A 72,089-nucleotide genomic window follows, 5' to 3' on the forward strand; every position below is an offset into this window, starting at 1 on the left:
TTTTTAGTAATTTTAAAATCGTAAATGTTTAGCTTTCTTTTAGTGCATTTTAAATTCTTCAGTAATCTTATTTCACTGATAATTTTAAGTATTTTGACATAAGTTTAGACACGTTTTCTCTTAACGTCTTTGTTATATCTTTCATGTTCTTCATGTATTTGTTGGGCATCTTTGTCCTATTTTTGAAGTTATATTTGTCAACAACTTTTTTTGCCCCCACAAAAAATCAACTGCAGATTTTCTTGGGGGAATAAAATTGACTCTGCTTTCACAATCACTATTTTTATCTGTTTTGCTTTATTCTTCTCTTTTTTCTTTTCATCTGAGGCTTGTTTGGGTCTTTATTATACGTTTGCTTCAATGCAAATGTTTTATCTTCATTCTCCTTTCGTTACTAATGAAAATATCTTCATAAGCATTTATAAACTTTGCATCGGATCTGATACCGGTAGCTCTCAACTGGGAGCAATTTCACCCTCCACCTCCCCGAGGGACATTTGGCCATGTCTAAAGATACTTTGGAATGTTGTAACTTGCACCCGAGGGGGAGAAGATACTTTTGGCATCTCGTTGGTAGAGACCAGAGATGTTGGTAACCGGGCTGCAATGCCCACAGATGTTCCCGACTGCAAAGAATTAGCCAGCCCAAACATGCCGATTGTGCTGAGTTTGAGAAACCCTCCTACAGACCTCTGAGATACATTCAGTTATTTTGATCAATATTACAAGCCCTTCTAAATAACATGGACTCCCTGTCACTTTTCCCTCTTTTGATTATTTGTTATAGACCAAAACCCAGCAGCGTTCACATGTGCCTTATTTGGCTAGCTCCATATTTTCAAACAGCAACAACAACAAAACAGTCGCATGCTCTTAAGTAGGATGTGCACTCTACAGATTTCCAGTCTCTGCCTCCTGATCATTATTTTACCCCTCTCCCTGGATATTACCCATCTAACCATTGTAGAAATGGGAGTTTGCACTCCTGAATTCTATACTTAATGGTCTTCTGTCTGTTTCTATTTTATTAATTTTCCTTTCCCTAAGGGGACAATGCATTTCCCTTGGCCATAGTAGCTCACTGAAGTATTGCGAGTGTTTCTAGAAGATGTATCAGTGCCGGCGAGGGCTGGTAACATCAAAACCTTTTGACACGGGATGGGCGATTTTTATAAACTCGTATCTCTTTTGGGTGACATGGTGCCTGTTCTATCATTTCCTGCAATAATAATAATACTCATCATCCTCATCACGGATGCACCAGAGTACATAGGTAATGCCTGCTCCTTATTTCATGTTCTAGTATATAGACCAAAGCCCAGTTTTTTTCACTTTGAAGATGCTTATAATAGACACACCTTTACTTGAAAACAGGATATGACATGCCTTCGTGTGGTGTCAGGTTAACTAATATGACTTTACTATGGTGACTCAGGGGCCTTTGAATTATGGATCCCCCCCCCCTAAATTTACTTAACACTCAGTGGATGCAAAGGTTTGATACTTATTCATTCAAATACAGTTATGTATCAAAAATGATCAGTTTTCCTTTTGTGGAATCAACATCAATACCAAGATTTACTACTCATGGGTTATGAGATACTGACTTCTCTCTTTTGTTCTTTCATTAACAAATTCTTCCCTGTAAGTAGGTTAATGAGCTTAATACACAGATCATTCTAACTAACTGTAATTCAGAGAATAGAACCATTGGGAAGAGATGACACAGAGCCAGGAATATTCTCAGACATTGAGAATCAGTGTTGGGAATTTTTGTTCTGGATTTCTTGAACTGGCAAACCACACTATCTAAAATTTCCAGTACACAACAGAATGCAATTCACATTGTTTCACGTGGAAAATAAGTATCATCGTGTTTTGTAAAAGGCCTGAGAACTTCCTGAGCTTAAATTAAGTAAGTAACTTACTTTTTTTTTTTCAGTGTCATTGAGTTATAATTGACATACGTCATGTGTAAGTTTAAGACATGCAGATGATTGAGGTGCCTGGTGGCTCAGTCGGAGGAGCATCTGACTATTGGTTTCAGTCCAGGTCATGACCTAACGATTCACAGGTTCGAGCCCCGCATACGGCTCTGTGCCGACAGTGTGGAACCTGCTTTGGATTCTCTCTCTCTCTCTCTCTCTCTCTCTCTCTCTCTTTCTCTGCCTCTCTTTTACTCGCACCCATGCTCTTTCTCTTTCAAAATAAATAAATAAACTTAAAAAAATACATACAGCTAATATCCATCTTCTCATATGGATACAATAAAACAAAAAGAAAGAAAAAAAAGGAAAAAAATTCTCCTGTGATAAGAACTCTTAGGATTTACTGGAGAGTAACAACTTCACTACCTATCATACAGCAGTGTTAACCATAGTCATCATGTGCATTATAGCCTTAGTACTTACTTACCTTACAACTGGAAGTTTGTAACTTTTGACTCCCTTCGTACATTTCCCTCCTCCCCCCACTTTCCACCTCGAGTAACAAGTCTAGTCTCTTCTTCTATAATGTTTTTTGTTTGTTTGTTTGTTTTAAATTTAATTTTTTTAAGATTTATTTGTTTTTGAGACAGAGCATGAGCTAAGGAGAGGAGAGAGAGAGGGAGGGAGACACAGAATCCGAAGCAGGCTCCAGGCTCTGAGCTGTCAGCACAGAGCCCGACACGGGGCTCGAACTCTGGAGCTGTGAGATGAGCTGAGGTCGGACACCCAACAAACTGAGCCACCTAAGCGCCCCTGTTTTAAATTTAAAGGTAAATGAGATCGTGCAGTATTTGTCTTTCTTTGTCTGACTTCTTTCACTTAGCATAACGCCCTCAAGGTCCATCCATGTTGTTACAAATGGTAAGATTTTCTCATTTTCATTTTATGGTCAAAACTTCTTTATCCACTTATCCCACGATGGACACTTAGGTTGTTTCCATGTCTTCATTATTGTAAATGATGCTGTTGTGAATGTAGGGCTACAGATATTTTTCCGAGCTAGTGTTTTTGTTTTCTTCGGGGGTATTCCCAGAAGTGGTTCATATGGTAGTTCTATTTTAATTTTATTTTTTTGTGCATCCTCCACACTGTTTTCCATGGTGGCTACACCAATTCACAATCTCTCTAACGGTGCACAAATGTTCCCTTTTCTCCACATCCACACCAGAATTTGCTACTTCTTGTAATTTTGATGGTGACCATCCTAACAGGCATGGAGTGTTATCTTACTGTGGTTTTAATTTGCATTTCCCTAACGGCTCATGATGATGAGCATCTTTTCATGTATCTGTGGGTCTTCAATATATTTCTTTAGAGAAATGTCTGTTTAGGGCGTTGCTCATTTTCTGATTAGGTTGCTTGATTGTTTACTGTTGAGGTGTAGAATTTATATATTTTGAAACTTTATCAGACATACGGTTTACAAATTTTTTTTCCCATTCCATAGGTTGTGTTTTCTTTTGCTGCAAGTTTTCTTTTGTTGTGCAGAAGGTTTTTTTTAGTTTAATGTAGTCTGACTTGCTTATTTTATTTTATTTTATTTTATTTTATTTTATTTTGCTGTTTGTGCTTTAAGTGTCATATCCAAAAAGGTATTACCAAGACCCATGCCCAATTGCTTTATTCCCATGTTAACATCTAAGAGTTTTGTGACTTCAGGTCTTGGATGTAAGTCTTTAATCCATTTTGAGTTAATGTTTATGAGACGGGAAAGACATGAATCCTACTTCATTCTTTTACACGTGAATATCCAATGATCTCAGCACATTTACTAAAAAGACTGTCCTTCCATTGAGTATTCTTGATACCCTTGTCAAATATTCTGTTTATATATGGGTTCTTGGTTCTGTTCCATTGGTCTTTTGTCTGTTTTTCTAACAATCCTAAACTGTTTTGATGGCTACAGCTTAATAATATAGCTTGAAATTAGGAAGTGTAATATCTCCTGCTTAGTTCTTCTTTCTTAGGGTTTCATTCACTATTCAGGGTTTGTTGGGTTCCATATAAATTTTAGCATTGTTTTTTTCTACTTCTGTAAAGAATGTCACGCGAATCTTGGTAGGGTTGCATTAAATTTATCGATGACTTTTGGTAGTATTGACATTTTAACAATATCAGTTCTTCCAACCCATAATCTCCTGGTATTAACTTTGTCCTGGGGGCAATCAGCTGTGCCTCACCACCTCTCTGCTAGAGCACCACTGGTCCAGAACAGCTTCCAGGAGTTTTCACGAGCCCTTCTGGTCCAATGGAGCTGGAAGACATATTCCACCATGGGTGGAGCTGTTAAGTCGGGTCCTTGCCTTGTGGGCAAACCAGGCTCGAGGACCAGCAAACTTCGTCTGAGGCTGTGATTTAGGCAGATCTGCACCCCTTCAAATTCCCTGGTCAGAGTGCACCCCCAACTTGTTGCTGTCAATGAGCAAAGTTGCCAGCTGGGATTACTACTTGGGCACTGCAGATATGAGGTCGGTGCCAAGATCTGGGTGTTGGCTGTTGCAAGCCCTGCCCCTCTTCCTGGTCACAGGCAGATCCGTAAAGGTTGAGCCCCGCAGATTCTCCTGCAGTCGCTGTGGTGCAGATTCAGAGCAGGGGTTCCCACAAATGTTGGGAGTGGCTGGCTTTTCCCCTTTGTCCCGTCCCCTGGGTTCACTGGAAGAACTGAAGGCTCAGGGGAGACCTCTCCATGTGGTGCTGCACTAGACTGGGGGAAGGACAAAAGTGGTCAACATGTAGCTGCCCTCACCCTCTTACCCTTCTAATGTAGCCTGTTTGGGTTTCTGTGGTTCCTGCAAGGTCTTCAGCCTCAACCCTGCATTCTAAGATTCTCTCAGGAGTATCTTGTTCTTGAATAATTGTCAGTTGTTTTTGTGAGGGCAGTGAACTTAGGAACGACCTGTGATGCCATCTTCCAAACCTACCTTACTGTCTTGACAAATTTCCTTTCGTGAAGATGGTTATAAGTATCTCCACCTACATACTCCAGAAAGACCATTTGAAAAATTATGAGGTAATGCAGGAGTTTTCATTTACCTCTTATTCTCCTTCTTTTATTTTTGCAGCGAGCATCCTTATACCTTTTGGCTCATTGAGAATAAGAGATACTTGCAAATAAATTGATTTCTCAAGAGTAATGGTGTTGTTCATTTAAGGGCCAAAATAGCGAATTCAAGATTTTTGAGGTGGAAAATGAATCAGCCTCAAGTTAATTATAAGCAACAACTTGAATATTAAACTCAAAAGCACATGGATATGTTCATTTTCTTTTTCTTTCTTTCTTTCTCTTTCTTTCTCTCTCTCTCCCTTTCTTTCTTTCTTTCTTTCTTTCTTTCTTCTTTTCTTTCTTTCTTTCTTTTTGTAAAATGTTTATTTATTTTTAGAGAGACAGAGGGCAAGCAGGGGAAGGGAAGAGAGGGAGGGAGAGAGAGAATCCCAAGCAGACTCCCCACTGTCAATGCAGAACTTGACATGGAGCTCAATCCCATGAACCATTGGATCATGACCTGAGCTGAGATCAATAGTTGGCTGCTTAACCAACTGAGCTACCCAGGTACCTCTTCTTTCTTTCTTTCTTTCTTTCTTTCTTTCTTTCTTTCTTTCTTTCTTTCTTTCTCCTTTTCTTTCTCTTCCTTTTTCTTTTTTCTCTTTCTTTCTTTCTTTTTTTATTTACTTCTTTTTTCTCTTACTCTCTCTCTCTTTTTTTGGCCATTTCTTCAGTGATTAGAACAGTATGCATGGAACAGAAGGCTAATTATGATAACGTGATAGATCAGAATATGAAATTAGGAATTTTATTTTGTTCTGAACAAAGAGGCTAGCAATGTGAACCTGCAAATCAGTAAGTAAGTTAATCGTGGTCTTCTCTGGAAGGAACCTCCGAAATCATTAACTCTCATTTTATAGATTGATTTGTAACTTTTTCAAGGTCATATAAATAGCAAAGTTGCAAGTGGGGGCACATTTCCTGTATCTCCGTTCAGTAGTCAACTAACTCTCTCCAACAGCAGAATCCTAATTATTAGCTAGCTGATAATCATTCTTAAGTTATGAATGATGGCATTCACTTGTGATTTTATTAGATTTCCTTACTATAGTGGAGAATATTAGTGGCAAAGGGTGACCAGAATAAAACCAATAAATATGTCTAGATTTTATGTGGGTGCTGAGGCGGTAGAAATAGGGGTATATTAATTATTATTTCACGTCTTAAAATTTGTTCAGGAAAACACTAAGTCCTCTTCTGAAATTCAATAAATTAACAACATGGCAAAAATCTCCTGTTTGTGTAAGAAAATATAGAACAAGAATGCAAACAAGCAAAAGGCTTATGGCTTTAGTGAATAAATGGAAACAAATATGGTGGAAAACAATACAGTGTAGTCATCAGAAAGATAAAGGGATCTAAATGGTACTCTCATTGAATAAGTGACACCTAAAGTCAACATCCCAAATATTTGTCTAGGCATGCATTGCATTAAACTGGTAATTTACCATATGCTGTTTTAAATCCCTACCCTGAAAGACAATCATCCTCACCTACAGATGAGAACAAGTGAGCATCTAACACAAGGCCACTCAGCTCATTTTAGTGGCCAAGTTGACATTTGTTCCCAGGTCTGTCTGGCCTCCAAACTCATATCCATTTCATCGTGCCTCTCTGGGTTGGACTGTGTGTGCTGAGCCTCAGAGAGAACATAAGGGAGTCTAAAGTAGGTTCGGAGGAAGGGTTCTAGTATGAGAAAGCATCAAGAAACCATGTCTCAGGAGGAACAGTTGAAGCAATGAGCAAGTTTTTCCAGGTGAATAGTAGCATTAACTGTGAAAGCAAAACTCTAGCGAGCACCTTGTCATGTGAGAAGAGTTTATATTTCTTGTGTAGTAGGTGAGCATGGCTACTGGATCACTCACCGGGAGCCAGAGGGAAGACTGACTTCATAGAACGAAGAATGCTCCTTTGTTTTTTGGAGAATGGGGGTGAGATAGAAAAGAGGGAAACATTTTCAAAACAATGTTTAAGCATTAGAGAGGATTAAAAGTGATTGGAAGTGCTCAAAATGCAGCTGGAGGAATGGATGTTTTGGACTCTATTTCTACCTTAAGCATAATACTTACAATTCACAATTGCCCCTTTGTACCACAGGTGTGTCAGACACAAGGGCTCAAAGAGAAGGACCATGTTTCGTGACGCTTGTTTCTTGCCTCCCTATCTCTACGTGCTTTAAAGTTAATGGATGCACATTAATCTAACCAGCAGGCGAATGGCAGACAAATCCAAGATGAAATTACCTCTGAGTTTAAAAAAGGGTGTTAAAACGTCTTTACAACCAAGCCCATGAAGACAATGAAATGGAACAAGTTATGTTTATAGAGCGTTGATTATCTTTATTATTTTTTTTTTTTTACATTTTAGTGATATTTTGACACATCAGTATAACTTGCGAGTCTGATTGTGACATTATGTCTTTGAGTTTCTGAAGAGAGATTTTAGAAGGAACATAAGCTGTTGGGTTTTCCCCCCTATGAGAGAATCAGGGTTGTGCTATGTGGTTATGAGAGAGCAAAGTGGGGACCACAGACTCACTGAGATAATCAAGTTAGAAGATATGCCAGAGACCATGCCATATTTCTTTAAATTCAACATCGCATCTTAATTTTGAAAGAACTGTGAATGCTGAAAGGACCTCAAAGGCACATGGAACCAAAAACCGACTGGAGGAAATGGATAAGCTCTCAAAGACATGGTTAGGAAGAAATCGAGATTGGGTGTATGAGGATAGGGATGGTGCTGGGCACCTGTGAAAAAGAACAACTGTGCTAGGAGGCTGGTAGCAAGGGGCAGAGATGGGTTAGAAGATTTGAGAGGATTATCCAAAAATGGAGAGAAAGCGAGTGAAAGAAACCGAGAAGTGGCGAATTTTTATTCTTGCCTCTTGATTTGGGTCACACGACATGTGGCAGATTTTACCTACGACTGTTTGAACATCATCTCTTGGGTTTCACAACTGTTGTTTGTTTCATGGCAAGCTGGTAGAGTTTTTTGGTGCAGCTTTTCAAAAAGCTGGAGAGAGACAGTGCTGCAAGAGGAGACCACTGGTCATGGATTGGTCTATTGTATAATAAGGCATGGTCTTTGTTCTTGGTTCCTGGGAAGAGGACTCTAAGCCCTTAAATTCCCCAAGTGATAGGAGTGTCTTTGTTATTTATTCTGGGCCTTTTAGACCATTAGTGAGTTTTGCTAATAAGTTGACAAGATATTTCAGGTTGGGGGTAGCAATGCCAGAAAGACTAACCATGATACAAGAGTGTTGACTTTGAGCCATGTGATGCTGGCCGGGCGTCCCAAAATCCAGAGAAGAGAGTCTCTGGAGATTGAGTTCAATGATATAGCCAGTGATTCAATTAGTTATGTCTCTGTAATAAAATCTCAGTAGATTCTGGACACCAAAGTTCAGATGTACTTCCCTGGTTGGTAATTATATCTCAATATGTTGGGAAAGTGACATGTCCTGAGGACATGGAAACTTAACATTTGGGACCCTTTCAGACCTCACACTATGCATCTTTTCATTGGCTGGTCCTGATTTGGATCCACTATAAGAAAAGTGCAATCTTAGTGTAGTGCTTTTCTGACCTCTGCAAATATCCCAGGAAATTATCAAACCTGAGGGGATAGCGGGGACCCCCAAATTCTTAACCAGTTGGTCACCTGAGAAGCCCTCATTTTGTAGCTGGTGTCAGAAGTGAACCTGCAAAATTCAGCCGAACTCTGGGTAGTTAGTGTCAGAATTATATTGCCCCAAGAAGTGAAATACCTGCTCTGATGTATAATTGCAGGAGTGAGTCCACATTGTCGGGGTGGGGTGGGGAGATGGACGAGGTGGGGAGATGGACGGGATTTAGGATCTGAGGCTCTGGCGAAACACCGCCATGTTCCATCTTGAACAATAGCTTGAACAATAGCTGCCCTTCTCTTAATAGTTTGAGCATCCATTAAATGGAAACAGTAAATGTAACATCCTTCAAAGGTTATAGTGAAAACTAAATCAATTATGTCTAAAGCCTTTAAAGCACTCCCTGGCATATACAAAATCCCCTTATGATATTTTAAGATAACATTTCATTGTTCTCACCAAAATAATAGAACATTTAGAAAGTACAGCCTAAAGAGTAACCTATTTAGTTTCTTACTCAATTATCTTTTCCCAATGATTAAGACAGTCACGCCAGAAACAGTATATGAAATCGCAGGTGCCGTATTTATATGACTATTATTTATATATTTGGAGCAGAAAAAAATCTAATAATTGTTTGAAAGGTTTTATTATGTTACTAAAGTTTCAGTGACCACCTCTACAACGCGTCAACTTTTGTCTGGTGTGTACCAATCTGTCTTAGGTCCAGGCAGCTCTCCAAAAAGGAAGAACACACTCCAGAGAAAGTAGGATAAACAGGGGATGGGCAATCACATCTAATCTGGGATAGCTATGCTGATTTATGTTCTGTGCTTATTTAATTTTATTTTTTAAATCAACATTGAGAAAGAAAAGTTGAGATATTAATTACCCGTTTACTGTCAATGTAGCGGAAAATGTAATTTATAGCCTACTGCAAAAAAAGAAAAAAAATCAGCGTGCTTAATTTAAGAACTCAAATTATTCAAATAACATTTTGAATTTGATTATTCGTTTAATTGAAATGTTGCTCTTTCAGTCAGAATTGCTTTTGAGATTCCAATTTCAGCAATGGTTAACTAAGAGCTCTCTGTGGAAAGAATAGAAGGGGAATCCACACATAAAAATGCATGGAGTAATCACTGCATTGGGTGAATTATATTTACCTGAAAGAAATGGTCAAATTCATCAGCAGTATTTGGTTTGTTATTGTTTACTCTTTCAGCCTGGTTCTTGTTTTGGGCCAGGGACTCAACTCAGACGACATTCCACACCAAGTAAAGGACAGCAGATATACCCTGACAGACACTAAGCACTTTAATAATCTTTCAAATAGTTGCCAGAATTTATTATTTTTTTATCATTATTAACATACAATGTGCATACCATAAAACATGCATTTTAAAAATAATATTTTTGGGAGGCGCCTGGGTGGCGCAGTCGGTTAAGCGTCCGACTTCAGCCAGGTCACGATCTCGCGGTACGGGAGTTCGAGCCCCGCGTCAGGCTCTGGGCTGATGGCTCGGAGCCTGGAGCCTGTTTCTGATTCTGTGTCTCCCTCTCTCTCTGCCCCTCCCCTGTTCATGCTCTGTCTCTCTCTGTCCCAAAAATAAATAAACGTTGAAAAAAAAATTAAAAAAAAAATATTTTTTAATGTTTAGTTTTGAGAGAGAGGGAGAGGGGGCAAGCGAGCCAGAGTGGAGGCTGGGGAAGAGAGAAAGAGGGACAGAGGATCCAAAGTGGGGTCCACACTGACAGCAGAGAGCCGGATGAGGGACTTGAACCAACAAAACACGAGATAATGACCTGAGCCAAAGTTGGACGCTTAACCAACTGAGCCACCCAGGAGCCCCCAAAGCATGCAGTTTTTAAGGATACATTTGATGAATCTTGATCATTGTATACTATCACGTGACCACCACCACGATCAAAAGACAGAACATTTCCATGGCCCTGGAGTTTCCTCATCACTTCTGTGGCTGACCGCCTCCCCTACCCTGCAGGTGTGAGCCACCATTGGTCTCCTTTCTGTCATTATAGTTCTGCCCCTCCTGCAATTTCATCTGATAGAATCCTGCAATATTTTGTCATTTTCGTTTGATTTCTTTGACTTCGTGTAATATTTTTGAGATTCCTCCATGCACAATGCTGCTCTGAACGTACACATGAAAGTCGTTCTGTGAAATTATGCTATCGCTTCCTTTGGGTAAAGCTTAGGAGTCAGACTGCTGGGTCATATGAAAAGTGTAAGTTTCCCTTTATAAGAGACTTCAATATTGTTTTCCAAACTGGCCGGTCCATTTGGCCATCCCACTGACAACATGCGAGGGGTCTCATTTTTTTATATTGACAGTCTTCTGAATTTAGGCATTCGTGTGGATGTACAACTGTATTTCATCATGGTTGTAGGTTTTTTTAGTTTACTGAGATATCATTGATATGCATGACTGTCTATGATGTCTGTGGTTTGACTTGCATATATTGCGAAGTGATCACCACCATAATTTATCTAGCATTATCTCACAAAGGCACAACAAGAAGGAAACACAAACAAAAAAGAAAATTTGTCCCCCTTCTGATGAGAACTCTTAGGTTTCCCCTCTTAAAAACTTCCCTGTATATCCTATAGCAGTGTTGACTATAGTCTCTTATACTTTACATCCTCGGTATTTATTTCTCTCATAACAGGATGGTTGTATGTTTTTTTTTTTAAAGTTCTTTTTTTTAATTTATTTTTGAGGGAGAGAGAGAGAGAGAGAGAGAGAGTATGAGCAGGGAAGGGGGGAGAGACGGGGGGAGAGAGAGGATCCCAAGCAGGCTCCATGCTGCCAGCATAGAGCCCGATGTGGGGCTTGATCCCATAAACCATGAGACCATGACCTGAGCCAAAACCAAGAGTCAGACACTTAACCGACTGGGCCTTCCAGGCGCCCTGGAAATTTGTACTTTTGACCACCTTTCTCCAGTTTTGTCTCCCCTACACCTCACTTCTATGAACCAGTAATCTGGCTTTTTTTTTTCACGTGTAAGTGAGATCAAGTGAGACCGTGTAGTATTTGTCTTCCTCTGTGAGATCTATTTCACTTAGCATGATGCCTTGTTTTGCAAATGACAGGACTTACTCATTTTTCATGGCTGAATAATATGCCATCGTATACACGTGTACACACACACACACACACACACACACACACAATTTAACTGGATCTCCCTGATGACTAGTGATGTTGACTGTATTATTGTTTATTACCATGTTTATGACCATGTTTATTACCATTCATGTATCTTCCGTTTTGAACTGTTTGAAACAACTATTTACTCACTTATTAAGTGAGCTGCTTGCTTTATTGCTTGGTTCTAAGGGATCTTAATAAATTCTTGATTTCATAAGCCTTTTGACAGATGCTTTGCAAACATTTTCACCATATTTGCGGTTTTCCTTTTGTTTCTTAAATACATTGTTCAAACTTTTTAAAGTTTATTTACTTATTTTAAGAGAGAGAGAGAGACAGAGAGAGAGAGAGACAGAGAGAGAGAGAGAGAGAGAGAACATGAGCAAAGAAGGGGCAGGGAGCGAGAGGGAGAAAGAGAATCCCAAGCAGGTTCCGTACTGTTAGCACAGAGCCCAACACAGGACTCGATATTATGAACAGTGAGATCATGACTTGAGCCAAAATCAAGTCAGATGCTCAACCAACTGAGCCATCCAGGCTCCGTTATTATACGTCTTTTTAAATGTCCTTTTCCAATGCTGTGCAGCTTTCAGTGTACAAGTCTTGCATATCTTTTGTTATTTCCAAGTACTTTTTCAATGGTATTGTAAGTGGAGAAAATTTCACTTCCTAATTTTCCATTAGCATCAGGCTTACAATTTATGTTATATATAGTTTTTACATAGACCTTGTATCCTTCAAGCTAAGTTTACTTTTATTCCTAGAAGGTTTTTTTCTTCATTCCTTAGGATTTTCCCTGGAAGTTTTTATGTTGTCTGCAAATTAAGACACTAATTATTTCTTTTTTTTTTCCCCAAACTGTATGCCTTTTTCTTTTCCTTACCTTGGTGCTTTGGCTAAGGTTGTAGGATAATGTTGCAAATAAGTGGTAAGAATACACATCCTTGTCCGTTCTCAGTCCTAGGTAGCAAGCATTGACCTCTCTCCCACATCTTTTTACCCGGATTGAAGAAATTTCTTTCCATGTTTCGTTTGCGAAAAACTGAAAACTTCCCTTTTATTTTTAGTTTGTTTCTTTTTTTTTTTTTTTTGCCTTCATGAATGGGTGTCAAATTATGTGAAATGATTTTTTTTTTTTCTTCATCTACTTCAATGATCATATGGCTTTCTCCTTTATTCTGTACATCTGGGTAGTTACACTGATTGGTTTCCCAAGCATGGAAACCACATTGAAATCCTGGGACAAATTCTGCCTGGTGGTGATGTCTATCCTTTTTACGGGTAGATTTCACTTGCTAATCCTTCGGTAAGTACTTTTGTGTCTACATTCAAAACTGATGCTTTTAGCTCATTTTATATCACAGGTCTTCTGCCCCCATAAGATGACAGAGTAAATATTTCCTTCTCCTCTATTTTTTGTTTTGTGTGTGTGTGTGTGTGTGTGTGTGTGGCTTTTTGTTTTTTGTTTTGTTTTGTTTTGTTTTGTTTTTGTTTTTCTTTTGTAGCCTTGATATTACTTCTTCTTAAGCGTTTGATAGAATTTTTTTAGGGAAGAAAGCAGGATCTGGCATTTTCCTCAAGGGCGGGTTGTAAAAAATTTGCCTATCCAAAGGTCTGGCCTTTGATCTTAGCTCCTGGGAAGTGATTTCTAAACCTTGGAATGTCCTGCCTGATAAGAGTGACCTTGTTTACCTGGAAGCCTTGGGCCACACCAGATAGTCTAACAATGTAATTTATGGTGGGGCTTTGGGTCACATTGCAACAGTTCCACCTCCTTAAGTGTTAGAGACGAAAGGTCAGCCACATGGCCACTTCTGTGGTCAATCATATCTACAGGAGAGACTGAGTTCAATAAAACTGGTTTAACCAGGCTCAAGGTGAGCCTTCCTGGTTGGCAGAGCTCCACACATATCAATACACATTGTCGCTGGGAGGAATTAACATTGCTTATGACTTTACTGGGAGAGGACAGTTTGAAGCTTTGTTTTGGGAAATTTCCTCTACCAGGTACAAGAGGCCTCTCCCCTTGGTTGATTTTTAATCTGTATCCTTTTATTGCTATAAGCCATACCCTTAAATATAATAGCTTCAGTGAGTTCTGTGAGTGTTTCTAGAAAATGATCAAATTTGAGAGTAGGGTTAGAGACCCCCACATTTGCAATCGGTTTCAGAGTCAGGATTGTCTTGGGACCCTCCCGCTCTAAACTCTGCAGTGAGAAAAGTTCTCCATTTAGAATTCTTTTTTTTTTTTTTTAATGATTAGAGCTATTTAAGTTTTATATCTTCCTGGCCCAGCTGATAGTTTTTGTTTTTAAAGACATTTGTCCATTTCATATAGATTGTCACATTTATCGGCATAAAGTTTTTCATGATATTTCTTTCATGGTATTTCTGATGTCCCTTACTTTGTTTCTAATTTTGATAATGCTATTTCTATTTCCCCCTTTGATCAGTTTTTTGAAATATATTCTAAAAATCTTTTCAAAGAACCAACTTTTGGTTTTATAACTTATTATTTTCTCATTTTCTGTTTCATTGATTACTGCTTTTATAATTTTTTTTACATTTCTGTGGGTTTAATTTGTTCTTCCTTTACTAATTTCTTAAGATGAAAACTCAGATGATTGGACTTAGAATTTTCTTTCTTACTGGGGAGTCGGGGTGGCTCAGTCAGGCGTCCAACTTCAGCTCAGGTCATGATCTCGCCGTCCATGAGTTTGAGCCCTGCATCGGGCTCTGTGCTGACAGCTCAAAGCCTGGAGCCTGCTTCGGATTCTGTGTCTCCCTCTCTCTCTGTTCCTCCCCTGCTCTCACTCTGTCTGTCTCTCTCTCTCTCAAAAATAAAGATTAAAAATAATTTAGAATTTTCTTTCTTACTAACACAAACATTTAAAGCTATAAAATTTCCTTAAGTGCTATGTTAACTGAAACCCTATAATTTTTTTTTAATTATAGTCTTTTTTATTGTTTTCTTTTCTTTTTTTTTCAGTATATGAAATTTATTGTCAAATTGGCTTCCATACAACACCCAGTGCTCATCCCAAAAGGTGCCCTCCTCAATACCCATCACCCACCCTCCCCTCCCTCCCACCCTCATCAACCCTCAGTTTGTTCTCAGTTTTTAAGAGTCTCTTATGGGGGCACCTGGGTGGCGCAGTCGGTTAAGCGTCCGACTTCAGCCAGGTCACGATCTCGCAGTCCGTGAGTTCGAGCCCCGCGTCAGGCTCTGGGCTGATGGCTCGGAGCCTGGAGCCTGTTTCCGATTCTGTGTCTCCCTCTCTGTCTGCCCCTCCCCCGTTCATGCTCTGTCTCTTTCTGTCCAAAAAATAAATAAAAAAACGTTGAAAAGAAAAAAAAAAAAAAGAGTCTCATATGCTTTGGCTCTCTCCCACTCTAACCTCTTTTTTTTTTTTTTCCTTCCCCTCCCCCATGGGTTCTTGTTAAGTTTCTCAGGATCCACATAAGAGTGAAAACATATGGTATCTGTCTTTCTCTGTATGGCTTATTTCACTTAGCATCACACTCTCCAGTTCCATCCATGTTGCTACAAAGGGCCATATTTCATTCTTTCTCATTGCCACATAGTACTCCATTGTGTATATAAACCACAGTTTCTTTATCCATTCATCAGTTGATGGACATTTAGGCTCTTTCCATAATTTGGCTATTGTTGAGAGTGCTGCTATAAACATTGGGGTACAAGTGCCCCTATGCATCATGAAGCCCTATAAATTTTGATACACTCATTCAAAATATTTTCTAGCTTCTTTTGTAATTTTTTCTCTAGATTATAGAGAATTATGCAGCTTTTTTATTCATACATTATTGGAATTATATTCTTTAATTATTATACATGTTGTATGTTTCTTGCTTATTATTATTCTAGTATAAATCTAGTTTGGTTAAAAATGTACTCTGAAAGCATGACACACTTGTCTGATAAATGTTTTTTGAATTAAAGAAGAATGAATCCCCATACTTCATGTATGTATATTAATGTGACCAGTTTAGGAGTACTCATTTCCAGGTTTTCTTAAATTTATGTACATTGGATATACGCTTTATACGACAGGGATAGCGATAACATTTCTGCTTCTGCCAAAAAGACAGTGAAAAATAAAAACGATATAAAACAGCTGGTTGAATATTTACCAGTACTTCCTCTAGGTAAAATTGTGACATTGTTGCCATTTCACTGGGGTACCCCTTTGCTTTGCTGTCCCCAACATCTAACCCCACCCCTCTTCTCTTGCCTCTGTCTGTTGCATTGGGGACTGGCATATTGTGGAAAAGATGTGAACTCTCAGAAGTCAACATGTAATCTAGTATAAATACCATGGAAGGGCTTATATCTAGGGGCGTGTTCCCTGCACGTATATATTTTTTGATTTTGGAAAATAAGCGTCTTCTGTGCATGAGAAAAAAAGAGGCATGATTATATTCACTTTCATGAATATATTTTCCCATATAGAAGATGAAACTTAATATGTAAAACGGAATTCTGTCTTAAATTTAGGATGCTATTCTAAACAGGTAATATTTCTGTTTCCTTCCTCCAATATTTTATATATATATAATATTATTAATATTCATTATTAATAGTAGATATTATATTATATAATTATATATTTGTATATATTATACATAGATATTATATATATTGTTATATATTTGTATATATTATATACATATATATATATATAAGCACACACACATATTGTTTCTTCTGGAATTGAATTAAGGATCTTGGTTGTAAATTAAACACATGCACACATGCATGCACAATGAATAACAAAAATATTCAAACCGTAAATTTTAGAATTTATCTAAATTCAACTTTTTAATTAAATTAAATCACTGTCATCTTATACTTTTATGTCTACAGCTATATACTTTATTTTTTTTCTTATTTTTAAAATATATTTTATAAAATTTTGCCAGTCATTTTAGGGTGTTAAATGGCATTCTAGAGACCTTTTCTTTTTAGTGTTCCATACAGTAAGCAATATTAGAGACTTAAAATAAGCAAAGAGACCCAAAACGTTGTGTCCTATTCAAAACAAATGAATTCCGTTAAGAGGCACTAAACGGGACTTGCTGTTTCTAGTGATCTAAGCTAACTCCGGGGAAAATCTTTAACCTTGGTTGCCGAAGATATCAAACGTTACTGTAGCATTTGGCATTATTATTCTGCGTTTTCTTCTTGTAAAGATCCTAATTGACATTTTCATCCAGGATTCACACTAGCACGCGTTCGAAGTTCCCTTCTGTGCCGCTATGTCCCATCCTGATGCCCCTTTCCATAGGAAAGGATTAAAAAACTCTGACTAAGCTGTAAATGGCCGACATTCAGGGATCGAGTATGAACCCGCAGTTACCACATTGGCACAAATGAGTCTCAGTGTCTGCTTTTTAAATGTGGGGTGCGCCTGGTGACTCTCCATTCCTCCCCTTCTTTGATCTCAGCCCTTTATTGTGTAAAGGGGACAAATTGCAGTTCTTTCTCCTGTCCCCTCGGTGCCAACTGCTCTGAGAACTGGGCTTTTGGGGAGAGGGTCTCATTTTGATGCTGAAAGCCCCTGATATTTCCACCTGACAAATGCAAGGTGGAATGAAAGAAGAAAGTGGCTTATCTGCAAATGTTTCTACCTCCTGTCTGTGGAGCCAGTGACAGAAAAGCCAGAGAGGCAGAGCCAGCCCAGCCTGGGGACCCCATTAACAATTCTAGCATCTGAATGGCAGCTGGAAACAAGGCGCTGACTGTTTGCCTGCTGCCCATTCCGGCATTATTAGGTAAAACAGAAGTCCTGTTCTCTGAGCAACTTTTTACAATAAGACAATTCTCAGTCATTCACAAGCCAAAGGCAAAGAAGAAAGAGCCTCAGTGTAAAATGCCATAAACTAGCACTTTGTCTTCAGCCATTTTCTCCCCATTCACAGCTGAAAGGGGAAGAAGGTGAGCAGAGAAGGGAAGGGGCATGTCAGGGCATCCTTCCCCAGGAACATCTGATCCCAGCCATCGAGGCCCCCAATCACGCCCTGCACTTGAGCGGGACAGTCTGCTCCGGAACTCTCTGGGGTTCTTCCAGGACCTTCTTCCAGGTCCAGTTCTCCCCTCTGCTGCCTCGATAACTTCTCCGTTCTTTCCGTCATCTCGTTTCATGGTCTCTGAGAAGACGGTGCAAATGTCTAGTCTGTTCTCCTGTTTGAGGCCTCCCAGCTAATTCAGTCTGGGTTCACAGACTCCATTACCGTAACGTATCTTGTCATTTGAGAGGCTATTTTAAAAAGTCTAGCTTAATGTGCTACCCTCATAATTCCATGTAGATGGTGACATTATCTCTGGAAAACTTAAGAAATTTGTCAAGGATCTAAAAACAAGGGTAAACACACCGTAGACATTTCCCTTCTGTTTACTGCTTTGTCTAAATTTCTGCTTTGGTCAATGCAAGACCTATTTGCCTACTGTAGCGTATCCCCGGTTCTGGAAGGGAGCCAGATCACAGAAGATGACCAGAGTGATGAGGAATCCTAGTCTGACCCCAGGTTGTTGAATCGATGGTAGTGTGTAAATATTTACAACTCAGAAATTTACATCACTACAAATCAGGATATTTATTACTGGCACATATCCCACGCTTAAAACGTACCATACTTGGGACAAGGCTACAAAGACACGCCTGGGACTGTTGGATCAGATGACACCTGAGATTGAATGAGAAAGTAGTTGTCTATCTCTGATACAGCAAACGTCCTAGAAATTCTTCCCAATGCTGTGCTCTGCTTAAGCTTTCAAGGTCTTTGATCAAATGGCCGGTCCCCGGTTGGCATCCAGCTATGGTATGTTGTGAGTAGCCCACGTGATCCTGAATGCAGCTCCCAGCTGGTTGCTCTCTGACAACATCCCACAAGTTTTCACGCCTACCAGGTTAGCGACTCCTCTAGTCAAGATGGGAAAGTCGCTAAGAGCCTCTGTTGAGAAAAGGACATCATCCAATTACGGTTTCCTCTCCTTGTGTTTAGGCTAAACACAACAGGCTTAAAGTGGACCTATTCTCCACTGAATTGGATGCCAAGAAGATGCAATTCAGCAAAGAGCTGCGTACCTATTGGTTACGGCATAGTAAATACATAAAAAATAATGTCTAAGTGCCCAGAAACAATACTGAAGATGAATAGAGATGTTTGATGAATATTGATTACGGATATGGATCGAGTTCAGATAATAATCTCACAGTAAACTACTTGCGTGCCTTCTTACTCCCTGCCTCTCTCAATTAATTGCCCCTTTCTTCCCTTTGGTCCTCTACTTCTCCATGCCGTTGTCTTCTTCTCTGCTTCATGCGTCCTCATTAAGCAACTTGACCTCTCTGGGTTTCTCCAGTTGAGCAAATGTGTCCATTGTGCTGCTTAGCTCAAAGCATATAGCCCACCAACTCAGATATAACAGACTTTCTTTTCAGGAGCAGGAATGCAGGTTATTGTAAACGCTCATGATTTTGTTTCCAGAAACACCATTTTTTTTGGTCTGTGATTTCCTTACACATTTTGCCTTTATTCTAATAATATGTGTTAACTCATTTGTGATGGGATTACTCATTTACCAGGAGCCAATGCAACTGATCTCTCATCTTCCTGGCCTAGTGGATGACCGTTTACATATGGTATGCTTGATACATGTTTGTTAAGTGGAAGGGATCAGAGGTATCCCCAAAGCCAGCCACCCGTGTTTGGTCTATTAAATAAATTTAATAATATCTATACCATCTTTAACTAAGAGCCATTTCCTAAAGACACAGGTAATTACACTATACAGAACAAAACAAAAAACGAGGTCAGCTTTTTTACAGGGAAAACAATGCGATTATCTCATTGTCAAAGTCAGGGTGATTATGAATAGATAGGTCTCATGTACTTAGCATAAGAAAGGGAGAAAATGTGAGTCTAAAACGGTTTCCTGCAGGAGAAGCCCACAACAAAATGCAGTGTTACCATGGGTCTGACGGGTTATGCCCAGGAGATCGTCCTAGGTAAGTGGCCATTGCTCAAGCCTACTGTTTATCGGTTGAGTTGCCGTGAGATTTTAATTCACTAGAGGGAGCTTATGGGTAGGACTGATGCAGTTCCCACACAAGGAAGATTGATTGCTTTCATTCAATCCCCCACAGCCTGAAAAACACTTCCTATTTATTTTATTCAGGAGCTTGTTGTAACATATCCCGGAGTTGCTTAGTCATTTTTTTCCACTAGTGAAAAGTCTAATTTCCTTTTCCATTTTTTATTCTTCTAGGCAATTCGCTCAATCCCCATAATGGGCTAACATTCCACTGTCGTTAACTCTCTTAGTTCTTATCTGGTTTCATCACCCTTGTTCTTTTTATCCCAGAGAATGGTCAATAAGAGGGTTAATCCAATTGAGGTGCCTGCCTGTTCCACATTTGAGTGATATACATTTTTCCTGATTGTTCAACCACTGTATGAGCAGTAAGAAGAAAAAAAAAATTGACTTACCTTTTGGTTTGTAACAAATCTGACATACCTGAGTTACGATTTTACTGGTATCTATCGTGCATAGGGGACATACTCTTGGCATTGTGTTTTTTACCCGCTTTGTCTTCAGGTCAGATTCTAAATGAGAGGAATTATCTGGCATCATACCAGTCAGGGCAAATCCAAGTAATAAGTAGTGATTCAGATATCAATCATTAAAGGCTTCATTTGGGTATATGTGTTTCACCAATTGGTGAAAAACATGTCTTGAAAAGAATATTTGCCTGTAAGTGTATATCTATGTTACAGTGACACGCATGCCCATTCAAAGTCAAATATCTTTATCTTTTAATTTGATGAATAAAATATTCACAGACCAACATCAAAGTTACCAAAGATGGCTTGCTCATCAATACCGTCTGATAGTTTTTTTTGTTTTATTTCTTCTCCTAAGTGCATCAGAGGGAACTCAATATTATGGGTATCATTAGTCTTTAAAAACATTGTTTTGGTCAATTCAGTTGGTTGCAAATGGCTCCAAGGATTTTTCCCCCAAATTCTTTTCAGTTCAATATTAATAGGTGGGTATGTCAGAGGTCCTGAAGACACCTCAGGCTTGACAAATTTCCGGAAGAATTCAGAGGACTAAGAAAAGTTGTTATACCTATGGTTGTAATCTACTGCAGCAAAAGGATATAGATTAAAATCAGCAAAGGGAAAAGGGAAAAGATACTGTCTTAGTCTATTTGGGTTGCTATAACAAAATACCACAGACTAGGTACTTTATAAACCACAGAAATGTATTGCTCATGGTTGTGGAGACTGGTTGTCCAGATCAGGATGCCAGCATGATTGGATAAGAGCCCTCTTCCAGATGCAAAGTTTTTGCTATATCTTCATGTGGAAGATAGGGTAGGGAATCTCTTTAGGAACCCTTTCATAAGGGCTCTTCCCTCATGATTTGAACACTTCCCCCATCAGATTGGGCGTTAGGATTCCAACATATCAATTTGGGAGGAATACAAAGATTCAGCCTACAGATGGTACGTAGGACAGAGTCCAGGAGAAACCAAATGCAAGGTTCCAGGAGCTATCTCCCAGTAGAGCCAAAAGTATGCTTAATTCTTCCAGCAAGGATGTGGGAAAACACATGTGATGTTTTGCCAACCAGGGTATTTAGAGTTTTTATTGGGATCCAGTCACATGGGCATTGCATGCCCTTGATATTCAATTTACAGCCCCACCAGGGCAAAATGGGCCTTCATCATAAATCACATTGTTAGGAGAAATGTATGTGATCAAACTGGTAAGGTATGGTCTGAGGCCTAGGGTATACACTTTTACCATGTAGAATATTCCAAGGGCTCTAGCTTGTCTCCTATGAGCCAACCAAGGGCCAGTCCTGAAGAAAGGTCTTTCTCAGGAATATTCAGAATTTGAGTAATCCAAGCCTGTTGAATTCACCTTTTCCTACCCAATAAGAGTTACTTAAAATTAGATTTTCTTGACCAAATATTTGGGATACACTGAGTTACAAGATACTGAACAGCTTTCTCCACTGCTCTTAACATGCTAATAGTCATTGCAACTCTAAGGGTGTGTGTGCATGTATTTACCATCACGTAATGGATTTCAAAATCTTTCCCTTCCTAAGAGAACTTATTTTAGGAAATGTCATTCTAAATGAGTTTACACTTGAGCAAAGTGTCTCTGTCCAATCAAAGAAAATGTTAGTTAAAAGGGCAGATAGAGGGGCGCCTGGGTGGCTCAGTCGGCGCCTTCGGCTCAGGTCATGATCTCGCGGTCCGTGGGTTCGAGCCCCGCGTCGGGCTCTGTGCTGACAGCTCAGAGCCTGGAGCCTGTTTCGGATTCTTTGTCTCCCTCTCTCTGATCCTCCCCGGTTCATGCTTCGTCTCTCTGTATCTCAAAAATAAATAAATAAAACGTTAAAAAAAATTTTAAAAAAAGGGCAGATAGAAAAACAACTTGAAGCACATGAGTTATTAGTAAAGAATCTATAGTCAAGCATTTGTTGCGAAGAACTGTGCTCATCTTTTATTAGGATCTGGTGTCTCGACCATGTTTTAACCGGTAACTTGCTTTCAAAGATTTCACAAATCTTCATCCTTATAAAGTGTTTCACAAACAAAATCAACGTACCATCTTACCCTTGTCACCTATGTCACGAAAATGGATATTAGGGTCCATATATTTATCGAAATAACTGCTATTAACCCATAAACGGTACTTAACTGTTGAAAATGTAGCAAAACGTCCTAGAAAAATCGGGAATGCATGTTGATTGAATAATGAATAAAAATAATCTAGTTTCTGAAAAAATGATCTCTCCCTTTTTCACTTGCTGATTATATTTAAAATTGCCCAAATACCTGCTAGAATTGGCAGAAGCTACTACTGGGCCATTAAAATTCTTCTTATTGTAGTTCTCACCAGTCTTCTTATCCTGTGAAATCTGCGGGAGAGCCCCAAATGAGAAAAATGGCCAATGTGAAAGGCAATGTGAAATTAGCAAGCAGTCATTTGAAAACTTGGTTTAAACAAAAAAAAAAATCTTATGGTCTCATTAATGCAACGTGGTGTGAAAAGACTCTCCCAAGCATTTTGTCTCACATAAAATCAGGCAGCGCGCACATGGAATTTGCAGAGACAAAAGGAGAAATGAAATGAAGCCACGTGTTCCCGGGGAAATGTCTCAGGGTTCAAGGATTATGAATCATTTATTCGGTTCTGAAACCTAATAAAACATCTTTATTAAAATGAAAGCATGTTTCATTACCGGGGATAGTTTTGATCTGACAGAAAACATGTTTTCTCTTATTTATTTAGCATATGTGTTACATATGCTTTTGACGTAAATATCAGTGTGTAACAAAATAAATATTATCCAACCAGGCATGTTTAACATTGTGCATTAGATGATTATGTTTTAAACACATAAGAAGTCTAGTATGGTATATTTAGTAGGAAATACATTTTGAGCTCTGTCTTATGTGTATTCTGTTCCATAACTGGTACCAATGAAGTCAAGTGCCAAGTGCATAAATATCTTTTTTTTTTTTTTTTTTAAAAGATGCATAGAATTTTCAAACCTTCACACTTTTATTCTGGAAAGTAGATTGGGCCAGTGTCCTCTCATAAAAGGTGGAATGGTATGCTTGATCAATAGATAAGTTCCGATATTCAGCAATTTCAGAGTTATAGATATATATATGATCAACAAGAACAAAAGCCCACAGTGCAGAACATTTCTTCGTGTAAAACAACATGAGATAGAAGTTTTAATATACTGATAAGCAAAGCATCATATGGAGAAAGGGTGGACAAGGTGTGTTTCTCATAATAGACAAAATGTGAAAGTTCATCAATGGTCCTCAGGGTAACGGAGGCTCTCTGGGACCTTCAGCAGCTCATACAGCCCCCCAAATATTTGAAGAAGCTCAAAGATTAGATCTCCTTTATCTTCAAACTCTAGCTTGCCGTAGGATTTAACCTCAAATTAAGTCTATTGCAGACAAGACAGACCTATGAGGTCTTCTGCAAATGGCGCCCAATAAAGATCTTGGGATTTCATTAAACAGTGGTACTTGGGGGGGGGGGGGCGGTGCTGACCCAAGGCTTGCAAAGAGGCAGCCGTTGGCTGAAGCCAGTCTCCAAACTGATTTATTTTGTCTTTGCCTGCATAATATAATTTAAAAAAACAGAATATTTCACATAAAAAATGATTTCAGATTTTTCTTGAAGGATTCAGTACGCGTGACATCAATTTGCATGAAGACTAACACATAGCGGGCCTACAGAGAAGCAAGTCCATCTGAAAAGACGTGCCTGCTCACTTCACCGCATTCAGATCTGCTACCTGCCCCACTCTTATAAACATGTGTGCTTACAATTCCTGAACTAACTTCACCCTGTTGCACTTGAGAAAGAAAACACACACACACACACACACACAACTGCAAAAACACATTAAAATGAGCGTTGCATGGGTATTTACGCAACCAGTACAATTTGTGGTCTTGGGCAGTTGAATATGGACGATAAGCTATATTCTTATAATAAGGATAAATGTCTGATTTGTCCCTTAACGTGGCTGCCTGTACCCATCTGAGAACTGCCATTAATACCAGCTCGTCTAATGGGAAGTAAAAAATATAATATGAGAAAAACCAATTACTCAACTTGGCCTTTTGGAATATGCCTAGCCTGGTTTAAAGATTAAGAGTTTGGGGGTGCCTGGGTGGCTCAGTCGGTTAAGTGTCCGACTTCGGCTCAGGTCATGATCTCATGGTTCACGAGTTCGAGCCCCACGCCGGGCTCTGTGCTGACAGCTCAGAGCCTGGAGCCTGCTTCCGATTCTGTCTCCCTCTCTCTCTGACCCTCCCCCCCATTCATGCTCTGTCTCTCTCTGTCTCAAAAATAAATAAACGTTAAAAAAAAATTTTAAAGAGTTAAAATTGCTCTTGGGTTAAGGTTAGAGAAATGTGGAGTGGGATAGCAGCGACTTAAGATACAACAAGAAGTGTTTCTATAGGGTCAAGGGCTCCGAAGTGGTAGGCCAAATCCCAGGGGGAAATAACCCAACCCATACACTTCCTGAGCAGCAAATGCCTTGGAAAACTTGGAGAGATCCAATACGCAAACCAAGGTTGCTTCTCAGTCGAGATTCTGCCACAATATTCCTCCGTCATTTCTGGACCTTCAGTAAAGCATGTTATACTTGAGAGACTTTCCAGGGTGGTATGTTGTAGGAGTGTGTGGAAAGAGGCTGAACCTCTTTAAAGAAAAGTAGGGCCAGAGGGAACGAAAGCACAAGAATGGAGCCCAGAAACAGCTGATGTGTGCTCCCCACTCGGACCGGAGTTTCTTAGTGCTTGGAGCTGGGTTCTCTAGGAGACAGAAGCTTCTGTGGCTCTCCTGCTTCTTGGGGAAATACTATGCTTACAATATTGTGGGGATATTTTGCATTCAAGATGAAGAGAATTGATATTCCCGTTTCCTAAATGAGGAAGATGACGTTACAACGTGTTAAGTGACTTGTCCAAGGTCAACAGGCTAGCAAGAGGTTGAGGTTGACTTACACCCAGATCCATCTGTTCACTTACTGGCTGTCTTTCATGTTTTATTCCTAGGGCGTGGTTTTTAATGATTGGTCTTTCGGGGCGCTTGGGTGGCTCAGTCAGTTGAGCCTCCGACTTCAGCTCGGGCCACGATCTCGCAGTTTGTGGGATCAAGTCCCGCATCGGGCTCTGTGCGGACAGGTCAGAGCCTGGAGCCTGCTTCCGATTCCACATCTCCCTCCCTCTCCTTGACCCTCCCCCGCTCACTCTCTGTCTCTGTCTCTCTCTCAAAAATAAATAAACATTAACGATTGTGCTGTTGTCTACATAGAAGTGGTTGAACGAGGTATCAGAGAGAGACTTGTATATGGCGACCTACTGCTCAATTTTAACATTTTATTAAGTTTATCATCAGGGCAGTATTTGGATGTTATCTAATATGTGCATATGAGTGCATGAAAGGTAAAAACACAAGTTATTTGTTAAGTTTTTATTATTTTCTTACTTTAAGTTTTTTTTTTTATTTAAAAACATTTTTTTCATGTTTATTTATTTTTGAGAGACAGAGCGCGAGTGGGGGAGGGGCAGAGAGGGAGGGAGACACAGAATCCAAAGCAGGTTCCAGGCTCTGAGCTGTCCGCACAGAGCCCAACACGGGGCTCTAACCCACGACCCAGGAGATCATGACCTGAGCCGAAGTCAGACGCTTAACTGACTGAACCACCCATGCGCCCCACTTTAATTTTTTTGAAGTAATGTCTACCCCCACTGTGGGGCTCCAACTCAAGACCCCAAGATCAAGAGTCACGTGCTCTACCAACTGAGCCCGCCAGGCCCCCGTGTTAACTTTTTTTAAAAATAGATCTGTACCCTTTTTAGTACTGACACTATGTGCACACACATACAACTTTGAAAAAAAAGTAATATTTGTTCTGTCATCATTCATAGAAGTATGACACCATTATGTCAGCCCAAAGTTTGTTCATTGCTACCCACAAAGTTCGCATACCTGAAATCGCGACACACAGGGTTGTTTGATGTGTGACAAATTCCCACTATGCTTGTGTCTCTAAAATTCCTAGTTCCTGACTGATTACAGTGCCTTGTATATAATGGGCCTCAATGTTGACCATTTCAGGGTTTTCAAGTTCTCTCCAAGAAGATTCCATAAGCTTGCTGAATGAAGAGAATGCATCCGAGATATGTCTTGATATACACTACAAGGATTATTTTTCCCCTAGGATCTTTGTGATAACTTGGAAGCCCTTCTTCATTTGTTCTAAACTCTACAGTAACAAGGGTGAAGTATGAAAAATTTTGAGACTTATGCATTCACCACCAACTATGTAGTGGAACGTTTAAAGTACATTCATGCCAAATTCTGTAATTCTTCTAACATCCTTCAAAAACAGAGGACTGTCTCATGTGGCTCATTTCCTGTCTGTCCACACCATGCAACTGCCCTCTTTCTCCATAAAATTTTAGTGACATTCTCAGGATAGAATTCTCCCGTTCCGTGAACTTGGAGAGAACCTGTCGGTTTGCTTGCCACCTAAGGAGCTTAGCCTTTAAGCTCTTACCAGCTTCCAGTCGTACGTGCACGTAAAAAAAAGAGCCTCTTCTCAGGTACCTTTAATTCTTTACGTACGTTTTTACTTGCAAAAGCTGAGGGCTTTGGTAATCACCCCAACTCCAGTGCGAGGCAGAGAAACTTCGCGACATGTTGAGTGCAATGCTACACTGTGTTAATAACGGTTTTGAAAGAAATCAGGAAAGTTAATCATGTGTGGACACAGGGTTAAGAAGCAATGTAACAGACTATTAAGCTTAATATAGATATGTGATATAAGCATATGCAGACAGCCATTAGCATAAATTCATGTTACAGAAGAGCAGCGCTGCGCACGACTCGCTGGATTTACAATGTACGCGAGGGGCAGGATGGAGATCGATAGGAGAAGGAAGTGGGTCAGAGAATCCATATACAGGCCCTGGATCAGGTTGATAAAACCTTTGCAAATTATAACCACATTAGGTTTGAACGGTGTTCGCGCCTGGGACTTTGTAACGCAGACATGCCAAGTGAAGGGACGTGAGGCAAGGAAAGCTTCCATGGTTTCTAGTGGGTTCGGAATGAGACATACCCTCCTCTGGTAGCTAGAACTCCCTTCCCTTAATGGGTCCAACTGTGCCGCTCCTGCTCAATAACTTTTAAAGACAGGGAAATAGAATAATTCACTGATTCTTTTAGAGAAATGTGTATATCTCAATAATTCTAGAGATAGTTATATCTTTCCATTCTTTTTTTTTTTAATTCATAACACATCATGACGTAGCAATTACATATGACCATAGAGCAAATTTATTTCAAACACTTAGTATTTAGAAATAAAATTCTTCAGGGCACTTGGGTGGCTCAGTCGGTTAAGTGTCTGACTTCGGCTCAGGTCATGATCTCACAGTTCGTTGGGTTTGAGCCCCGCATAGGGCTCTGTGCTGACAGCTCAGAGACTGGAGCCTTCTTTGGATTCTGTGTCTCCCTTTCTCTCTACCCCTCCTCCACTCGCACTTTGTGTGTCTGTCTCTCTTAAAAATAAACATTAAAAAAATTTTTTTAATTAAAAAAATTTAAAAAATAAGAAATAAAATTCTTCTGGGGCTCTGCCCTAAGCTAAAATAAGCAAATATTCTCTCTGTTTCAATCAAAAGCCTCTTAAAAGACTTTCTTGGGGTGCCCGGGTGGCTCAGTCAGTTAAGCAGCTGACTCTTGATATCGGCTCAGGTCATGATCTCACAGTTCATGAGTTTGAGCCCCACATTGGACTCTGTGCTGACAGCATGGAGCCTGCTTGGGATTCTCTCTCTCCCTCTCTCTCTCTCTCTCTCTCTCTCTCTCTGCCTTCCTCCCCATTAGCATATGCTTTCTCTCTCAAAAGAAATAAACATTAAAAAAAGCGACTTTCCAGGAATTCCTATTTCATAGATGTTTTGCTTTTCTTGTTTTCGTGGTATAATGGATACTTTTGCACTTTAGGAAGTTTTAATAGACCTAGAAAATGAAAATACTTTCAAAGGCAGGGGGAAAAAAAGCATTATCATCAATTATCATGGTAGAACATTTTGCTCTGATTGGGTCACAATCTATTTGAATTGACATCCTTTCTTTTGTTTCCCCTAATTTCTTGGAATTGGGTATTTTCTGAGAAACTTTTTTAAGCTGAGATTTTCTAAGACTCAGATAATCAGAGTAAGAATACACTGCTTGTAAAGTTTTTAAGAACCATCAACCTATCCATTTTTTTCCAACAGAAAGCAAAGCTTGCAGTAGATACTAAAAAATGTTTTAATGTTTATTTACCTTAGAGAGAGAGAGAGAGCATGAGCAGGGGAGGGGCAGAGAGAGAGGGAGACACAGAGTCCGGAGCAGGCTCCAGGCTCTGAGCTGTCAGCACAGAGCCCGACGCGGGGCTCGAACACATGAGCTGTGAGATCATGACCTGAGCTGAAGTTGGACGCCTAACCGACTGAGCCACACAGGTGCCCCTACGGTAGACATTTTTAATTAGTCTTTCTTCCTTCTTTCCTCCCTTCCTTCCTTCCTTCCTCCCTTCCTCCCTTCTTTTTTCTTTCTTTCTTTCTTTCTTTCTTTCTTTCTTTCTTTCTTTCTCTCCCTCTTTCTCCCTTCCTTCTTTCCTTCCTTCCTCCCTCTTTCTTTTGCTTTCTTTCTTTTCTTTCTTTCTCTTTCTTTCTTTCTTTCTTTCATTCTTTCTTTCCCTCCCTTTCTTGTTTTCCTTTCCCTATCTTTCTTTCCTTCTCCCACCCTCCCTTCTATCCTTTTCTCCCTCTCTTTTCCCTCCTTCTTTCCACCATCGTTTCCTTTCAGAGACAATATACACACCCCATATGTTCCAACTCTCTTCTCTTTCCTGGCCACCTGCTAGTTCATATTTCACTGCCTAACCTCTATCCTTTTGGCTTATAGTTAATATTTCTGTAAACTATATATTGCCCTGGAAAGACCATCACTGAAAGCTCTTACCATTGCATTATTTCTTAGGTTGAATACAAGTGTGAGAGGAAGTGCTAATAAAAAAGGAAAGCCGGTGAGGCCAAAGTGAAACACATGAGAAAAAAAAGAGAGTGGAAGGGAGTCTATGGAGCACCAAAGGGAAAGAACCATATTCGTTGAACTCCTTGAGGACTTAAGAAAAGGATTTTGACAAGAAAAAAATGGTAACAATCATGCTAATATTCATGATGATGACCATAGCTAGCACTTAAGAGGCAGCCAAGCACTTTACTGGAGGCTGTACGCATGCTCTATCACTCAGTCCTCAAAACGATATTCCTTATCCCGAATTTAATGACAAAGAAAACAAGAGACAAAGTTTAAGAAACACTCTTCGCTAATAGCTTATCCCTTTTCCTCATTTCTACTTATTCCTAGTAATGGATAAGGAAGTCCAAAGCACAGTTCTAGACCCCATGTAAATCTGCACCTCTCTGGCTGCAAGCACAGAATGGTAACAGTAAAAAGGAAGGCAAAGTGTCAGGAAAGATGACAAAGAGCTTTGAACGGAAAGCATGGCTCGATAGAGAGAGGTTGGAGTTAGCTTCAGGGTGAAGGGTAAGGTTCATTCACCTATGAAGAGTTTTTAAGAAGTTTAAATATTCAACACAAGTTTGTCATTGATTTTTGGCAAAGGCAGTTATAGCTGTAACCCTCTTTACCTAAGACCCAGACAGTAAAATACTTAAGACATTGTCTGATTTTAACTAAGCGGAAAATATGTAGCAGAGATTTCAGCTCTGTATAACACGGTTCTTCAGTTAGAATTGCAGTGTGTGTGTGTGTGTGTGTGTGTGTGTGTGTGGTGTGCCACGTGGTTAATTAAAGGCAAGAGAGTGAGCCAGAATGAATTTACTACATTTTGCTCATGCCTACCGTTATTAAAATTACAAATCAAATTATCTAGTGGTTTCAAGATTTTTCCAAATCCTTGGCTGTTTCTGTGCTGCTTTCTCTGGATCTGGGAAGGGCAGACACGGTTAAAAGAGAGAGATCGGCTGCTTCTTTCATTTCTAAGTTTCTATGAGAAATGCAAGTTGCTTAAGATTTGGACTGCTGCGTGTTAGTGGTGGCATTAAGAATGCTTCACGGTTTCCTCTCTTCATCAAGCACTTTGAACTTAAATTTTTCAAATGGATCTTTTCCTCACTCAGGGATTGGCAGGGCTAGAAACTGTGGGGCTGAGCTCTATTGGCTTCATGGTGCCGGGAGAGGATTCACTGAAGGAAGTTTTTCAGTGACTTTGCTGCTGGGCAAAGGGTAAGAAATTCACCTTGGTTGCCTCCTTTTAGATTGTTGTCAACATTCACTTTCTTTCACTTTTTCAGCTTTCCGAAAGGCACCTTAGATTTGTTTAATGCCTTTTACAGGTCCGTGATGGTTTTCATTTCCAAATAGTAGTTATACTGCTCACTTCTGGCAACTGGGAAGCAATCAGGGCAAGGAAAAGCAATAAACATCGCCTTTCGTTTGTCATTTGAATGTATCTCTTAAAGAAGATGTCAATCTTAGAAGACATCGACACTGCACAGTTGTCCTCACTGACCCCCACAATTGGCGAGTGACACTCAATTGCACGGGACCATGGGAGAGGTGAGTGGAATTTCCTAAGGAGGCCACGGAAATGCTCTGATTTCAGGTTTCGACGTTCTTGTTCCAGGCCGTTCACCATAGTACTACAGGTACTTTATGGGATGGGGGAGAGAAGCATATGGTCTAAAAGGGCTAGAAGAAGTTCTGGCCGGGCAGGATCACATCACAATTTTCCATCAGGCCCCTGGCCACTTTTAGTTATTTCCTGAAAAGGAGATCCCTTAATTCCATTTAAGGAGAAAGCCAAGGCACGGATCATCAATTCACAGTCTGAAAACCTGAGGAAGGGATAAAGCGTGAACATTGACTTATTGACTATAGGCTGAACTGCAGGAGGAGCACCAAGTTGGCCTGAAGTTGACAGCACTGTAGTGCTGTGACCAAGTGACGTAGTTCCCTACTTGATTGCAGCAGTCCTTCAGTTTGGGTGGGAGGAAGGGGAGGAAGGGGAAGCCGAGAGGGGGAGGAGGAAGAGAAAGAGAATCTTTCCCATATTAAAGAAAAAGAATTGGCAATCATCTGGGGCACTTGTTGGGTTTTCGAAGCTTGTACTGTGACGTCAAACAACAATATGTGCGATGTCCATTACTTTTGCTTCCAAGATCAATAGCCCGGAGACCCTGGGGCCAGCCCCGTGTTGCCAGCGAGGATATAGCACTCTGTAGACAGTCAAATCACAACTTGGGGATGCTTCTTTGCCAAGAATGTGTCGAAATTCTTGAGGAAGTCGGGGGGAGTGAAAGAAGGGAAAGGTTTTGCTCAAACAAAAATCCTGCATTCAGTGACCTTACAACAGCTCTTAATAACAGAGTGGCTGCGGCCATAGTTGGATGCAAAGTAAACAGGTTGTTTTATAGGGCAGGTAGATGTAGAGTGATACCAAAAGAATACCAAACCTAATCTACAACGGTCATCCCTTGGCCATTGCTTATGGGAATCACAGTTGTTTAAAAACAAAACAAAACAACACAGTTTTCTTTGGTGCTATTGAAAATTATTTGCGTGTTACTATTTACTCGAGTCCCGCCCTGGTCCTTTGTGGCCGGGCAATCGATGGGTTAAGCTAGATCACTAACGTGTGTTCCCTGACCCTGGAATGCTTCATCAAATGTACTCATTACTGATTGAGCAAGAGAATGAATAGTTGTGAGTTTCAGCTTAAGCGCTGATGGGATTGTGTGTAAGCCCTAATGTGGTCGAGGTATTTAAATTTTGATTTTTGTAATGGGCTCTGACATGTTTCATTTCCTCCGAGGGAACGCTCGAGACCTCTGAAAGTAAATGTTGCTAAAAAGTCATCAAGGCAGAATATTAAAATGCCATCAAATGAAAATTTCGCTAATGCAATCCGCTAGAGCTCCAGGTACCGGAGCGAGAAGGGAAGGGTCAAAGGGCCCGGTTCTTTTAGCGAAACATGATTTGTTCCTCTTCACTGACTGTTTCTCCAAATAAATTATTTAAAGTCTTATTTCTTCCTTCTCGTGGGCCTCTTAAAGTTCAGCTGTACTGAGAGGTGGCAGGAGAAGCAGTAGAAGGAAGAAGAGGTGACAAAGCTAGAAATTCGGGAAATGATTGTATGGTCAACATCCTCACCTGTGCACCCAGTTTCCTCCATTGCAGGTGTGTGGTCACGTGAGCGCGTGACTCAGTGATCACCTTAGGGCTGAAACTGCCCTTATAAAACCAACTCAAAATTTGAATAACATCGCAAGGTGTTAGGAGTGTATGAGATCATCAAAGAGTGTTCATTTAGTGATGTGTGGAGAACATTCGTTTGGGAGAAGATGCCGTTGTTTTCCTTAATGGTTTTATCCAAACATCTTTGACATTTTTTTTTTAATATGTGAGTTTCGGGTAAATTTTATCGTTGTGGATTGTGGCAGAAGGAAATCTAAATGAAACTCTCTGGGTGTTCTTCTACCCAAATGGCATTTAGTAAGAGATGCCTGGCCTTATGAGACCACGTCTCCTTCTAGATTTAATCGGCATTGAACATTGTGGTAAACAATATATATTTTCCCTTTATTGTTTATTCTCCAATATATAGATACATAGATAGATAGAGAGAGAGATAGATTCTCATTCTGAGATAACTACTTACATGGACTGTTTCCTGGAAATGAAGAAACATGGATTTCTCCAAAATTCATTTACGATGGAGATTTCCCCAAGTGTAAGAGATACTATTCACTTATTTTTGGGCCAATAGTGTTCCTACTGAACTGAACCTGTAATGTCCTCATCTCGTCTGCTGGCTGGTAGGATTTGTGCCAACCGACATCTGGTCTTCTATTAACTCAGCTTGACGCCTTCAGTTCTGTCCATCTAACCCATAAGTACAAATAAATTACTTGATTGAACTTGTTGTGTGAAATAGCAGGTTGCTTTTGGGAATAAAATGTCTACCGTGTGTTGGGGAAACAGCATCATTTTAAGCATCCAGAATCAGAACTCTCAGCATCCCCTAAGGCTAGAGTCTTGAGTTGGGTTTTCCAGTCCTGTTGGTAAACGGGGCTTTAAACAATGCATGTGTTACACTAAAAATGATGTATTTTCGCGGTTAAGAGTGTGCTGTCTGGCCTCAGATTGTCTGGGTTTACTTCTCACGTCATCTGTCTGTAACTTGGGGCTCTGAGCCTGCTGGTGAATCTCTGAGTGTCATATCCTGTAAAAGTAACAAGAGCACTTACCTCATTGGCTCGTAGCGAGAATTCAAGAGACACATGTAGAATGCTTAGCACAGTGGTGCATATATGTCAGTCCGCTTCATAAATGTTAACTTCTTTAGAGTTCATTTTATAATGTCTGAAGGCAAAACGCCATCAATAAAATTCCACATTTCTGAGAAGTTCTTTTTAAAATTCCAAGTAGAGACCTCAACTAAATTTCTGTAATCTTCATGCAATGGTTTCCACGTGTTTTCTGGGGAGGTCTCCAGACATAACCAGTCCATTTACAATAACTTCAGATGCACCCTGGGAAAAAAAAAAAAAACAGAAGAATTTACAAGGCATTGCATTCAATATTTTTGAGATGTCACATTGCCAAAGAGGTTCTGTACCTAAGACAGATCTTCTGATATGCACCTCTCCCTGTGTTTTCAGATAAGAGAACTTTATCTCTGAGATAACTGCTCAGGCAACTAAAGCATACAAATTACCAGTCTTGCAATAGCCAGATGATGGCACCTTTCCACCTAACTTTTGAGAAAACTCTCTAAAGACTTCAGTTCAGAGTAATTTACCAAATATCGTATGGTTTTAAGAATCTATGAGAAATTCTAAGAATATTATCACGGTACAGAATCCACACCTTTGCTTCTTTAAAAATGACTTTAACTTAACACTGACTACTTACCTATAATTTTTCAAGAAAATCGAACATTTACCTAATTGTATGTGGTCAAATAATTGTGTTAACTGGATTTTTTTTTCAGTGAGTACTTACAGAACGCCTACCATTTTTTCCAAGCTCAGGAAGATTTCTACTTTGTGTCGTATCGTATATGCCTGGGATAATTTGTGGAATTTCCTCTCAAATGACCTCATGTGTCTACTCCTCAATGATTCTGACTTGTGTTTGCCCCATAACGAGGACTTTTTACCTGTATAGACCAATTTAGCACCCGTGAAGTAAATCTATCACTAACAACGTCTTAAGTACAGAAAGCATGAAGATTTTTAAAAATTAATTTGAATTCCATGGCAATCCATCTAGCTATTCTTTCTCATATGGTGTCAAGAGAGCATTTTAATTTTTTTAGTTAGATTCAAAATGGAAGGGAAAGAAGAGAACTGAAGCAGTGGATATGAATTTTCCAGAACCTTCTGGTATCTAGAAACAGAACATCAAATTGGTGTATGCTGTCTCATTAGTCAGCTACTCAAAGTTCTTGAAGGCTCATTAAATGAGGTGCCGTGTAAGAAAAGGAATCGAGGACTGGTATCTCTAAATTAGTTACTTTTAAAAACTGGAAGTTTCTCAGGTCGGAGGGGAACTTGAGTGTTGGTATTAACATGCCTAAAGAAAATCTGTCATTGAGGTTGTTGGTAGCCTTGAAAGTCAAGAGAGAAAGCAAGTTTAGAGAAGCATTCTTTGGCTGTGGTCTCTCAGAGCGCAGAAGAGAGAGTCTCTAGGCTCTTGAAAATAAGTGTCGACACAGAGGCACCAGAATATCAAATTCTGTGACACCAGCCATTATGATCAAATACCTAACTCCTCTACTTCTAATCCCATGAACTCTAAGCAATAACCCTCTGATTAAAGTCCCCCATGTATATCTGTTCACCGAGAGAGAATATTCTAATTCTATCTGATAGTTAGGAGTCTTTCTGGGAATTAACAAATTGGCTTTCTGGTTGTATCCATTGTGCATTTGTTTACCATAACTTAGTACCCTGGAGTCCAGTCACCCCTCAGCATGCTAAGAAAATTGAATCGTCATGACTATGAAGCTAGTAACTAAACGTGAAGGGGGTAGCCATATTAAAATACTATAACTGACTGCAAGCAAATCACTGTCTCTCTGAACCAAGAAATGAATTCTCTGATACCCTTCATTTATAATATGTAATAGTAGTATTGCCAAATAGACAGAACCAAACAGCAAAGCCCACTAATTAGTAATTCCAATTATATATATATATATATATAAAGACATAAAGAATAAACTTTGGTCTCATTACTTACATCATCATTATTATTTTTATTGAGCATGGGGTTGTGGGGAGTTCAATTGTAGAGAGAAAGAGAGAGAGAGAGATCTAACTCAACGATTCAGATAACCTGGGAATTCATTTTGCTGTCCTGATACTCTGGTTCCTGCCAAGAATGAAAAGAAACTGGGTGAAGAACAGTACTTTCCAAAAAAGCATCTCAGACAGATAGAGACCAAGTTACATTTTTTCTTATTGGGCATAGCAGATTCTTTTTCTTCCAATTTTATGATAACTGACCCTTCACCTCTAAGATAAAACTTCTGGGAAAAGATGGAATAAATTAAACAAACAAACAAACCAACCTTTAGCTTGTGAGAAACCCTGTCTTCTGTGACATGGAAATGTTGCTTTGCTGATTGTCTCCAACTATTTAGGACCTCATCAGTTTTCTTGGAGCAAAAGAAAGTATACTCAGTACGATGCTTCTGTTTGATTAAATATCAAAATGTGTAGGTCTCTAACATACTTTTCTGGGGAGTGAGAAGTATAGTCCTGAGTCCGCAATGGGTGGGTAAATGAAATTGCTGAAGAGAAAAATCTTTCTGCATAGCAGGAAATAAAAACAGGAGAGTAGCAGGCCAGTAGTTCACAGGTTTGGTTTAGATAATCCCTCCCAAGTTCAAAATCTTATCTGGATTTCTCCAGGAGTCTGGCATGGGGAATTTTATATGCTTTTCCATATTTCCTTATTCTGAGAAAAAAACCAAAAACACTAGAACAGCATTTCTTGTTATATTCAAATATTCCCAATCGGTTTGAACCCAGGCATGCAGGATCAACTACACTTAAAGGAATGTTTAAGATTCTCATTCACATTGACCTTCACTGGGGCCTCAGATGATGTCAGATGAAATCATTCGTCCAAACCAGCTAATGTATTCATTAATGAACGCTTTCCTTCCCCCACCCCCCCAATAGATGACCGATCTTTTAACCTCTTGTCAAATATCAGTTACATACGTTTTTTGGTTTTCTGAAGACTTACTTATTACAATATATTTCTGCACCGTTTGTGTGTTGTGTTTCCAGCGTTGGTAGAGTTAAGTTGTAAACTTGAAGCAAAAGATCTATGCAAAAATCATGTCAGCCATCAATGTCATACATGTGAAATGTATCTCAATGATGCTAAGTATAGAAACATTAACGCTTAGCGATGTTGACATGTTTCTACATTACAGTAGTCTATCAATCTACTACTGCCTATTACTGCTTTCTTTTTCTACCATCCTATTACTTCCCTCTCCCCCCACTCCCCCAGCTCTTTTAATCTCATAGAGATGCTCTCCCAAACACACAGATATGGTCCAAAAATGCAACTTACTTTTTAGGCTCCCAATTCACAGACAATCTAATTATATTTAGGTATTTCCCAACATTAGGAGCAATTTTGTTAGTTGTTTTTTTTTTAAATGTTTTTATTTATTTTTTAGAGACAGAGACAGTGGGAGAGGGGCAGAGAGAGACAGAGAGACACAGAATCCGAAGCAGGCTTCAGGCTCCGAGCTGTCAGCACAGAGCCCGACGCTAGGCTCGAACCCACAAGCCGCGAGATCATGACCTGAGCCGAAGTCGGACGCTCAGCCGACCGAGCCACCCAGGCGCCCCACAATTTTATTAGTTTTCATTTTCTTCTCCTTTTAAACGTTTTCTCAAGATAGGTTTAACGAAGTATAATCGACATACAGCAAAATTCACCCTTTTCAGTTGTACAGCTCAATGATCTTCAGTCATATAAGCACTAAAACAATCAAAATGTAGACTCTCTCCATCATTCCAAAAAGTTCTTTCATGGCTCTTTGTAGTCCATGCCTTCCTTCTACCCTGAGCTCCTGGAAACCTCTAATCTGATTTCTGTTCCTAGATACTTTCCTTTGAAAAAATGCCATGTATGTGGAACATCACAGTCATGTAGGCTTAGGAAAATGCTCTGGAGACATCCATGCTTTTGTATTCTTTCTCATTGTTGAGTCCATGATGTAGAGGTGCCTCAATTTATTCAGCCATTCTTAAGCTTATGGATATTTGGCACGTTTACAGTTTGGGGGTGTTATGAATAAGCTGTCAGCAACATTCATGTCCAAATGTTGGTGTGGACATATATTTTCATTGTTCTGGTAAATGCTGCAAAGCGTTATCATCGGGACTTCTGACAGGTGCGTACATAACTTTATACCGAACAGCCAAACTGGTTTTCAAAGTGAATGTATCACTTTGCATCCCACTCGGTCACGTATGAGAGTCCCAGGTGCTCTGCATCCTTGTCAGCACTTGTTATTGTCAGTTCTTTGACAAGCTATTTTTTTTAAATTTTTTTGATGTTTATTTATTTTTGAGACAGAGAGAGACAGAGCATGAACGGGGGAGGGTCAGAGAGAGAGGGAGACACAGAATCTGAAGCAGCCTCCAGGCTCTGAGCTGTCAGCACAGAGCTCGACTCGGGGCTCGAACTCACGGACCGCGAGATCATGACCTGAGCCGAAGTTGGACGCGTAACCGACTGAGCCACCCAGGCGCCCCTGAGAAGCTATTTTAATAAGTATGTAGAGGTATCATAGATGGTTTTGATTTATATTTTGCTAATGACTGATGACATTGAGAATCTGTTCATGTGTTTATTTGTCACGAATTTGATGGATTCTGAGCTAATCTTTTCTCCGTTTAATTTTTTCTTACTATTGAATTTCTATCTATCTATCTATCTATCTCTTTTTGGGGCTTTACCTCCCGGGACAACAACATATTTTTCAAGGTTAGGACCCAAAAAAGCATAGCCTCATAACCCTGGCATGGAGAAGCAGGAGTCAAGATTATGAAATACACCAACAACCTCCAGGGAGAAGACTATGCCAAAAGACTTATCTCATTTGGGGAAGGGCATTTCTCCCATGCCAGTCCCCTCTTCATTATATAGATTAAGATAGCAAGGATCAAAGAACATAACCCAGTGTCGAAGTTCATACTGTTAATTATATATATATATATATATATATATATATATATATATACACGCACACACACACACACACACACAAAACCTAATATGGAGAAAAGCAATTATTGAAAAAAAATATATATATATATTTACAAAACCTAACATGGAGAAAAGCAATTCTTGATCAAACAAAACATAATCATCGTGACTTAGCTCCATTCAGTACAGGAGGGAATTAATGTCCCTATTTTGGAGTTAGTCATTTCTGGTTTTGGCAAAAGAAATAGTGAATGTTTCTCTCTCCTGGCTGATAGACATCTTGCCAGTATTTTGCGCTGCTCTACGATTTTTCATTGGTTCACACCCGTTGGTGTCAATCTGGACATGCTACATGTTCATACACACTTTACCGAATTAATCTTTCACAAAAATAAAAAAAGTTTAATACCTACTTCCATCTAAAAAAAATAAAGTTTCATGGGGTGCCTGGGTGGCTCAGTTGGTTAAGCGTCGGACTTGGGCTCAGGTCATGATCTCATGGTTCACGAGTTCGAGCCCCCCATCGGGCTCTGTGCTGACAGCTCGGAGCCTGGAGCCTGCTTCGGATACTGTATCTCCCTCTCTCTCTGACCTCTCCTGTTTATATTCTGTCTCTCTCTGTCTCAAAAATGAATAAACATTAAAAAATTTTTTTAAATAAAGTTTCAGATTATAAATATTGTTTTTTAATAATCAACCAGATACATTATTGATATTGATCCACATTGTCTACCTCAATTGAAATTAACTTATTTTGACTTTGAGAGAAAGAGGTTCTTCTGGCAATGTGCATTTAGTATTGCATTTTTCCATTTCATCATCTTCAAAATAGGGATCATGACTACTTATAATACAGGGCTTTTTATCTGTTTTTGTTTTTGTTTTTGTTTTGATGATGATTTGAACTCTAATTCTGAGGTCCATGACGTTTAGATAATGCTCTAAAACCAACAGGGATAGAAGTCACCACATATACAAAGTTTATGCTGTTGAGAAAATTTAGACAGGAAGGGAATGGGAAAATGTTGTCATATTTTATTAAAGAGTTTAAAAATCTAATAATAAATAAAGACAATTAGGTTGTGTAGTGAAGAGAGTTTGGCCATTCAATGATTTATGCCCATTATTTACTCATTTATGTTTATTGTGAAATATTACGTTGATACACAACAAGTCGTAGAGGAATAGAAAGCCCACAATGAATAAAAGAGACGTTTATGCATTTCCCAACCATTTTCAATGTCTTTAATGTCCCTTTATTTTCCTCATGCCCTCCTCTGATTAATCTCTTCTCCCTATCACTATCCCTCTCTCTTCCTCTTTCTGCCTCTCTCTCTTTCTTCCCTCCCCCACCCCCCACCCACTGCCTTATATTCTCGATCCCCTGCCAAGGAGTCTTTTGTAAATATTGCATTTATCATTCCTTTACTTTTTAAAATTTCCATTTTATTTTTATAATAATTACCTTCATTTAAAAATGATATATAAGAAACTGTACATATTTAAGTATACAATTTGACACATTTTGACATAGGCGAGCATGTATATGTACGTACCTTTTACACACCCCAAAAGCCCATCACCAGAGTCAAGAAAATAAACACACATCACACTCGAAATTTCCTCGGTACCTTTGCAATACTTCTCTCTTTCTTCTACCCTCAGCCCCATCTGTCTTCTGTCCTTTTCGATTTGGTTGTTTTTTCTAGAATTTTGTATAAATGGGGTCATTTCGTACATACCTCTGCTTTTGTTTGGTTTGTTTTGTCTCTTGCAACAGAATAATTATTTTGAGATTCATCTGTCTTGTGTACACGTCTTTGTATTTCCAAGTGCCATTACATGGTACGGATATGCCACATTTGGTTTATCCTGGATGAACTATGTATTGTTTCTTATGTTTAAAATTTACACATATTATAAATAAAAGTGCTGTGAATATTTGTGTACAGGTCTTGGAATAGTTTTATGATACATGCGATTTCACTGGGGTAAATATGTAGGAATAGAATTGGTAGGTAACATGGTAAAGTATATGATTAACTTTTTAAGAAACTGCTAATCTTTGGACAGGTGATTGCACTTGGACAGGTGACTGCCTACGTTCCCACAGGCAGTGCGCGAGAGTTGAAATTATTCCACAGACGACACATAACTTAAAATGCTATGCCTCTTACATTTTAGACGTTCTAATAGGTGTGTAGAGATATTTCATTGGGACTTGAATTTGCATTTTTCTAAAGACTAATGATGCTGAGAATCTGTTAATGTGCTTATTTGCCATCAACATATCTTCACTGGTGAAAAGCCTGTTCAAATATTTTGCCTATTATTTATTGCACTTTTTTAAATTGAATTTTGAAGGGTTTTAAAAAAATATATTCTGGATACAAGTACTTTTTCAGATATTACAAATATTTTCTCCTAGTCTGTGCTTCTTCTAGCATGACCCTTAAAGATCAGAGATTCTTAATTTTCATAAACTTCAGCTTATCGATTTTGGCTTTATGGATTATAGTTTCTGTGTTATGTCTACGAAATCTTTGCATAACCTTAGGTTAAAACAAAACACTCCCTATTTTCTTCTATCAGTTTGATAGTTTTAGATTTGGATCAATGATCATCTTTTTTTTTTTAATTTTGAAAAAAATGTTTTTACTTATATTTGAGAGAGAGAGAGACAGAGCACAAGCAGGGGAAGGGCAGAGAGAGAGGGAGACACAGAACCGGAAGCAGGCTCCACGCTCTGAGCTGTCAGCACAGAGTCAGATGAGGGGCTCGAACTCACTGGTGGTGAAATCATGACCTGAGCCAAAGTTGGATGCTTAACCAACTGGGTTGCCCAGATGCCCCGATGATCAATTTTAACTTAAGTTTTAATCAGTTTTTTTTTCATATGAATATCCAATTTTTTTTAAGTTTTATGTATTGAGAGAGAGAGAGAGAGCACACGAGCTTGCAAGTGGGGAGTGACAGAAAAGCAAGGAGAGAGAGAATCCCAAGCTGGCTCCCTACTCAGTTTGGAGCCCAAGGCAGGGCTCAGTCTCGAACCACGAGATCAGGACCTGAACCAAAATCAAGAGTTGGATGCTTAACTGACTGAGCCACCCAGGTGTCCCCGAATATCCTGCTGTAAACAATTTTAAAAAACAATTATTCTTTAACCACTGAATTTTCTTTACACTTTTATTAAAAATCAATTGACCATAAATGTGCGGGTAAATTTCTAGACACTTTCTTGTTCCACTTGTTTAGTTGTCTGTATTTGTGCCAGCACCACGCTGTCTCGATCGCTACAGCTTAAAATAAATCTTGAAGTCAAGACGTGTAGGTCCTCCAACTTTGCTCTTTTTTTCAAAATTTTGTCTATTTTAGATCCATTTTATTTTTATATGAATTTTATAATTAATTTATCAATAAACACCAAAAAAAAAACCTTCTAGGATTTTAATTGGGGTTGGGTTGAAACCTGGATAAATTTGCAAAGAATTATCAATCTTGGGTTTTCAAATTCGCGAACACGGTATATCTCTCCAGCTGCTTAAAACTTCTTAAATTTCTCTCAACAATGTCTTTGGTTTTGATTGTTTGAATTTTCTCCACCTTTTTCAGATTTATTCTTGGGTATTTAATTTTTTATGGTACTGTAAATGAGATTTGCATACATTTACAGAAAATGTTTAAAAAATTAAAATAACGCAGGGGTCAAAACCATGGTATGGGTTAAAAGTGTAGCATACATGTACATCACCCTATCTCACCCTTCCAAGAGGCCAAGTCAGGTTATTATGGTCCAATAGTCAGGTTTGAAACAGCAACCTAAATTGAATCCCAATTTTGGATTGTTTTTTGCTAACATACAGAAATGCGATGGAGTTTGTGTCTTCGTCTTGTATTCCGCCAACTTGATAATCTAACTTCTTACTTCTAGATGCTTTTTGTGAAGGTTCATTGGATTTTCCAAGTAGGCAATCAGGCCATTTACAAATAAAAAGGATTGTGCTTTTTTCTTTACAGTCTTAGAGTTTTCTTTCTTTTTCTGTTTGCATCCTGGCTAGATTTTCCAGCACAATGTAGAATGGAAATGATGAGAGCAAACACATTTATTGTGGGGAAAACATTCTGTTGTTTAACAGTCAATATGAGGTATTATCTGTACATTTTTCATAGGTATCTTTCACCTGCTTAAAAAATATCCTTTCTTTCCAAGTTTTTTGACAATTTTCTTAATTGGTCTGGAGAGAGAATTATTTCTTTTATTTTTTTTTCTTAAAGAATCATCCATTGGCTACCTTGATATTCTCTATTTTTTAATTGTCTCTTTCTTTGATTTCTACTCTAAACTCTATTATTTCCTTTCTTAGGCTTATATTCATTTAAATCTACTCTTCATTTTCAAGTTTCTTTTTTTTTATAATTTTTTATTTTATTTTTTTTTATGTGTATTTGTATTTATTTTTGACACAGAGGCAGACAGACTGAGAGCAGGGGAGGGGCAGAGAGAGACAGAGACACGGAATCTGAAGCAGGCTCCAGGGTCTGAGCTGTCAGCACAGAGCCCGACGTGGGGCTCGAACCCACGTACCAGGAGATCCTGACCTGAGCCGAAGTCTGATGCTTACCCAGCTGAGCCACTCAGGCGCCCCTTCATTTTTCAGTTTCTTAAGGTGGAAAAACAGTGATCTGAGATCTTTTTTGCTTTTTTAATATATGTATTAATCCTATAAAATAACCTGTGAATTCACTGCTGTAGGTGCATCCCACAAATGATATGTTGTGTTCATATATTTATAGTTTGAATTCTTACTTGTTTCCATGTTGATTTCTTCCTTGACACATGTGCTTTTAATAAATGTGCCATTTAGTTTCCAAATATTTGGAATATAATAGTCTATCAGTTTTCCTGTTTATAAGCATTTGGATAGTTTCCAGTGTATTGTTATGAAGAAATGCTACTAAAACTATTCTTACATATGGCTTATGGTGTGTATGTTTAAGAATTCGTCTGGAAATGCTGGCTCTTAAACTATATAGATATTAAAATATAAATATAAGGGCGCCTGGGTGGCTCCGTGGGTTAAGCGTCTGACTTCGGCTCAGGTCATGATCTCACGGTCGTGAGTTCGAGCCCCATGTCGGGCTCTGTGCTGACAGCTCAGAGCCTGGAGCCCGTTTCAGATTCTGTGTCTCCCTCTCTCTCTGCCCCTCCCCTGTTCATGCTCTGTCTCTCTCTGTCTCAAAAATAAATAAATGTTAAAAAAATTAAAATATAAATATAAACAGAAATATATATACATATATATACACACTTGTGTGTGTATACACACACACACACACACACACACACAGATATATATATATATCATCAGCCTTACCAGATAATTGCAAATTATCTACCAATTCCAAAATATACCAATTTACAACACCCAAGCAATGTACAAAAGTTTCTATTGTGCTACATTCTTATCAACATAGGCCAATTATAATAATCTTTTTGGCATAAAAATGATTTCAATCCGTGTTTCTCTCTCTGCTAATTAACACAATTAGCATCTATTTACATGTTTATTCTCCTCCCATATATTATTTATTTTTATTGTCCACTAAAAATTGATCACCTCTTTTCTCTTCTTCTCTTCCTCCTCTGCCTCCACCTTTTCTTCCTCCTTTTCATGAGTTTTATGCTACTTTATATTCTTTTGGGGCACTAAGCCTATGTCCTTTGTACGTGTTGCAAATATTGTCTCAGTCCGTGGCTTCTTCTCGTCTCCACTTCTTTCAGTTTGGTTTAGTTGGTCTTTTAAGAAACTGATGTTTTGGGGCACCTGGGTGGCTCAGTTGGTTGAGTGTCTGACTTTGGCTCAGGTCATGATCTCGCGGTTCGTGCGTTCGAGCCCAGCGTCAGGCTCTGTGCTGACAGCTCAGAGCCTGGAGCCTGCGTGGGATTCTGTGTCCCCCTCTCTCTCCGCCCCACCCCTGCTTGTGCTCTGTCTCTCTCGGTCTTTCAAAAATAAATAAACATAAAAAAATTTAAACAAAGAGAAATTGATGTTTTACTCTTTGATGTTTACATTTTTATGCAATAAAATATATCAATATATATCAATATCTATCTCTCTCTCTCTATATATATATTTTTTATCATTAGTGCTTTTTGTGTGTTGTTTAAAAATTCTTTTCGGGGCGCCTGGGTGGCTCAGTCAGTTAAGCATCCGACTTCAGCTCAGGTAATGATCTCACAGTTTGTGAGTTTGAGCCTGGCATTGAACTCTATGCTGACAGCTAGCTCGGAGCCTGGAGCCTGCTTCGGATTCTGTGTCTCCCTCTCTCTCTGCCCCTCCCCCACTTGGGCTCTGTTTCTCTCTGTCTCTCAAAAATAAATAAATGTAAAAGAAAGGAAATTAAAAAATTTCTTTTCTTATCCCAAAGTCATAAAGGTTTTCTTTTTTTTAATAAAGATTTTCTTAAATTGTCTTCTAGAGTTTTTAATATATCACATTCAAATTTTTAATCCATTTTAGATTGAATAATTTAAATTTTGACATAAAAATTGGACCCAATTTCCTATTTGCCCATTGCTTATGAATGCTCCCAGGGTCTTACCCTCAATACTCTTATTTACCTCCTGCGGATATGCAAAGTTCACTCTTATTTATCAAGTTTCCATCCTGCCTGACTCTGTTGTTGTTAGTGTAAACATTGGTCAAATCTTGTCTAGCCTACCACTCCTGTAAGTCTTACCTATTAATTTAGATCTTTCCTTTCTTATTATTTTTAACCTCAATATTTGCTTTATTGAAATGTTGCTTTATTTAGATATATGTAAACCACTCATAATGTTTTATTTTTGATTTAGCATTTGTTTAGTATTTGCCTACTAATGTATTTTCCTATTGTGTCCTTTTTCTCAAAACTTCTTTCTAGGATGATATTTGTTCTTCCTGAAATACATCTTTTAGAAGATTTTTAAACACTCTTTGCTCTAGTTTAGCTCACAATGAACTTATTTTGCCCTTGCTTTGGGGATAAAGTTTTGTTGAACATTTGACGTTCATCATTATTGTCTCTTAGCATTTTCAGTGTCTTTTTCCTTTGATTCTTTACTACTGATCAACCTGTCAATCGAAAATTGCAATAATCAGCCTTTTCTCTTGCTGCTTTTAGATCTTTTCATGTTACTGTTCTATATTTTGTTTTAATGTCCTGGAGGTTTCTTTCCCACTGCATTTTCCAAAGTTTCTCTCCCCTGTCCAGTCTTTCAGAAACTGTAATTAAACATAAGACACATATCTTTCTCTTCTTCATGTGTTTTCCCACCACTCATAATTTTCATGTCAATATTTTCTGAGCTATATCTTGAATTTATGTTTCATCTTTATCTTCCACTTCACTAGTGTTTTCTACATTTGCGCCAAATATTCTGTTTATTTCATTTGTGGTTTTGATTTTCAACACTTACATTTGTATTTTCAGAAGTTACATTTGACTTCTATTCAATTCTTCCTGATCATTTTGATATTTTCTTGGGTATTTGTTCAGTTTTTTCAATAAAATTATGTTATTTTTATATAATTTGACATATTTTAAAAATATGTACTAAGTGATTTAAAATTCTGAAATCTTTTTAGAAACTATAAATCTATTGTTTTCCTAAGTCTGTCATTTAGATTTAGAAAGCTTGCTAATTGTCATATAAGGCGGTTTATTTCCTTGCGTATTTGAAAATTTTGTCATTTTTATTATTTCCTTATATTTTACTGAATTTCGTCTATGGATATGATCAGGATACTAGTTTGAAGATGTTTTGCCCTTTTCTCTAAAGAAAGTTGGCATTTTTTCCTCTGTTAGGTGCAATGTTGACATTAAACAGGAACCACATTGATTTCTCAGCCTTGGGGTTTTCGGAAGCTTAGTGATAGTAAAACTGTGTTACACTTCCCAATATCTGTGTTTTCAGCTTGCTCTCTCGTTCTTCAACTTTTCTTTTCAATTCTGAAATACATTTAAAATTGCATCTGTTAAAATTCATTCACCATCTTGGCGTTTTGCAGGAGTGGAGGACTAATCCCCATGTTGCAGGAGACATGCGTTTTGTGATTCACTTATTCATTCCCGACTGTATTTGGGAAACTCACACCTACTTTCTGCCCATCCCTGATTGAGAACTAAGATACAATGGGTATAAAGGCAGCCTGTGTTCTTGCTCTATGAAGCTTGGATTTTAAAAGGGCCAGAGAGAAGGTTTTGTGTGTATATGTAGTGCTTAATGTTATGAAAACAAATAGAGTTGAGAAATAAAATTAAGAGGCTATGATAATGATGACGATGATGGTAATGGTGTTTGTGTATGTGTGTAGTGAGGAAGGGGATATTTGTGGATAACAGTAAACAAAGTCCCCTTGGAGAAAACAGGTTTAGAAATCCTGTGGAGGGGACAAGTTGGGATGTTCCAGGGACAGATATAAATGCAGCGTGGCTGAAGCAAAGTGAAAAAGAGTGAGCATGATAACAAATGAGGATCTTGACCACACAGTACAGAGTTCGACCCTTGTTTTGATCATGATTGGAGTCTTGCACAAATCAATGACATTGTGTGAATTTTATCTCATAAAAAAGATCATTCTAGCTGTTCAATTGTGATTAGCGGGAAACTAGTGAGGTGGCTTTTGCAACAAACATCTCAGTCAAGAGATAATGGTGGCGTGGACCAGGACAGAGGAGTGGAGTCAAGGGGGAGTGGCCAGATTGGGGATGAGCAGCCTGCTCAATGAAGCAGCCTGCTTCATTGGCTAGATACAGCTTATAAATAAATACCTATATAGTGACCATGAGGACCTCTTATAGTACAAAAATCTGTCCCCAGGCAGAAAGGCTAATCTTGGTGGAGCTGTTGATACCTTGTGTGACCTTAAGTGAATCATTTGACCTTTTTAATGTGTTCATCAATCCTCTTAAAAAAAAAAAAAAAGGAATGCATTGACTCAGTTACTAAGCTGGAGCCAGAAAAGTCGTTTATGTAGCCATTAGCAAATCTACAAGTGACTAAACTCAAGAAACAGAAAATAAAAGTTGTTTTACCTTAGAAGAAGAATTATTTACAAATGAAATGCTAGCAATTTTGAAGATTAAGTTTATCTAGAAATTTTAGAGGTTTTCAGAACATCTAGATGTATGAGTATTTTAAATAGATCCTATTTTTGGAAAATTTGTTCTGCTCCTAGAACCTTTTCTACTAGAGAAACTTTTGATTGTTTAGATTATTCTCAAAAGAACTTTGGTGTTGAATACTGATGGGTTGTTTTTTTTTTTCCATACTTATGAGTCTCTTCTGTTTTGTCCCCCTCCCTGTTTTTATATTATTTTTGTTTCCCTTATGTTCATCTGTTTTGTCTCTTAAAGTCTTGGTATGAGTGAAGTCATGTGATGTTTGTCTTTCTCTGATTGAATAATTTCGCTTAGCATAATACCCTCTACTTCCATCCACATAGTTGCAAATGGCAAGATTTCATTCTTTTTGATTGCCGAGTAATACTCCATTATATATATATATATATATATATATATATAACATCTTCTTTACCCATTCAATGTTTATATATTGAGACAAAGGACAAGTGGGAGAGGGGCAGAAATAGAGGAAGACGCAGAATCCAAAGGAGGCTGCAGGCTTTGAACCCTTAGCACAGAGCTAAACGAGGGGCTTGAATTCACAAAACATGAGATCAGGACATGAGCCAAAGTCAGACACTTAACCAGCTGAGCCACCCAGGCGCCCCTGTTTCTAATATTGAGATACCGATGAGAGAGAAATTTATTACCTAATATTTACAGGGTTTGTGTCTGGTATTTTTTGCCATAAGCATCTTTGCCCCAATCATTTTTGTTGCCATTTTGCCACAGAAATAATTAGCTGGAAGGTAATTTGCTGTAAACAGAAAAGAAAGATATACATTAGAAAGGACATAATGAAATGCAAAAAAAATTGACAACAAAATTAAAAAGGCTTTATTGTGAAATAGGAAATATTTGAATATATTTAAAATGTGGGTTCATGGTAGTACTGTGCAAATATTTGATTTTATTTTGTGGATCGCACCTATGAACTTGTATTCAAAGTCTTTTGTTCATAGTATTATACACCTATTTTTGCCTATTGATTCATCGCCTCATTTGGCATTGCCTTTTTTCTTTTCTCATTAAAATGTCTTTCTTTATTGAAAAGGGGGAGGGTATCCAAAGTTTATAGCAGCACTATCAACAGTAGCCAAAGTATGGAAAGAGCCCAATTGTCCATTGATGAATGAATGGATAAAGATGTTTTATATATATATATGTATATGTGTGTGTGCATGTGTATATGTATATATATACACATATATATACACATATATATGTATGTGTATATACATATATATGTGTATATATGTGTATATATACATATACATATACATATATGTGTATGTATATGTATGTGTATATACATATATGTGTATATATACATATACACATGCACACATATACACATATGTATATATGCGTATATGTACATATATGTATACGCATACGTACATATGTGTATATGCATTTTATGCACACAATATATGCATATATGTGTGTATACATAATATGTGCATATGTAATGTGCGTGTGTATACACACACACAATGGAGTATTACTCGGCAACCAAAAAGAATGAAATCTTGCCATTTGCAACTACATGGATGGAACTGGAACATATTATGCTCAGCGAAATTAGTCAGTCAGAGAAAGACAAATATCGTATGACTTTACTCATCTGAGAAATTTAACATACAAAACATGAACATAAGGAAAGGGAAGCAAAAAAATACAAAAACGGAGGAGGAAAAACATAAGAGACTCTTAAATATAGAAAACAAACAGGGTTGCTGGAGGGGTTGTGGGAGGGGGGATGGGCTAAATGGGTAAGGGGCATTAAGGAATCCATTCCTGAAATCGTTGCACTATATGCTAACTAACTTGGATGTAAATTAAGGAAGGAAGGAAGGAAGGAAGGAAGGAAGGAAGGAAGGAAGGAAGAGAAAGAAAGAAAAGAAGGAAGAAAGGAAGGAAGAAAGAAAGAGGGAGGGTATCAGTTTGCAAATATTAGGATGTTTATTTGTAACTGAGCTTTGATTGCGTTGTGAAAGCCTCCTACACTGTTGTTTTCTCTTAGCATAGAGTTACATGTCCATTGATAAATATTCCAAAGTTTTAATGGAAATGTGGATTCAACACTCTGCGCCACAGTATAGACCATTATGAGGGCTAAGATTCATATAACACAAAATAGGTGTACTGAATCAACACTGAAATGGAATGAAACTGTCAACCAGTTGATGAAATCAACAAACTGTCAAAATGAGCTGCTGACAGTTTTTTTTTTAAAGCTTTTACAGCAAAATAGCTTTAAGACCAATTAGGTAGCAAAAATGCATGCTGCGAAGACGCTCACAGGGAAGCTTACCTGGAATCTACCAAGTGATCACTATGTGTCACGGACTGTGCTGGAATCATTCATTTAATAACGTAACAAATAATTGCCGGGGGCCAAACACACATCACCTACTATGCTTTTGCTGAGTTATCCCTGCTGTGAGAAGCAACCTGTGTTGTGATATGATGACAGTTTTTGCATCGAAGGAATCCCTAATTTAAGTAAGGGGAGGGGACATGAGAAAAGAAGCCATTAAAATTCAGGGTTGGGATCAAAGTTTTTTCAGCATGGTGTGAGGGGCAGAAGAGGGGCATCTAAGGGAGTGGTAGGCCAGGGTTGGCATCAGATTCATTTTCAAGGAGGAAGATTCCTGAAGGGGAGTGGAAGAACCAGAAAGCACGCTCAAGAAACAGTCGGTGGCTGCATGTTGGGTGTGTATACCGGAGGGTGTCAAGTGAGTAGACAAGAAAATGAGCAAACCTACAATTTATGAGCCTTTGTGTTTCTATCAGGCTGAGCTATTCGAAAGTCACCCTAAAAGTGGCGAGCCGACTTTTGGAAGAATGATATGGACACGATACAAACAAAGCCATTTTTTTAGAGCACGTTCTCCAGGAAAGGAAAACATGTCAAAGAGGATGAGATACGAAATAGGGCTTCACTCTTGCGGTGATGCAGGTGACATGTGATGAGGATGTGGGGTATGGCGGTGTAGACAAGGATTCAGAAGAGGAAGCAACCTCACATCACTTTTTGATGTTGGCCCTCTCTAGAATTGGTGGTCAAAGGGGAGATCCTGTCCTGGATATTCTTGATTAATGCAAGTTAAGAATGAAAATGGGAGTTGAGGAGGTGATAAAACTAATTTGGGTCACCTTAAGTTTGAGATGCTTATCAAATACTCAAAGAGGCAATATCTATGAAGCTGAGCTATGGTCTTTCCGAGATAAGAATGTAAGTATGAATGCACGCTGGAAATTTCTATAATTTTATTTCTTATATTTGGCTATGCATCATTGCTTGCTTAGGAATGCAGAGGCAAAGCAGAGAGTCTTAGGTGACAATTCAGCTGCCAATTCTTAATGTTTTGACAGTCTGTTTAGGTAGGATAAGCAAGGTTGAATTCAAATGAACCTTTGCCTAGAGTTGAGTGACCTCGAGGAAATCCATTTGCCAGGGGTTCAGATTCTGCATTGATGAAACGCACTCAAGATGCTCTCCAATATCCTTACTATAACTCATCTTTCTTATTTAGAAGAAAATCTAAAGCAAGAATTTGCTTTACTTCACAATCTACTGATGGTCTTGGATTGAAGTCTCCAGAAGGTTTGCAGTTTTATAATCTGCATCTGTAAATTATAGTTAAAGGGAAACAAGAGGCCCTTGGGTGGCTCAGTCGGTTGAGGGTCTCACTTCAGCTGGGGTCATGAGTCCGCGGTTCGTGAGGTCGAGCTCCACATAAGCCTCGCTGCTGTCAGAGCAGAGCCTGCTTCAGATCCTCTGTCCCCCGCTCCTTGCCCTCCCATCATGCTCTCTCAAAAATAAATAAACATTTAAAGTTAAAGGGAAAATCAACATTATTATTTATATAGTGAAATCCACTTTATACATTTCACTGTTGAGTCCAATTGTCTTGTGATTCCAGGCGGCTAGGGTTCGTTTACTCAATCTGAATTCGTCTTAATTTTCTCGAATGTCACAAAGACACCCTTGGCTATATTCCATTGCGTGTGACTTAAAAGGCAATCGTTCAAGGCAACAAGATCCAGGACCACATCTTGCAGCGTGTGTAGTCCACAACATTCTCTTCAATTTAGAGGTCAAGGGGGAGCCCTCAATTCATCGGTTAAAGTCATTTACATCAGGTACTGGAACAGTGATCTCAAGGGTCCTTTTTGGTTATTTGTTAAAATCTCCTAATATCTTCTTGTTCCTAATCTCTTGTCCCTGATTTTTTTTTTTCTTTCTGATCCTCCCCATTTGGAAAGTAATGGGAGAATGTCAATTTCTCCCCATTCTGACCCTTTTTAATTCCTCCAGTGTTTTATCAGGCTTATACCAGCGGTAAAGCTCCATCTTTTTATGTATTCTCATACTCATTTATTCAACAAGTATTTATTGAATGCCTTCTAAGTGCCTACACACTGTGGTGGCACTGAAGACTTGATGATGACAGAGTATGATATGGCTCTGTTCCTCCTCCCCCGTGAGGTTGACAGCCCAGCCCTCCTGAAAAGTCGAAAGTGTGGGTCATTTTGTAATTGACATAGCAGAACGATCCACAGTCAAGACAAGGAAGAAAAACTACATGAAACGTCTGTCCCCAGGACAACAGGGGAATTTTAGAAAAATCAAATGTAATCTCACATTATATTTGGGATAAGATTTAGAGAATATTAATTTACAGTCGTAACATACTTTGCAGGCATTTATTCACTGTCATGACATGATTATCGTTAAAATATTTACAACAGAATAACAGACAACAGAGAGAATTGGTCTTATAAAATTAGAAATTAGGTGGAAAAACCATGTAAAGTGGTATGGTATCTCTAAGGTATAAAGTTTCTGATTGTTTTCATTTTATGAGGATACATCAAATAAAGGGTTTATTATTTTTTTTTATTTTTTTTTTCAACGTTTATTTATTTTTGGGACAGAGAGAGACAGAGCATGAACGGGGAGGGGCAGAGAGAGAGGGAGACACAGAATCGGAAACAGGCTCCAGGCTCTGAGCCGTCAGCCCAGAGCCTGACACGGGGCTCGAACTCACGGACCGCGAGATCGTGACCTGAGCTGAAGTCGGACGCTCAACCGACTGAGCCACCCAGGCACCCCAAAACCTTACTTTTAATAAACCCTTTACTTGGGGCGCCTGGGTGGCGCAGTCGGTTAGGCGGCCGACTTCGGCTCGGGTCGTGATCTCGCGGTCTGTGAGTTCGAGCCCCGCGTCGGCTCTGTGCTGACGGCTCAGAGCCTGGAGCCTGTTTCGGATTCTGTGTCTCCCTCTCTCTGACCCTCCCCCGTTCATGCTCTGTCTCTCTCTGTCTCAAAAATAAATAAAAACGTTAAAAAAAAATTAAAAAGTAAGGTTTTAATCCAAAAACTTATATAGTATTTGAGATGTTTTCAACAAATCCTGAGATCTAATAAATATTAATAAAACATCAATGTCTAACTTAAAAAGGTTTAGAATAATTCTTATTCAGCCTAACAATGAAATACAGGTCAAGAATACCCTATTGATATAATTTTTAATAATTAAAAAAATAGCATTTCACCATATCTCTGATTTCTGGAGCCAGGGTGGTGTTATATGACATGAGAAGTTAGATTAAAACAAAATCTTTAACACAAATTAAAATGGTTAGGTCTCTTAACAGTAAACCATTAGGCAATTTGACTGGTAAAGTAGGAATTTTCTGAACGAGCGAATGACAATGTATAAATAATCAGTTCTGGAACTGGCCAGGCCAGGGAACTGGAACTCAAGAACTTCCTGGTTCTTATTTATTATGGAAGGTTCTGAGGAAGCTTGCAGAGGTGGTCTTTTTTAATCCCAATATTTTGTTTTATACCTGAATTTATAATTGAGTCTTACAATCAAATACGATGCCATCGCATTACCATCTGTTGTTTCAAAAATAAGCACACCCGGATGTTGTCGATGGCCATTTTCAGAAGATGAATCCCTGTAGCATTCAAAAGCTGTTCTGGAACATTTGCATATTATTTCCCACTTTAATAGAGAGAAAAAAAATAGGAATGTATATGGAAAAGTTCCCAACAACCTGTATTTATTGCTCAGAATAAATAAACGAGACGACACATTTTATCTCCCAACATTCTTCTCAGCAGCCCATCGTGATGCCCACGTGGATTGAGTTTTTTGTTTTTGTTTTGTCTTTAATGTTTATTTGGATTTCCAGTCCCGGGGCTCGACCTCACGAACGGCGAGGTCAAGACCTGAGCTGAAGTCAGACGCTCAACCGACTGAGCCACCCAGGTGCCCCATGGATTGAATTTTTAGAAAAGAGAAGGCATACAGTCTTCAACAGTCAGGCCTGGCCTGGGAGGAGACATCATGGCCGAGAAAGGATGACCCGTTTGCTCCTAAAGGTGGCCTTCGAGATGCTTGCAGTGAAGAGTTAGCACAGTGTTGGTCAGAGTTTCACGTCAGACCTACACTGTGTGATTGGAGAGACGTCTAGCAAACTTTAGACAGCCTCTTTTTCCAGATGTGCCAATACAACATCTCACTAAAACATCAGAAAACGAAGACAAGTAGGTTTTCAAGGATGCATTTGATGTTCTTAAGGTAAAGCAAACAATTTTATAAGAATCTTTGCATGGTCCTTCGAATGGTATTCCCGTACTTCTGAGTTGTGTACTGAATCGTACACACATGTGTGCAGGTAAATAGTTTTGTGGTTACGGCTCATAAAAAACCTATGCAGGTAGATCCATCCTATACACGTGTGTGTTGTACATATACATGGGCACACAATCAGGAATACATACGATCTATTTAATAGCATGAGAGCCAGAATCCCAAATAAAAACACAGTCCTGCAGGGTGATGGCTGATTTTTTATTCGTTTGCAATCTTACCTCAAGTATGAACCCAGGTTTCTGAAATCCAAAGGCTCAGTACATAAACCCAGTGGGTCACGTGCAGGGTGCGGTCGGGGGATGTTCTGATCACCCCGACCCGGGGCGGCGGGGGTGGCATTTGCCAGAGACCTCAATTTCAATGGAACTGAAATCCTTCTCATGCAAGCATGTAGCCTTCAAAACCCCAAGCCTGCCCGTTCCTAAATCACAACATTCAATTCGCGAAAACGATCCCCTTGGATGGACTTGTGCTTTAACGGAGGGAATTTCTGCCCTGTCACCGGAAGCTTAAGGGCTCACCATTTTCCTTTCGGTTTTCTTCTTTCGCGCTGTATTTCTTTTACCCACCCATAATCCCGGGATAGGCCACTCGAAGGCTGAATGTCGGAACAAGCACCGAGGAAGAACATTTGAAGAAACAAAAATTGGGGTAAGATTTCCTGCAGTTTTGCACGGAATTTTAATGTATGTCTGTGAAGAGGTAATAAACGGGCTATATAGTCCATTAGGCAAGAACAAATTCCCCTCCATAATTTTATCTTTGTTTAATTGAATATTTAATTAGTATAAATACGAAACTAATTTTTGAATGTGTTCAGTACATTTAGCAGGAGAAGCTGGTGCCGGGCTCCATCTTGAGAAGCCCTTCTCCAGATGGGGACAGCCACCCTGCCCTCCACGTCCTCCTTGGTGTGCTGATAGAAGTGAGTGGGTCATTTGGCATTAGCAAAGGAGTAAGTTAGCATTTGCACTGAGCTGGATCTTGCCAGACTGTGCATATTGGAGGCTGCAGACAGAGGCTCCTTTCACGTTGATGAATGGGTTTTTTCAAGCGTTCCGCTCCCTAGTTATGAGAAGGGTGACCCGGTCAGGAGACGACTTTATGAAGCTATAAAAAATGTATGTCACTTCGGACTCTCTAATGTCACGGGGAAGGAAAAAAAAAATCCTGTGCAAAAATGGCAGGGTAATAAGGCTGTTTTCAATGTTCGAAATAGCTTTCCATCTACAGTCGTACGTAGCCCTAAAACTGGGGCCACAGGGAGCGCCCACCAAATGCTGTAGCTGGGCAAATCAGAAAAAAAAATTTTTTTTTTTGGCTTTGTTTGGTTTTGCTGGCCCTCACCCAAAACCTTATGGTGATGGCAAGGAGACATTTCAGGTCTGGTAGCTCTGTGTCAGAACTGGGGAAGGTGCAAATGTCTTTTTCAAAGCCAGCAGTGTGCTCAAGGTGATGAAGTCTTTTAAGTATGCAGAAGAGCCAGAAAAGGAGTCACCGCAAAGCAAACACATTTTGAAAGAGGCCTTTTCATCTAATATTTTATAAAGTCCTTCTTCTGTATCACAAAGAATTAAAAAAGAAGAAGAAGAAGAAGGTTTTCCAGGTACACTGGCCCCTATGCTTTTTGGTGAATACCCTGGAGTTTACAGATAGGGAGGTGTAAGTTTTAGCAAAAGCCATAATTTAGCATTCGTTGAATTATCTCAATTCTCGCATCTATATGCATATTTCGCGTTATCAGGTGCTTTCTTTTTTGATATGTCACACATTTCATAATTCACGTCCAAATGTTCATTTATGCAAGGTACGGGACCCCAAGGACCAAGGCCAGAGGTTTTGCCTTTATTAGGGCTCCAGTTAGTCACAGGTGAACTTTGGCATGTCTCAACTGTGTTCATGTACTGGCTTTGTCATGGTCGAGTTATGTAATAGTGGGGTATCCCATTCTAAACCGAAGAAGTACCCTTTGTCATTTCTTCTCTGGGGCTGGTAAACCTCCTCCACCAACACACCCGGAATGGAATAAAACACCAGGTAAAAAGCTCTGTGTTCCATACTCCAGTCCTAGAGACCATCCAACACGTCAGTAGGTTTGAAGAAGGAGGCAGAGGACTGAGGTTTTCACCCATAGAACACGGGCTTGGCGTGTCTCACCTTTTCTTCATGGAGAGGTTTACGCACATCAGGCTGGCTTCTTAGTTCATTCTGAAGAAAGTTGACCATGGTTGATTCTCTGTCCTGGTCACTATACTTTGTACCCTGCAGTCTTTCCAACTTGGCCATGGCTGACCAGAAAGCCCACGGAATGCCTTGACCTCAGCTTTCTCTCCAGAGTATAGACTATTTTGTGGAGCCACTGAACCACTCCATCAAGTGTCGGCTTTTGAAGGAGTTTGGATGTTAGACACATCGAAAGGGTTGGCAATAACAGAAGCAGACAGGGGAAGGGAGAGACAGGAAGATCTGAATCACAAGAAAGACAGAGGCTGCCGGGAGGGTGGCTGCGCACCAGCAAAGCTGTGGCATCAGAACACAACTCAGGACTCCCCGAAACCTGACCAATTGACTTGTCCTGACTTCTCTGAGTGTTATAAAGCCCCATCACCTGGAAAGTCTTGAGCTGATTTCTCTTTGTAGCCTGAGCAAGGGAGCCTAAGACAACAGCATACATTCATATTTCAAAAAGAAGCCTCATCTCGCTGAGGAGTGTTTTTAATTTTTTTTTTACGTTTATTCATTTTTGAAAAACAGAGAGAGACACAGCACCAGTAGGGGTGGGGCGGAGGGGGGTGGTACCCAGAATCCGAAGCAGGCTCCAGGCTCCGAGCTGTCAGCACAGAGCCCGACGCGGGGCTCGAACTCACGGACCGTGAGATCGTGAGCGGAGCCGAAGTCGGACGCTCAACCGACGGAGCCACCCAGGCGCCCCAGGAGTCCTTTTAAACTTTACATAAAAGTAACCAAGGAATAAAAGGGAAATAAACAGGGGTGGCTGGGTGGCTCAGTAGGTTGGGCATATGACTCTTCGCTTCAGCTGGTGATCTCGTGGTTTCTGAGCTGGAGCCCCATGTTGGGCTCTGTGCTAATGGCGTGGAGCCTGCTTGGGGTTCTCTGTCTCCCTCTCTCTGCCCCTCCCCCACTTTCTCTCTATGTGTCTCTCTCTCACAATAAAAAAATAAACAGTAAAAAGGGGAAATAAACACGTGATTGCCTTTAACGTGTTATAATGAAAAGAGTGAATACACCCTCATTGGAGGCTTCAGATCGGTTATTTACTTTTATAACCAGGAAGACAAAAATTAATGAACCGAGTTGGCTTTTCTACCTAAGTCGTCTTGTTTGTTTGTTTGTTTGTTTTCCTTTAGTAAGAACAGAATCACTGGCCTATTTGGATGAGTCTGTTTGGTCTAAGCAGTCCTTCCCATTAGTATGCTAGGTCAATGATGTCAAATGAAATAGAGACAGATTCATGAAAAATATAATGAACACCCATAGAAAAGAGAGAATCAGTGTTGCTTTTAGGCCCTGATCTCTTAGGCAAGAAGGGGTGTGTGGGCTGTAAATACTTTTAAAACAATAATAAAACTAACAAAAAAATAGACCTGTGTTTTATTATCACCGCCATTCCCTCCCCGCTCCCAACCCATGGGACTCCAAAGCTCTCTTGTGTACTAAAGAACGTACCTGTTCACAATACCAAATGAGAAAGTTCTTGAGGCGAAGACATAAGCCACTTTCTAGCATCCAGGGATCAGAAGGCCTGATTTCATCGTGAGTGCTTGGCACTGAAGAGAGCTCCGAAGACAGATATCTAGACCCAAGGTTTTGTGATTTCTGAGTACCCATGCTTCCCGAGTGTCGGAGCCCAATAGCGTAAAACTGATATTTTTTCAAGCAAAATTCCACATCGCTTAAGAATTTATTAACAATTTACATAATTGCTTAAGTAATCTGCATAATTGACAGAAAGTTTAATTTGACCCTAGTTCAACTGTAACACTTATGGTTTTAAATTGAAATTGATATAATTCATTTATGAGAGTAATTAAGCTATGGTGTCTAACAAATACAACGTGTGCTGCCTGAGGCCTTCAAGACCAGAACACGCTATTAGAATGTTTTATTTAAATGTGTCAGATCTGTTCATCTCTACATTCACCCATGTTAAACTAGAGGAAATGGCTTATTTGACCTTGAGCGCTGTGCTGCTGAGAGTATTTGAGGCACACAATTCACCTCCCTTTTGTAAGCTCAAGTATTTAAAGAAAACCTAAACTTTACCTAGTTTGATTTTGAGGATACGAGTGTATCTGAGTATATGATAATCACACAAGTTACTAAACATCAGATTTTCAGAATAACAAAACTGAGAACTGCCCCCAGAATAATGGATTGTTAGCTTTGACAAGATGACTAATATGCATGGGTGAGGGGAGTGGGGAATCTGTTCACCTTCCTTGAAATGCATGCCTGTGTATTTAAATGCATAGTGTATTCAACTACCTGAAGGGTGGCCGTCCCAAATAGAGTATAATGGTGCTGAAAAGAGAACATGCATCCACATGGGGAAGGGCAGAGATTCATTTGGCCAAGAGCTTGTGGCATGCAACGTCTCTTCACTTGGAAAATGTTAGCTCTCATGCCTTTACTTTGTCACTGCCACCTGTGCAGCCTTGGGGACCCAGAGAATATGGACGAGGGTTGGATGCAAGTGACCTGGTTATGCAGACAAAGTGTCTCTTGGGCGCAGTCAAGATCCATCCTCTTGCAATGGTCCCATGAGCGCTTCCAAAGAAAATCCTGTAATGCATCATCATACATGACACCAGACTCCACCCCTCCCCCCTCCCAGGCACCTGCATTCTCCTCCCTCGTTCAGCTCTTAGGACGTTTTCGTCTGTTCATCACTGATCCTTCACCCTCCCGAGCAATTTCCCTATTGGTCTCAATTCTCATTTTCTCTCACACTAGTTCCTTCCTTCTGAATCCAGAGTCCCCACCCTGCGCTGGAGTTTGGCACCACCGAATTGACCATGTAGTTCTTGTTCAAGTATGCTGCGGCATTGAACACCATGCCAGCTCGTGGCACAATTTATCTCACTTAATCTTTGCTGCATTCCCGAGAGTTATCTTCATTATGCAGACGAGGACATGGTGACTTCAGAGGAGTTAAATGGCATCCCCAAGTTCCCAAAAGAGCCTGGACTGCACCTGTGACCATGTGGCCATGTATATATACACCTCCGGAGAGTTCCCTTCTACTAGATCACCTCTGGGATTACATTACCTCCTTTTTAGTGGTTTAATAATAAGAGAAGCAACAACAACAAAATGGAGAGACGAAACCACACAAAACAAACTTAGAGCTTAAGAAACCATTATGGGATCAACAGCCTTGCGATCACCAGCCTGGTCAAGGCAGGACTTGGTCAGCTGTATCAGAGCCCTGTATTGGCCGCCCTTCACAGCCCTCCTGCCATATACCGTATCATCCCTCTAACTGATAATCATCGTTTTTTTTTTCATTTTTTTACAGTTGTATAAACCAAGTGGACATTTGTAGACGCTACTGTTTAACCCATTTTAATTTTGATTTATTTTAGTTAACAGATTCTCTCTGTCCATTTCCCATTTTTGTGGTATAACTATGGATGGCTTATAGAGTGTCCCACAGTCTGGATTTTGCAATTGCATGCTCAAAGTGCAGGGGTTTTGTTCGTTTGTTTATTTTTGTTTGTTTCTTTGTGTGTTTACCCTCCTACATCCTCTATGTTTCCCAAGGGTTGGCAAATGGAAGCAGAGGCTTGATATGATTCAAGTTGATTCCTCTGGCAAGGGTGAAATTGAAACTCTGTTTTTCTTTCTTTTCTTTCTTTCTTTTTTTTTTTTTTTTGAAACTCTGTTTTTCAACAAAGGCACACGGTGCCTGCTTGTCTTTTTGTGAAGTTACCAATCATTGATGTTTTAGTGTCTAGATTCATTAATTCATTGGAGGGTTATAATATGGGATAATGTAATTATTTTATTTCTTTCACATGTATTATCTTTTTGGTCATAGAGTAGAATTATTTTTTTTAAGTTTATTGATTTATTTTGAGAGAGAGAAAGAGAACATGAGTGGGAGAGGGAAGGAGAGAATCCCAAGCAGGCTCTGCGTTGTCATTACAGAATGGGATTTGGGGCTCAATCCCATGAACCATGAGATTATGACCTGAGCCAAAATCAAGAATCAGGTGCTTAATTGACTGAGCCACTCAGGTGCCCAAAACTAGTTGACCTTTTTTTTTTTTTTTTTAAATATTTGATGGGTTTCACTCCATTGTAGTTACTATCGTTTTGATGATCAAATTGTTACATCTTTGGTAGTAGAAGCCTTTACAAGTTGACTTCTGAGTCCCTTTGGCGTAATTCTAATTCTTTGGAATTCTAGTAATTCTAGTGACACAATTCTGGTAATCTGTGATAGCTTCCTTGCTATTCAGTATAACAAAATCTGTAAGATTTATCTTCTACGTTTCCTGTCTCAAGTCTAGAATCCTCCATCTCTCCTTTAGGAGGTGTTATGGGCTGAATTGTGCCTTTCCAGAATTTATATGCAGAAGCCCTAAACCCCAAATGTGTCTGTATTTGGAAGCAGGGCCTTTAGGATAGTAATTAAGGCTAAATGAGATCATAAAGGTGATGCTCTAATCTAGTAAGACTAGCGCCCTTATCAGAAGAGGAAGAGATGTCAGAGATTCTCAGTTCTCTCTATTTGAGGAAAGTCCATATAAAGACCCAGTGCAATGGTGGCCATCTACAAGTCAAGTGGAGCGTCCCCACCAGAAATTGAATCTGGTGGCACATTGATCTGGGACTGCTAGCTTCTAGAACTGTGAGAAAAGAAATGTCTGTGGTTTAAACCACCCAGTCTGTAGTATTTTTTGTTTTAATGGCAGCCCTGTAAGACTAATATAGTAGGAAAAGGCATTTCGACTGATGTATGATCTTCGATTTGGGGTTGATTATTCTTATAGAGATGATCACTGTTTCTATGCCTTTTCAGTGGACAGAATTAGGTAAGATAGATAGATAGATAGATAGATTTAAAAACCTCATTCATTCATATTGATAATTCCAGTGAAAACTCAGTAGTATAAGATTTTTACTTAACCCAACATCTCTACTGGATGTATCATCTGTTTTCCACACCAAGAATCTAGCTTTCAAGGGCACAGGAATTATAGAATTGGACCTTGACTCATGAGTCACTTTGACTCATTTGTTCCCACATTATGCTCTTATTTCTCTCAGAATAATGTTACAAACATTACTGACTTTCATATGATCACTAAAACAGTTCATATTTTTGCACATGCTCTCCCAATTTACCTCCAGTTTTTGTTTTTTTTGTTGTTGTACCACGTGTCTAATATTAAAGCGTATCATCATGAAATAGTATACTTTCCCATCATTTGACTCTCATTTAGTCTTGGTTATCAAATATCTATATAATTAATATAGATAATAAATAAATATAATAACATATTACCACCAGCCCTATGTCAGTATCTCTCTAGACATTCTGGATGTTTCAAGCTCATTTTCTAGTAAATTCCTCTGTAAGGTCTCATGGAAACAATATTTCTTGAACCCTGGCATGTTGACAGCACTTTATCATTACCCTAATATGTAAAAGTTAATTTTTCTGGATAAAAATTATGTGGCCCACCTTTTCTTTTCATGTTTTGACTGTTTAACTCAATTTCCTTCTGGAATCAGCACTGCTATAAAGAAAATGGATAGCAATCTACTTGTATTTCTAATGGGTCTTGCTTTTTTTATCTAGATGCTACATTTTTTTTTTAATTTTGTTTTAAAGTCGAGTAATTTTACCAAAATACATTTGTGTTGGTCATTCAAGATAATTGTCTTCAAGTGTATGAAATACTCTTTGGATATATAGTTTCAAATATTTTTCTTCTATTCCTTATGTATAATTTTCCTTGGATTATAAGTTATAGCATTTTTTTCTATCTTCCTTAGTTTTCTTTTCCAGAGACTCCCATTGCCCGTATGTTTTATCTTCTTTGCCTATATTCAACATGTCTCATTTTCTCTTAAATCCTTTTAATCTCTTTTCATTTTGTTAAACATTTTTTTTCTGAGTCATATAACATTCATACAAAGACATTATTTTTTAATTTGCTCTTGTATTTTTTCTAGTTTATGTCTAGTTTAGGTTTCAATCTAAAGTATTTTTTTTCATTTAGACCTACTATTTTCCTGAATTCTCTCTGCAATTTTTTAGTTCTTTTTAAATTTGATTCTTTGTTCTGTGTCTAATATCACTTAAAATATTTTTTTTTCTTTTGAGATAGTTGGTTAGAAATGAAATCTATCTTGTAAGCAGTTCTTTCTTTTGTGCTTTCACTGTCTATAGGAATATTATTCTGTTTTTTGTTACTCCTTTCCCCTACAACTTTGTGTGGTATTTGAACGGCATACTTGTGTGTTATTTAATTTTATGTGAAGTTTGCTTACCTGAACATTCAAAAGGAGGCATGGAACCATGCCTCTGTTAAGAGTCTGGTATCCAAAATATATCCCTTACAACTCAACACAAAAACAAACAATCCAATTTTAAAATGGGCAAAAGAGTCGAAGAGACATTTTTTTTCCCAAAGAAGATGTACACATGGCCAGCAAACGCTTGAGATCTTCCACATCCTTAGTCATTAGCAAAATACAAATGCAACTACAACGCGATAACTCTTTATACCCACTGGGATCGCTAAAAATAGAGAAGAAAAAATGTTGGCCAAGATGTACGGAGTTTCCTCAAAATTTTAAAGGTTCTTCATAAATTTTGCTTTTGCTATCTAGTTCTATAGTTTCGAAGGTTTTGGGGAGTTCAAAAACCATGTGTCCTTAAAATAAGTTAAGCTCTCTTTATTCTTAAAATTTAGTAACATTTCTTTTTTTCTCATTTTTTTTTCTCACTTTAGCTATTCCCTACTCAAGCATTTTCATGGACTTGTTTTTCTCCCCCCTAAGATATGGGTGTTCATCATCGCATATTACCCATTTGGATATGGTTAACGTATGTATTTTTCCTTTCCCTCTGGATATTCTCACATCCACCTCTCCAGTGTATCTCTTATTTTCTCACATCCATCTTCTTGTCAGCCTTGTAATTTTCTGATGGTAGCATGCTTTGTAATTACACATGAATGCATTGAGTTATGACCTTCAGTTTAGTCCCTCAAAATGTTTGGAATGAGCAGTAAAAGTTGGCTGCAAATGGAAAAATTGACTTTTGCCTCCAGTTAAAAGTTCTGATGCTTCCTCCTGAAAACCTCAGGCTAGGTGCTTAAACTTGGCCTGTATTTGACCCACAAAAGGAGAATCATTTCCTGTAAGCAAAATCCGTATAAATACTTGATGAGATAAAACGGAATTTCCTCTCATTTTCACCTGGCTTTCAATTTTGAATCGTCATTGCCTTAAAACCAGCTGTGCCAGATCATCTATTGGCGTTCACAGAATTCTCTATCTTCTGGCCTCTCCCTCATATTATTGGGGCTGAAAACATGAGAACTACATTTCCCAGAATCCCTGAAAGCAGCTCTATATATAGATATACATATCTATATATCTGTATCTCCCTCTCTCTCTCTTTCTCTCATCTCTATATCTATCTATCTGTCTATCTATATCTTTCCAAAAAGATTTGGAATGAACAAGTGAAACAAATCTATGGAGTTTTCTAACAGCAGCTGGTAGGTACCAGACATTGGCAGAAAGCAGCAGATGTTAGGAATTGGTGGTGCTTTCCAGTAATTCTCCCGTGAAGCACCCACTTTAGCGCAGCCGGGTGCTGAAATCAGTGGTGACTGCCTCTTACAATTCCCACTACCTCTGAGTCGTAAAGGCCAACAGAGTTTTCCTTGAAATTTGTTCCTTTAGACTTTCTAATGGGTTTGTCAGTAACTAGTTCCAGCCATTTAATCCCTTCCTGCTTGGAATACACAGGGCACTTTGTGTTTCTGACAGAAGTCTGACTGATTCACGGGGCGTGTTGGTTCTCTTCTAGTACATTTCTCTGAGCCTGCGTCTTGCAAAACAGACCCATTTCATGAACACTGGAAACCCATTGAAGCATGCACGCCCCTCCTTGTGTGAATCCCACGGTCCTTATCAGGAATGCCTCAATAGCTCCTGCTTCCCCAACTGGTGCTTTTAGCAAAGCACTTTCCTGGTCAAAAGGGCTTCGAACCTGTACAACCTTCACTGGGCGCATCTTTACATTCTCAAATAAATCCCGAGCCTTCTCCCAAATTATCATCTGGCCGGCAGACATCCAGCGATTGAGACAATACTCTCATCGCACACTTTGAAGATGTTCCTTTTTCATTTTAGCAACACATTATGTATTTATCTTGATTGTCATCAGTTGCACAAAGGAGCATTTTTTTTTTTACTTGTTCTGTGGTGTGCTTTATGTCCATCAGAATTTCTGTCACCGCTTTTCAGTTTCCAATTATGTCCAGGAAGATTTCCACTTAAGATCCAGTAGATGTACCTTCTTTCTAGTTCTCCCACGAAGTGCAACAAAAAGTCCTGGATATTTTGATAAAACAATAGTGAGAAGACTGAAAAATAAAAGGAGAAGATAGACTGCCTAGGAACCGTAAGACTTAAGGAATAGCACAATGACAGGTTTGCTGAGTTTGCTTTTTGCCTTGCATTAAAGAAGCCAGAAATCCAGAAATACCAGAAGCCCAGAAAAAAATGCCCCCACAAACACCTTATCTTTCTCTAGCTGAAGAACAAAACAGAGGGTCAACCTAGGAAGACAGAAAAAAAATCACGTAGACGGTAATCATTTTAGTTCAGCAATACCGCAAAAGTTTTATAACTTCCTACTCACCCATGCCAGCAAAGGCCAACTGGTACCCCTAAGGCGCGAACAAGGTGGTCAACGCTCTTACAGAATTGATATTGAAGAAGAAGCCTGAGTAAGGACCTAGGACTTCCATTCCCATCAATGGGTAGCAATGCCTCCTCCCATGGTATTAGTGAGAATAATCAGGGGTCCTGGAATTCTATCCCCGTTCGGCAACAGTGAGGCACCCTCTCCCCCTCCCTATTGCGATGATGTTAGAGGAAACCTAGTGCAGAGTCAGGATTTTCATAATTACCCGAGATAACAAGGTCATCGCTTCTGTGTCAGTGGAGACCACGTGGAGAGCTAGATCTCCCAACACCCCTATGCAGTACAAGGACTTTCCCCCCTAGGATATCAATGGAAGATGAGAGGTGAATCTGGACTTTTAGTTCTGCATGGCAATAATAAGACATTACTTCCCTTTCCAATGCTGGAGCAGTGCCAGAGAAAACCACGTAAGCAGAGGTTTAAGAAAGATCCAGACTCTTATAACATAGTAGAAATGTCAAGTTTTTGTGCTGTGATGTAAAGGATTAACCTCGCCCCAAGAAAGTTTTGGTTTTTGCCTCTGGCTCTTGGGAGAGAGCCTTTGAGCCCTTGGAATGTCCTGCTTGATTGGAGTTTCTTTGTTTACATGGAAGATTTGGATAATGCAGGATAGTCTGTGCTAACAATGTGATTTATACACGGGGTCTTGGGCCCCCTGGTATCATCATCTCTGAAAAAGCTGAAGACCAAGGTCAGTCATATGGCCAGCCAGCATATCTACCTAATCAACACCCAATGAAAACTTTGGATTCTGGTAACTTCTACAAAACTCCATGTATTTGTCACACATCATGGCTGGGAGAAATGAGAGCTGTACGCACAACCCCACTGGGAGAAGATAATTGGAAACTTCATGACTTGCTTCTCGTGGACCCTGCCTTATACACTTTTTCCTCTTACTGGTTTTAATCTATATCCTTTCCTTGTAAAAAAAAATAATAATAAATAAATCATATTTGTGAGTTGCTGTGAGACTATGGAAATGGTCCTTGCTCAATTTTGTGAGTTTTTCTGGGGAATTGTTGAACTTGAGGGTGGTGAAGGACCTCCTTAATGTACCTACTTGACAATCTCTCATTTGATGGTCGTGGAGATCTCAAACTGAATGAAAAAAAGACAACTGATAGGTGCCAATAATGAAATCAGAGAGATCTGAGAACTATATAACACAGATTTTCAAGAATTTAAAAATGCTTCAATTATGATAGAAGATAGGATTCAGTAGGCAGAGAGGGATAGATTAGGACCTGAGGTTCCTGAGTGGGGGAAAAAACCTATTTTGGAACAATGCTGGGAGTGTCTGACCACAAGCAAGTCCCCTCAGACTTAAGGTTCCTCTTAAGAATGTAACAGACCCCACCTCCTCCCCTTCAGGTTTCCCCTCAGGAATTTGTCCAAAGACCTAAGTATGGCCATAGACCACCCGTCATACAATGGAAATGAGCCAATCAGGAATGGACAACCCAGCACCTAGAGCTATCAAGCAAATAAGGGTTGAACTTGAGAAGGAACAAGGGAGAAAGGAAGGGGGGAGCTGGCCAGAACCTTATAAAACAAAGACCCTTGCCTACAGTCCTCGGGCACTCACTTTCAAATGCCCCCTCTCTATAAAGAGAGCTTTCCTTCTATTCTTCCATTCTAATCTTATATTCTAATAAACTTTTGCCAGCTGTTCATTTTGTGTCCACCTCTTCATTCATTGAAGCCACGAGACAACGAATCCCAGGTATTGTGGTAAAAAATCCTGCAACACAATGAGCAAACACACAAACATGCTTGAAGCAAAGGGAAAAAAAAAAGTCTCCAGGAAAAAAAAAAGATCCAACAAAGACATAGAAGATATAAAGAAGAATTGTATATTAGGAATTTTAGATTTGAAAATTTTTAAACGGAAAAATACAATAACCAACATAAAAAGTTCAGTGGATAGGCTCAGCTGCAGAATATAGGGAGCCCAGGAAAGAAAGTGAATTATAAGAACAAGAGAGATTACCCTCTATGAACAAAAGACAGAAAATATAAATTTTAAAAAAAAGGAAGGAAAAAAAATTTTAAAAGGAACAAAATGTCAAGAACCTGTATGTCCATGATAAAAAATCTAACATTCGTGCCATTGGAGTTTCGGGAGACAAAAAAGACAGAAAATCATTTTATTTTATTTATTTATTTTTTTAATTTTTTTTTCAACGTTTTTTATTTATTTTTGGGACAGAGAGAGACAGAGCATGAACGGGGGAGGGGCAGAGAGAGAGGGAGACACAGAATCGGAAACAGGTTCCAGGCTCCGAGCCATCAGCCCAGAGCCTGACGTGGGGCGCGAACCCACGGACCGCGAGATCGTGACCTGGCTGAAGTCGGACGCTTAACCGACTGCGCCACCCAGGCGCCCCAGAAAATCATTTTAATAAATTGTCAAAGAAATATTGGTTAAACCCTTTCAAATTGGGCAATACATAATCTTATAGATTCAAGAAACTGAGAGAATCACAAACAAGATGACTCAAAAAAATCCATGCTAAGACTGATCATTATTAAATGTCTGAAACTAAAGAAAAAAAAAAAACTCTTGAAGATAGTAGGAAAAAAAGCAACACCTTGCTTCCAGGGAGAAAAAATTTGAATAGTGGATTTCTCATCAGAAACGATAGAAGCCAGAAAGATATGGCACAATGTATGGCACTGAAAGAAAACGAAAGCAATTTAGAATCAGATACCTATGAAAAGTATCTTTCATAATAAAGAGGAAATTAACACATTTTTCAGACGAAGGAAAACTAAGAGAATTTGTTGTCAGCAGACCAATTCTAAAAGAATAGCTAAATGAATTTTTTCTAAACCTAAAGGAAATAATTAAAAAGGAATCTGAAAATATCAAGAAGAAGGAAAGAACATAAGAAAGAATACGAGTAAGTCCAATAGGATTTTCTTTTCCATTTGAGTTTTCTGTTTTTTTTTATTATTATTATTTTTAAGTAAGCCCTGTGGCCAAGCTGGGGCTTGAATTTACAACCCTGAGATCAAGAGACACATACTCTACCAGCTGAGCCAATCAGGTACCCCGGTTTTCTAAATTCTTTTTAACTCCTTAATGTATGTGGAGAAAGTATTTAAGACAATTATATTATAAATGGGAGAGGGTAAAAAAGTCAAAGTAGGTAAGATCCCTAAACATCACTCAAATTGGTAAAATGACTATACTAGTAGCTTGTGATAAATTACGTGTATATAATGTAATACCTAGAGAAACTAGTAAAGTCATTGTAAAAAAGACATGCTCAAAACACTATATATAAATCAAAATGGATTCTAAATATATTCAAGTAACCCACCAGACTATAGGGAAAACAAAACAGATAAAAAAACAAAGAGTGGAAATGAACAAACAAACAAAAATGACAGGGCTAACCTGAAGATACGAATAATTACATTAAATGTAAGTGGTCCAGTTAAAGTGATTGGCAGAATGGATCAAAAAATATGACTCAACTAGATGCAGTCTGCAAACAATTCACATTATCTATAACAGCTTTGATAGATTGAAAAGAAAAGGAAAGAAAAAGATATGTCAATTACAGGGAGGCAGTAGTGGTTATATTAATATAACATAAATTTCAAAACAAAGAAATTTATCAGATACAGAGAGCAATGTTCTATAATGATAAAAGGGTCAATAAAATAAACAAGATATAACAATTCGAAATGTCAAATCTACAAAATATATGAAGCAAAAAAGGGTAGAACTAAAAAGACAAATAGACGAATTCAACACCTCTATTTTAAAAAATGATGGGATACCTAGACAGGAAATCTATAATGACATCGAAATTAATAACACCATAAACCAACAGGATCCAAATAACATTTATAGATCAATCCATGAAACAGCATGGTAGACATTTTTCCAAGTGTCCACAGAATATGCAACAAAATAAACCATATCCGTTGCCTCAACAAACAAGCCTCAACAAATTTAAAAGTATTATAATCATACACGTGTGATGTCATCACATCATGGTGATATCAGACTATAAATCAATAAAAGAAAGATAATAGGAAAATCTCCAACTACTTGAAGTCTTTTTCTTCTTCTTCTTCTTCTTCTTCTTCTAATGTTTATTTATTATTGAGAAACAGAGACAGAGCATGAGCATGGGAGGGGCGAAGGGAAGGGAGACACAGAATCTGAAGCAGGCTCCAGGCTCTGAGCTGTCAGCGCAGAGCCCAAGGTGGGGCTCGAACTCACAAACCACGAGATCATGACCTGAGCTGAGGTGGGAAACAACCGGCTGAGCCACCCAGGCACCCCTTGAAGTCTACTTCTACAGAATGCACGAATCAAAGAAGTCTCAAGGGAATCAAAACTACAATGAACTTGAATGAAAATGAAAATGACACATATTAAAATCAGTGGGATGCAAATAATGAAGCACTGAGAGGAAAATTACAGTTCCTAAGGCATATATTAGAAAACAGGAAAAATCTCCAAATAACACTCTAATTTCCCATCTAAAGAACTTTTAAAAAACAAAGTAAAATAAATCCAAAGAAAATAGATCGAAGAAAGTAATAAACCCAAAAGACCAAAAATCAGTGAAAGTGAAAACAGAAAAATAGCTGAGGAAATCAATGTAACAAAGAGCAAGTTCTTTGAAAAATTCAGTAAAATTGACAAACCTCTAACATGACATAATGACAAGATGAAAATGACCTAATCAAGAATGAAACAGGAGATATCACAACAGATCCTGCAGACATGAATAATAAGAATAAGAAGAGATAGAAATAATAATAAAAATAATAAAAGGTATCATGAAATTTTACACATGTAAATTTGACAACGTGGATGAAATGAGCCTATCCCAGAAAACCGCAAACTACCACAAGTCGTAAATATCTAATAGATAATTTGAATAGCTCCAGAATTGTTAAGGAAATTAAATTCATAATTAGTTGTTAACTCTCAAAAGAGAAAGATATAGATATGGGTAGTTTCACTGCAGAATTCTACCAGATATTGAAAGATTTAATATCAATTCTACACAACGTCTTTCAGAAAATAAAAGAGGTCAGGACATTTCTGAAATTTTTATGAGGTTAGTATTATCCTGCTACGAAAGTTGGAAAAAGAAAGTACCAAAAAGAAAAAAAAAGGAAGAAAGAAAACAAGAAAGAGAGAAATAAAGAAACTATAGGCAAATATTTCTCATGAATATCGACCAAAAAAATATGAGCAAAATATTACTAGATAGAATTCAAGTGTATATAAAAAGAAGTATCCCATGACCACGGATGCAGAATGGCTCAATGGTCTGGTATCAATCAGACTATTTTATTTTATTTTTTTTTAATTTTTTTTTCAACATTTATTTATTTTTGGGACAGAGAGAGACAGAGCATGAACGGGGGAGGGGCAGAGAGAGAGGGAGACACAGAATCGGAAACAGGCTCCAGGCTCTGAGCCATCAGCCCAGAGCCTGACGCGGGGCTCGAACTCACGGACCGTGAGATCGTGACCTGGCTGAAGTCGGACGCTCAACCGACTGCACCACCCAGGCGCCCCTCAATCAGACTATTTTAGTAATCCAAAGGAAAACAATTACATCATTATTAACAACTCACACACACACACACACACACACACACACAGCATTTGATAAAATTTAACACTTATAATGAAAAACACAAACTCTCAGATAAAAAGAAATAGAGGTGAAATTCTTCAACCTGATAAAAACCATATACAAAAATCTACAATTAACATTATACTTCATGAGAAAAGACTGAATGCTTTCTCTCCAAGATCAGGAGAAAGACAAGGATGTTCACTCTAATTACATTTACACACCATAGTGCTGGAAGTTCTTGCTGGTTCTAGAAGGTAAGAAAAAGATATAAAAGGCATACAAATTGGAATGGGAAATGTAACACGGTTCCTGTTTGCAGACTGCATGATTGCTTACATAGAAAAGTCCAGGAAATCTACCAAAACTTTAAAAAAAAAACACCCTCCTGTAACTATTAAGTTTGTTCACTGGGGCTGTAGGACACATATGAAAATACAAAAATTCATTTTTATATGCCATATATATATATATATACTCACACACATATATATATACACACACTAGAATCTGTATATACTAACAATAAACACATAGACACTAAAATTAAACGCATAATACCATTTATAACATCTTAACAAATAAGTAAAAATCTAACAAAACATGGATAAGACTTCTAGGCTAAAAACTACCAATTCTGGGGGGGGGGGGAAGTGAAGATCTAAATCAATGCAGACATTGTATGATTATTGATTAGAAAACTCAACACAGTCAAGATTGTAATTCTCCCCAAACTGATATACAAATTGATATAAGCCATTAAAACACAATTCCAGCAAGAATTTTTTAGAAAGGCAAGGTTATTTAAAATTTTACATGGAAATAAAGGGAACTAGAATGGCCAAAACAATTCCAAAAAAGTAAGAAGAAGGTGGGAAGAATCAGTCT

Source organism: Prionailurus bengalensis, chromosome B3 (genome assembly GCF_016509475.1).
Source record: "Prionailurus bengalensis isolate Pbe53 chromosome B3, Fcat_Pben_1.1_paternal_pri, whole genome shotgun sequence".
Taxonomy (NCBI): Eukaryota; Metazoa; Chordata; class Mammalia; order Carnivora; family Felidae; genus Prionailurus; species Prionailurus bengalensis.